The sequence below is a fragment of the Vitis riparia genome, chromosome 3 (assembly GCF_004353265.1).
Source record: "Vitis riparia cultivar Riparia Gloire de Montpellier isolate 1030 chromosome 3, EGFV_Vit.rip_1.0, whole genome shotgun sequence".
Classification (NCBI taxonomy): domain Eukaryota; kingdom Viridiplantae; phylum Streptophyta; class Magnoliopsida; order Vitales; family Vitaceae; genus Vitis; species Vitis riparia.
This window is the reverse complement of record NC_048433.1, coordinates 6,159,126-6,211,001: the sequence shown is the minus strand read 5'-3', so window position 1 is coordinate 6,211,001 and position 51,876 is coordinate 6,159,126. Positions and strand designations below refer to the sequence as shown.

Below are 51,876 nucleotides of genomic sequence, written 5' to 3'. Positions count from 1 at the left end.
TATCAAAATTTTGAAGTTTTTTTTAAAGTATTTTCATGAATTTTTGTTCCACCATATTTTTGTCAAAATATATAGATATTTTCAATTTATTCATCAAATCCAAGTACTAATATATCCATATTTATTAATATTTCAAGTCTTGGTTTTAAGTCAATAATTTAAGTATAATTTAACTCAAAGTCAACTTAAGTCATTAAATAATAAGTATTAAGTTTTGTCAAATATGGTGGTATTTGGTAAAACTTAATTTTTATCACATAATGATTTAAGTCGACTTTAAATTAAATTGGTCTTAAATTGTTAATTTAAAACTTATTATTTATTTTTTGGTAAAATTAATTTAAAATTTATTTTAAGCTATACATATCTACGGGCATTTATTATAATTAATATTTATCATTATTAACTTTAATCAATATTTATTTTTGTTAATCTTAAACAATAAATTTATGTATTAAACATCATACTTGAAGTATCAAAAATATATAATATAACCTTAAAATATTTACTACGAAGAATGACTCATGGATGTAGAGTCAAGGTTATTAAATATATTCTCATTAAATATGAGCAAAAAGTATAAAAAGATTTAAAATTAAAAATAAATTGACTATTTTAACTTAATATTTAAAGTCATTTTCAAATTTCAATTGTCATATTAAGTTATTTTATTAAATATACTCGATTCACTTAATAACTTAAATTAAGTTATTAAATTATGTTAAATCATTAAATTAATTTATCAAACACCTTTTTACTACTCAACTTGATAGGAAACTTATAGACCGAATAAGAACTAATACATAGCAATCTTGAAGATTTTGTCACTGCCACAATGCTACGTACACATCTTCAAGGTTTTATGGTTCATTACCCAAATTTCATTACTGTGGACCCCGCATTTCGGTTCATGCGTTTTCCACTCGAATGACGAGCTCGATTTTTATTTGAAAACTTGATTCATTTATTTATTAAAATAATGACTTGGAGTCGCCACTTATTTTTGTTTTATTTTTAAAGGGTAAACAAAATAAGAAAGAAAAACCCTAAGTGTGACTCCTTACGTTGGAAAAGGTGGTCTGTGAAAAACCGGATCGAGTTCGAGGGTTAGGTTACTTATTAGGAAGGTACGGTAAAAACCGTAGCACCCCTCTAAGTCCCTAAAGTGAGTCTCTACTAATAAAATGAAACAATCATAGCAATTGATTAATCGAGCATGGATACCAGATAAATATTACTCAAAACAAAATAATTAAATGAATAGAAGAGGCAAAGAATGTACCTGAGTGATGAACCGGTTTACTTCAATGAAAGCAAATGTTAGCAATTAAACACAGAATAATCACATGCATGTCATAGAGTGGAATAAATCAATCGCGCGTGACAAACAAATCAATAAATAAATCAATCAATCATAAAATCATGTATGCGGGGCCCCCACCAAAGCCCGATCTATCTTACACTAATTAGTCTCACAAATTCCATTATTCTGGAATTATGAAAATTGCATTCATGCTTATGCGAAATTAAGAGAAACAGAAGATTATTTGAAACCCGAAGGGAATTAAAACCGTTAGAGAGAAAATTGGATTTTCGAAATTTATTTGAAAATTGGAGTCTTAGGAATTAAATTTAAGAATTGGAATATTGGAAATTAAATTTGATAGAGATTAGAAAATTATTTGGGAATTAGAATTTCGAAAATTTTAATTTAAGAATTGGGATTTTTAATGGATTAAATTCGAAAGAAAACATAATTTTGAAAATTATTTGGGAAGTAGAAACTATGAAAGTTAATTTATAAAAAAACAAATCAGGAAAATTGGGACTTTAGAAATTAAATTTTGAAAGAAATTAGAATTGAAAATTATTTAAAATTTTGAAATTATTAAATTATATAAATTGAAAATTTTGAAATTATTCGAAGATGAATTTTTTTTTAAAGATAAATAACTAAAATAATAATAATAATAATAATAATAATAAAACAATCCCAACATTACATGCTTTACTACTATTTACATATGGAATTTCATCACCACCATGCAACAACAATTCACGTTAGTGAACTTTGGAAAAAAACTTATAATATAATAATAATATTATAAAAGACAATCACATACCTCAAAGTGAAAAACTTATAATATGATAATAATATTATAAAAGACAATCATATACCTCAAAGTGGATGCCAACTTTTCATATGCAAGGTGTCTGTTGAACATGTGTGTTTTTCATCAGCCATATAATATTAAAACCCTAGTCCTCACTGCCCCTTTCTATGCATGTTGACCACTCATCAACACCTTAAAAAAAGAAAAAGAAAAAAAAGGGAGAATTAGGCCATTTGACTTTAACAATTAATAAAGAGTCCTTCAAACACCCATAATTGATTACAAGAATATGAAATGGGAATAGATAAAAATACCCACTTGAGTCATTTTTGTCTTTATTTTACCACCCTTCACATGCCACTATTCTTTCTTATTTAACCATTTTTGGATTTTTTTTTTCATTATTTTTTTAAACTCTTTTATAAATAATTGAAAAATCAACATTTTTTTATTTTTAAATTATAAATAAACAAAAATTATATTAATGATTCAAAGACTATTTTGGAAAATACTTTCTAAAAAAATATTAATTTAAATAAATAAAAATTACATTTTACATTTATTTTTATCCTTTATATTTTAGAAGTAAATAATTTAATGATTAAAATACTATTTAAAATAAATATATTCACTATTTTAATTTTTTTTATATTAAAAATTATTTTAAAGGTTTTTTTTTTACTATTATAAAATAAAAAGTTTAATTTTTTTAAATCTTCTTTCTTCCTTATTTTAATAACTTTTTGAACATGACTTTTAGTAATAAGTTATACGAAATGTTACAAATTTGTTTATTAAGAATTTATTTTAATTATTTGAATTAATTGAAAATTTATTAAAATAAGAAAAAGAAAAAGAAAGAAATAGGATGGATGGAAAGTTTTTATTTTAAGTACTCAATTAAAATGTTTTCACATGACCTAACTTTAGAAGTGAATTATATCAATACATAGTAGAGATTGGATTTTTCTTATATAAAAGGGTTAAAAGGTATATTTATTTATTTTAGATGAAAACAAGTAGTTAAAAATTATATAGATTATATTTGAGTTTGGTTTTAAAATAATTTTCTAGTTTTTATTTTTTATTTTTAAAAATAATTTTTATTTTCTATATTGTCTCTTTTTGAAAATATTTTTAATTAAAAATGAAAACTATTTTTTAAAATGAAAATTGAAAACCTTGTTTAGTAATATTTTTTTTATATGAAAATAAAAAAATAATAATAAATTTTATTTATTCATTTATTGCACCACTGTACAATTGTATTACACTAACTGTACAAGGGAAAAATGTATTAAGTGTACAAAGGTGTATAAGGCTACCCTTTGTGAAATATTATAATCGATTACGAGTCATTCCTTTATTTTTTTTTATCACTCACGAATTGTACACATATGTCATGCACTTTATTTAATTCCCGCATGGAAATTCCAATATTTTTCCTAATAATAATATTTGGAGAAAAAAAAATTTTGACCTTAAATCATCTACCATCTTCTTAACTAAATCATTGGAAATATGGTTAAACACTCCTACGTTAACACATAACTTAGGAGGGATATAAAATTTGTGTCATTGTACAAAGGTATTACACTAACTGTACAAGGGAAATGTACTAATTGTACAAAGGTGTACAAGATACCCTTTATGGATGATTTTAATTGATTCTAAACTACTTTTTTATTTTCCTTGTCACCCAATGATTGTACATCTATGTCATGCACTTTATTTAACTCTCACATGAAAATTCCAATATTTTTCCCAATAATGATATTTGGGGAAAAAAAATTGACCCTAAGTCATCCACCATTTTCTCAACCAAAGTATTGAAAATATGATTAATACACCTACATGGACATATAAATTAGGAGATATATGAAATTTGTGTCATTGTACAAGGGTATTACACTAACTGTATAAGGATATTACACTAATTGTACAAGGAAAATGTGCTAAGTGTACAAGGGTGTACAAGACTTCTAATAGGTTTTGTACGATTTTTAAACAACTTGAATTTGACATTAAGACGATTATTGATAATTTTGTTTTTCTTTTTTTACCAAACTATGTCATTAGGACATTCTCTACAAAAATTAACACATAGAAAATAAAATTAAAATCAATCATGTTTGAATGGTTCATTATAAGTAAACTAAATGAAATATATATTTTTACTATTTTGCATTTATAAATATAATTTCATTGTTATCAATAGAGATTAAAAAAATCATATTTAAATGACATTAAAAATAAAAAAAAATTATTTTTATAACATTTTTATTTTTTAAAATCATTAATTTAAATTATGAAATTAGTTTTAAAGTTAAAAATATTTGTTGTAATTATAGTTTTGAAGATTGCATGATTTTATCTTATTACTTTGAAAAAATTGCTTTAATAAGAAAGTATTTATTTTAATAGTTTTAAATATTTAAATCTTTATTGAAAAATATTTAGGATTAATGTGGAGAGCAATTAGGTAATTTTGGAATTGAGAAATTTTGAATATTTTGAAGACCATAATTCGGCCAATTACCCTATTTACACTTTCAAAATTATTGGAAAGTTGGTAAATTAGTTTTAGAAATATTGTCTTCTTATATATATATATATATTTACGAAAAAATAATAAACACCATGTGTTTAATTTGCAAGTTAGAAAAAAAAATTAATAATATTTTATGAGGTATTTAAAAAGTATTTATTATATGTTCTATAAATTTGAAAAAATATAATATTTGATGATATCTAATTTACAAGTTAGAACAAACAAATAATATTAATATTTTATGAGGTGTTTAAAAATTATTTAATATATATGAGAAATAATGTAAGTTTGAAATAAAGAATAATATTTATTATATATTATGTAAGTTTGAAAAAAAGAATAATATTTGATGAGGTATTTAAAAGTTATTCACTTCAAAAATATATTTGGTAATAATAATTTTTAACCATCTTTCATATTTGATGAAAAAAAATGATTCAAGTTGGTTCCATTATTAAATAGATGAGAGAAGGACAAAAGAGTCAAAGAGAGAATGAGAAAGGTGAGGTGATTTGTTAGTTTTTTCATTTAATGGTTAAGGGTATTTTAGGGATTTTTTAAAGACAATATCCTTATTCTCAATTTCTACTCTTTCATTGGCTGTTGGGCTTAAATATGGAACATATATGGACCATAGCTTAATTTTTGGGCCCAGTTGGGCCCAAAACATAATTTTCCCAAAAAAAAACCTCCTTGTGCAGCGCAATTCAGCAGAATGGTTCCATTTAGCACTCCACGCAAACGCGGGCGGCGTGTCGAATCACCTTCGGAAGATCCACCCCTATACTCCATTGTGTGTTTTACTAGTTCGGTTTCTTTGGTTCTGGCAAAGGCGGAGAAACAAGATGGCTGCGTTTTTTTCATGGCTGACCGGAGCTTCCGAGGAATAGAGGAATGATCCACGCCATTACAGTCATAAAAAAAATAAAAATAAATAATAAAAAATAAAAAAAATAAAAACTTCTTGGGAAGCTTGGATCCCTTGCTACTGCCAGGACTAAGAAATCAGGATCGAAGTCACTGCTCGTTTTCCTCTTTTTCACTCAACTCTCCCCTCTACTCCCCTCCAGCTCTCCTCCGGCTACTCGTTCCCCTCTTCATCCCGTCTTTCCCACTTTTTCACCCCCCAGCTATCCCGTTTTCCTTTTTTTCCTCCTCTCCTCTCTCTTCTCTGAAATATCTCCTTTTTGAAGCCCCTCTCTGCTCCACTGTTTCTTGTCCCGGGAGCATGTCACCACTGTCTACCAACCACCATGGCCAACCATTCCCTTGGCCACCTGTCCATGTATGCTAATCTTCAAGGCATGAAGGGGTCCCCCCCTCCCATTTCAAAAAAACAACTCCCCCGGGTGATCTCCACAAAGGGGTCTACAATTACTTTATATTCTTATATCTTTATTATGTTTATTTATTTCTAATATTTTAATACATGCATTCAACTTTTTGATACCAATAACTTAATAATATTTTCAAAACAAAAAAGCTTCTATTATTTATATGGTTTTTAATTATTATTATCTTCTATATAACGAAAGAAAAAAGATAGATACTTATTAAAAGAATTTTATATTACTTTAATGGTATAACAAAATAAATAATTATCATAAAATTTCTAAATTTACAAAATAATAATAATAATAATAATAATAATAATAATAATAATAATAATAATAATAATAATAATTTGGGAAACTTGTGTTTTGATGGGACCATTTGGCAAATATATACTTTCGGAATCCAACTTTATGAAATATGAAAACTAGTTTTTAATGTGAAAAATTATATATTTTTTATGCACTCTAAGTTGACTGCATTTTTTGTACCGAGATTGCCCCCCCCCCCCTCTCCCTTTTTTTTTTCCTCCTGTACCCACCATCCGCCTCTTCCTCCCTCCCCACCCAATGAAACCGATGAGCCGGCGTCATCATCGGTCGCAACTCACACCTCTCTCCGGTCAACAATCTCCCCCTCTCTTTCTTTCTCTTCCCTCTTTCTCTCTCTTTCCTTCCCTTTCGAGATCACCAAGAGAGAAGAAGGCGATGACAATGGTAGAGAACCAGGGCCAAAGGGAAGAAGGAACGATTGGTTGCCATTGATGGCGGCAACCATCAACTCTCGCGGTCATCAATGACCTCCCATGAAACATGGTTTGCTTTGGAAAATATCTTCTCGACTTCATCCAAAGCTCAGGTGATGTAATTACGACTTGAATTTCATACCACGAAGAAATGATCTATTTCAATAATGGATTATATCCTCAAGTTGAAGAATCTGGCTGATAACTTAGCTACCATTGGAGAACCGATACACAACAAAGATCATACTCTACAACTGCTAGGAGGGCTTAGTGTAGAATATAACTCCATTGTGGTCTCTCTTATAACAAGAGAAGATGAAGTTTCACTGCATACGGCGCACAATATTCTGTTCACCTATGAACAATGCCTAAATCTTCAGAATTCAATAGAAAATGTAATCTCTACAAACCTTACTACCACGTCGTCATATCACCACAAAAACAAAAAGAATTCCAATAAAAAATTATCAAGAAACAATGGCAAAATCTTCAACCCTAGACGTAACTCTCATGCAAACATAAACTCAGCCTCTCAAAATCGCCCTCAATGTCAACTTTGCGGAAAGTGTGGACATGTTGTGTCTCGGTGTTATCACATTTTCGATATAAACTTCCAATGGGTAAATAACAATTCTAAAACCAAGTCCCATGCAACTAACAACAACCAAGATCAAGCCCACACCATGATAGCATTTCCTACTAACATAAACAACGAGGAATAGTTCTTTGACACTGACGCCACTCATCATTATTCTTAAACCACCTCTATGGACAATTTACAATCATATAATGGCAATGACAAGGTGACAATTGGGAATGGTACGCAACTTCCCATTCTTCATACTGGTACTAAAATTTTTCAGTCTTCTTCTAAAGTGTTTCAATTAAAAAGAGTTCTTCATGCACCTCATCTTGCAACCAATCTTGTTATTGTCTTAATTATGTGCTGACAACAATGCATTTGTTGAGTTTCATCCTCAGTTCTTTCTTGTCAAAGAATAGGTTACCAAGAAAGTTCTTCTCAAAGGTCATCTTGAATGAGGATTGTATAAGTTTCCTACCAATTTTAGCTTTTCTACAGATTGTTTGTTCTCTAGCTTCAACAACTTTTCATATTCAAATTCTACGACTGAGCTTTGGCATTCTCAATTGGGCCATCCAGCTGAAGACATATTGAAACATGCTCTCAACAACTGTAATATCCCTTATCAATGTAATAAACTCCAAATTTGTTGTGTCTGTCAATATGCCAAAAGTCATAAGCTACCATTTTCGTTGTCTATGTCAAGAGCATCTCATCCTTTAGCACTTGTTCATGCTGATATCTGGGGTCTTACACCCACCCCATCTACTTCTGGTGCACGATTTTTTCTACTACTCATAGATGATTTCTCAAGATTTTCTTGGATTTATCCACTACACACCAAAGATCAGGCACTTCCAATGTTTGTAAAATTTCACACTTCAGTGGAAAAACAACTTGACTTCAAAATTAAGAGCCTACAATCAGATAATGGTGGTGAATTCAAAGCATTTTCTTCCTATCTTGTTGCTTATGGTATTGAACACAGGTTTTCTTGCCCATACACACCTGAACAAAACGGGCGAGTTGAGTAGAAACTAAGACATGTTATAGAAACTGGTCTTACTCTTCTAGCTAAAGCCTCCTTACCTCTCTCTTTTTGGTTGTATGTTTTCTATACTATTGTATTTCTCATCAATTATCTACCTACCAAGGTGCTTAAATATCAATCTCCCTTTCAAACTCTTTTTGGGAAAACTCTTGATTATCATTTTCTCAAGACATTCAGTTGTCTTTGCTACCCTTACATTAGACCATATAATAAGCACAAATTGCAATATCGTTCTACTCAGTGCATTTTTCTTGGCTATAGCAACACTCACAAGGGATATTTATGTTTCGATCCAAAAACTACTAAATTATACATAACCATACATGTTGTCTTTCATGAATCAGTCTTTCCAGCTCTATCATCTTCAACTTTTTCTAATCCTAGTTTTTCCGTTTCCATTCCTGTTTTTGTTCTCATACACATGTCCTCTTCTTTTGCTTTACATTCTCTTGATACTCAACAACATAACCCCACACCTTTGTCTTCACCACTTCACTTATCTTCTGACCACATCCTTCCTACTATACACATTCCTCAACATCCTCCCATTATTAATAGTCATCCTATGATCATGCGTGCCAAGGATGGCATTGTAAAAAAGGTCTTCTTGTCTCACATGCCCATTGAACCAACAACATTTGCTTAGGCTTCCAAAAGTATCTACTGGACCAAGGCTATGCAACAAGAGTATGATGCTCTGCTCAAAAACAAAACATGGAATCTAGTTCATACTCCTCCAAATGCCAAATTATTGATTGCAAATGGGTCTATAAATTAAAACATAACCTAGATAGCCCCATTGTTCGTTACAAGGCTCTCCTAGTTGTCAAAGGTTTTACCCAAACACATGTTCTTGACTACTATGAGACCTTCAGCCCCGTTGTCAAAGCTTCAACCATCATAATAGTGCTTGCTCTAGTTATCTCATATAATTAGACAATTCGTCAACTTGATGTACATAACGCCTTCCTCAATGGTGACCTCCAAGAGCAGGTCTTCATGAGCCAACTACCTTGTTTTATCAACACCTGGTTTCCTACTCACGTCTGCAAACTTAACAAAGCCATTTATGGGCTTAAGCAACCTCCTAGAGCATGGTACACCAAGCTCAATCATGCTCTTCTTGGCTGGGGTTTTCAAGCTTCCCGTGCAGACAACTTCATGTTCTTTTTTCACACTGCCAAGGATGTGCTTATCTTGTTAATCTATGTTGATGACATCCTCGTAACAGGTAGTGATCCTCATCGTGTTTCTTCATTTGCTTCTCATTTTAATGCTACATTTGTTCATCGAGATCTTGGTCGTCTTCACTATTTTCTTAGTCTAGATATTATGCAAGCAGAAAACTTAGTCCATTTAAATCAACACAAATATGTCTATGATCTTCTTCAACGTACTAGTATGCTTGAATCCAAGTTCGTTTCTACACTTGGTATGGTTGGTCAAAATTTATCCAAACATGATGGAGATCATTTCCATGATGTCACACTATATCGGAGCACAGTTGGTGCTTTTCAATATCTCACACTCACAAGACCTTATATTTCATTTGTTGTCAACAAGGCGTGTCAGTTTATGAGTAGTCCCTCCAACACACATTGGCTTGCTGTAAAACACATCTTACTCTACCTCAAAGGCACTGCTTCTTATGGTTTTTCCATGCAACCCTTTTCTGTATTGGACATTCAAGCATACACTGATGCCAATTGGGCTTTTTGTCTAAATGATAGAAAAAACACTAGTAGCTATTGTATTTTCATTGGACCAAACTTGGTTTCATGGTCATCCACTAAGCAGAAAATTGTTTCAAGGAGCAATGCGGAATTTGAGTATCGTGGACTAGCTGTTGCTGCTTCTGAGATTGCCTGAATTCAATTTTTACTCACTGAGTTATGTCTTTTTCCAACAACACCACCATTTTTATGGTATGACAACCAAAGTGCTACCCATCTTGCTGCCAATCCCGTGTTTCACACACGAACAAAGCATATTGAACTTGATTTTCATTTTATTCGTGATAAAGTTCTTCAAAACCAACTCCGTATTCAATATGTTCCATCTTCCGACCAAATTGTTGATATCTTCACCAAACATATCTCAAGCTCTTAGTTTTTTAGCTTTCGAACCAAACACTTTATTGTTCCCAAACCCACGAGCTTGCGGGGGGATGATAGATCACAACTGCACCAACAATAGTCACAATTGCACTAGTAACAGTCACAATTGCACTAGCAACAGAAGGCAATTGCAACAATAGAACTCAACATGACCCAGATCACTCAAGAATTGTGCAAGTAGTTAGGAATCTGGTAGTGTAGTTTAAACTGTGCAAGTAGTTAGAGTCTGGTAGCGTAGTTTGTTACAGTAGAAAATATAAATAGCAGAGTAGAGAACCTCTCCATGATTTTGTAAGTTTCTTCCTCTTAATATACATAAACTAGATTTTCATCTTCTTGATACAAATTTTCAATATACTCTTTAGAATATCTTAATGTAAATTAGGATTTGTTTATTTAATTTTTTTTACAATCAAGTACATTTAATTAAATAATAATAATAAGTAGAAGAAAATAAATCACATAACCCCTAAGATCAAGTGCTTATGATCTTAGGTAATAACTTTGTGTTAGGAATTTGAGGCTAATCCAACTTATGGTAATCACCCTAGAGGGGGGGTAAATAGGGTGATGGTCTCTTTTTCACAAATTTAAACTATGCAAAAATAAGAGACAATTATATGCAAATATATAATAAACAAAATAAACACAATTGCATATAATTTAAAAGAATTAGAGAAGAAAGAGTGCAAACACGAGAGTTTATAGTGGTTCGGCACTTCCTTGCCTACGTCCACTCTCCTCAACCTCCTAACCGAGTGAGGATTCCACTATCTTAAAGCTTCAACCAAGCTTCCAATCTCTTTACAATTGGATTATGGTTCCAATTCACCCTCTTGGACTTTTGGCTCCAAGTACCCTTTACACTTTTTCAAGAGATATTCCTCTCTTGAACAACCTCTCAAGTGATATCCCTCACTTGAGAAAATTCCTCACAAAGATATACAAATAATGATCTCACAAAAATCCTAGTAATAGAACTTTAGGCTCAAAGATACAAGAAAAACTAGGATTGAATGGTGCACTAAAGATATGCAAGTTATGAAACAATGGTGCACTCAAAAACACTCTTCCAAGGCTCAAATATAATCAAGAATGATTTGGGAAGGTTAAGTTTGTGAAACAATGAAGATTGGAGCCTTTTTATAGAAGAAAAAAAGTCAAACTAGCCGTTGGGGGTTCGACCAGTCGAGCTAGGAGTCGACCGGTTGACTAGCCGTTAGGAAAAGTGACCGTTGGGCCTCAACCGGACCTCGACCGGTTGAGGTTCAACCTTGATTGGGAAGAAAAGGCCACTGGGAGAGAGAGACTTTTTGGCCTCCCTCAATTGGTCCTCGACCGGACGAGCACAACTGGTCAACCAGTTGAGCCATTTTTTTGGCTCAACACTCAACCTTTTTCAACTTAAAACCTTTTAACACAAGTTTGAAAATCATTTAACACAAGGTTTTAGTTGAAAACATGAAATCATCCAATTCTTAAGATATTTAAAACAATACCACTCTTGGATGATTTTGGTGCATAAATAAATAATGAAATGCATGAAAGTCCTAGTGCACCAACAAGCTTACAAAGAGACCTTAAGAAACTTTGGTCTTGAAAAACTCTTCTCTTTAAGGTGGTCTTCTTCTTCATGATTTCTCTTTGGCTTGATTTGTCTTTGGATTGCCACTTTGGAAGTCGTCTTGCCTAATCACACTTAAAATATGATCATTAGTTCTAAACCTTGTTTTGTTATCATCAAAATCAAGATTAACCAAACCTTGGTTTCACACTTTGTGTTTATCAAACTGTGTGCGATCTATTCACTTTTTCAAAGTAATGTTTGTTAAGTCTTTTAAGGTTATTTCTAATGGTGAGACTAAAAAAGAAATGAACATTGACTCTAATCACGGGAAGGTTGATCAATTCTTCTATAACTATTTTGTCCTCTAAGACACATGACAGTCGACCATTTTTATTGTATCATGTATCATGCCACGTGATGTTTGATCTTGGTGGACCTACTACGAAAGAAGTTCTGTCTTTACCTAAGACAATCTACCATGAATCTACAAGCCAACTACAATACTGGCCAAACGAATTATTTACTCTATCTCTATTGAAAACCATTGTCCCATCATTTTTGAAATATATGTGTGTGTGTGTGTGTGTGTGTGTGTGTGTGTGTGATTGTTGTGAGACATTAGTTTGAAAAAAAAATGTTGTTTTGTAGGATGTGTAGTTAGCATTGGATGGCTTAGATAAGTGATCGGAGTGAATATGGGGTGTTTAAAAACTAAAAATAAAATAAAAAGAAATAATATAAATGATGCATTTAGAAACGCGGACAAAGGAACAGAGGTGCAATCTAAGAAGCCAATTTGTAGAATTAGGACCGTAGAGAATTAAAAAAAAAAAAAAAAATGGAGGTTGATGCCATGTTTTGTGCATAGTTTGTGAATAATAATAATAGTAGTAGTAGTAGATGACAAAAGGCAAGAGAATTTTGAAGGAGGGTTAATGAATTCAACAAAATGATAAAAGAGTTTAATGCCAATAAATATTTTAAGAGATTTAATTTAGATAAATTAGGAAAGAGAAATAAATTCAATGAATCAATTTTTATAAAAATTTGAAAACACACTAATTAAATTATTATTGGTTAGGAAGTTGAAAATAATATTAATGATAATAATATAACATAGAAAATTTTAGGGTTGTCAAACTTTTAATTTTAGATAAATAGTTAATAGTAATAGTTATTATTATTATTATTATTGTTGTTATGTTAGTTGACGAGTAAATTCTTCAAGACTAAATTTTTTAGTTAATTTTTTTTCTATATGTCATTTTGAAATGTATAAAATGTAATTTTTGTTTCTATACATGATCAAATATATTTTGCATGAAAAATAGGGTAGAGTATTTTTATTTTGTTTATAACAAAAAAAATACGAAGATGTTATATTTTTGTAAGTTTGAATAAATGAAAACTATTAATGAATATAATAGTTGACTTTGTAGCTCTGTTAATGAGATATAATGGTTAACCTTTATATTCCTTAGTGGGATGTCATTACTTTGAACCCTAGCCTCTAGAGGTCTAGATAGAGGTTACTAGTATCATTAGTGTTCAAGTTCACCTTAAAATGAACAAATTTGAGGTTAGTCGCTTATTTGTAAAGTCTCACCATATTAGACACTTTTTGTTATTCAATAAACATATTTTGAATGCATTTGATTTGGATTTGATATAAAAATGTATTGAAATAAATATAAAAATGTTTGGTTGAAAAGTTTTGGATCCTTTGGCACATTTGAATTTGAAAGTTTTATTTTTTTTTAGTAAAAAGGATTATAAATTGTATTTTCTATTTGTAATCATAGTTGAAAATGTTTGATTTATTAAACTGTAGTAATATTCTTTATTAGACTTTGACCTTATTCTTAACAAATTTTCAGGTACTCTTAGTTCAGTTAAGTGGTGATGTTTAAACTCTTATTTTGGACATTGTAATGTTAGAATTTAATTGTTGTTAGTTATGACTTAAGTTTGAAGTTGTTTGGACAAATAGTGTTAATTGATGTGTTAGTTTTTTTAAGTTTAACTTTGAGGATTATAGTAAGTTTCATTACGCTGAGCCGGAATTTGAAATTTGGTAAACTTCTGATTACGAAAAAATTGTTTTAAGTTATTCACACTTTGAGTTTTCGAGGTTAAGATATGAAATGGCCGTCATGTCCTTAGAGTGAGTCTTGTACGTAATAATATATATACGGTATAAATGGTTACTTTTTTTTTCTTCACAAAATTAAATGGAGAACAAACTAGGATTTTTAAGGAGGTTAAATACAATATTCTAAAATATTTTTTCAAAAGGAATAAAATAATTTCCTAATTTAAAAAAAAATCATAACTCTTTAACACATACAAATCAAAAAAGTAAAAAATATGTTTTATTAAGTATTTTTTTTTAAAAAAATAAATAAAATTTATGTTAACAAATACAAATCAAAGAATAAGATATATATAAAACAATATTTTATACTACCATTTCAACATTATGAGTGGAATGTAATGTTTTGGTACGGAAAAATATACCTTTAAAATTTCAAAATATAATGAATAACATTTTTAATCCTTATAAAAAATCTTAATTGTATACATAATTGTTGTATTAAAATATTTATGATAATTATTAGGATTCTATCTATATTAGCTTAAGGTAATTACTTGAGGGTGTGAATAGGGTCATGACTACTTTTTACAAATTTAACAATTAAGAATGTGGGCGATAATATAAACAATAATATGATCAAAATCAATGTAAGAATAATTTCAAATAAATAGAGTTAGAGAAGAGAGAAACGCAAAGACTAGTTTTTATAGTGGTTTGGTGTAATCAGTTTACATCCATTATCCTCAAGCTCATATTTGAATGAGGGTTCCACTAATCAAGGTCCTCAAGGTCATCACTATTTATTAATTATGGTTGTAATCATAAAAAATAAAAAATAAAAAATAAAAAATAAAAAAATAAAAAAAAAACGAAAGGAAAATATGATAAAACTAGGCATCATAAGGTGAAATATAATTACCTATTTAAAACGTTTTTAATGCACAAATCAAGCTTAAGATATAATCATTGTACCTATTTTATGTGAAAAATATGATATTAATCAGTCTTTGAGGGACATTAGCTCCTTTTTGTACTTCATACTTGAGATACTCAACAACAAAAGGTTGTAGTTTAATATGCTCATTTTGTAGGTCATTAGCTAAGGCATGGTATGCATGGATTTGAGATGAAATGTCTCTATTCTCAGTCATCTAGAAATTTCTAGTTTAGGTTTTCACATACTCTAAGATTTTTTTTTTTTTATTCAAAATTTCTTAAATATCTTTCACAATTTTCATAGAATAGTAAACATTAAATAACTTGTTTGATAATGTACTCAAGATTGCATGGTGAACTCATTTGTTTCCTCTTTCCTAGCCAACACAATTTTTAGAAGTTTCATTAGGTTTTAGTTGAGTCAAAATATGTTATATTTTATACGTATCAATGCTAGAGACAACTTTTTTATCATATCTTAAAATAAGACTCATTAAAGAGGTCTATTTTAAATGTGTTAGGTCTGACTAGTGTTGTGAAAATTTTCATGGTCTTAGATGTACTCCATGATTATTAGAAAATAATTGTAGAAAATTATTGTTGAACCAATGTTACTGTACTAAATGGGTAAACAAAAACAATGTTTTTAGAATTGAAACGAATAATGAATTGAAAAAGTAACTGGTTCACAATTTTTGAATTTATTGATTGGACTGATGGTTAAATTGATGATATCATAAATATATATAATTTATATTTTATTGAAGTTTAAAATAATTATAAGAAATTTATGTGTATATATATATAATATTTTATTTTTTATATTTGATATATCAAATTAAATGATAAAAATAAAAATAAATATATTAATATATTAAATTTTATTAAATAAAATAGGTATAATATTTAAATATGAAAGTGAAAATAAAATTATAATATTTAATTTAATTATATATTTATGAATTTTGTTATTTTAAAAATTATTATATTAATTAATTTATATTATTTTCATATTTATCATTAATAATTGTTGGCGCACGACCAACAACAGTAAAGTTCGGCTAGATTCCAATGGACAAAGTTAACACAATGCATTTCATCTACCTTTTAAGATGTAGACGAAACTATTTCCTACACAAAAGGATGTCCAGACAGATTGTTTGGGCACGCCCCTCCAAAGCTTAAGTCAAAGAGAAGGTTTGAGTAAGAAAAGAAATGTCTTGGAGAAATGACAATGTACCTTTCTTATGGTCAAGAATGACTAGTTATCTTTACTCAAATGTAACATCTTCTTAAGTGCCTTAATGATGCCTTTGATTGCGCATTACCATCTTTAATGTTAATGATTGTCGACTCATAATGGCTATCATGCTTTGATGAGCCTTAAAAACTAGCGTTTTAGCCTTGTAACAATTGCATCAATCAAGACACTTGATTTTTGTTGTAGTTAATGCTTGTTAGACGGCGTATGCAATGGCCGATTGGTTTTGTGTCCATTTGGTACCATAAGGTCAGACAAACAAGACTACATGGCTCTTGTACAGAACATGCATCCCTCTAGATTGCGTGTCGGGATCATACTAGACGACGGTGAACATATCACAATGCTAGACGTCCTTTGTCCATTTGATACCTATACGAGAAATGGATTTATGCCTAGATGGATATGGGATCCCACAATGCCCTCCAATTCTCTCATTTGGATCTCTCTAGAAACTAGATGGGTGGCTAGAGAGAATTTACTATTGACTTATGTTGGAAAAAATTTCTATTTTGTTCTGCCAGGTTAAGTTTCGAGTTTTTTTTTCTTGTTTACGCCATTTTGGCATTGTGTTTAAGTGATGGGATAGGGGCTCATGCCATTTAGGCTTTTCCATTTAGAGTTGCCATTTGGCTTACTAGGTTTTATCTTTAGGAGTTGTCTTTTGGCTTTGTGTGCTTTGTGGCTTATGTTGTTCAAGTTTTGTTGTTTATAGTTGCCTTTTAGCTTTGTGTCCGTTTGGTTTTGTGGCATATGTCATTTAGGCTTTGCCATTTGGAGTTGCCATTTGGCATTGTGTCTATTTGGCTTTGTGGCATACGTTGTTTAGCCTTTGCCGTTTGGAGTTGCCTTTTGGCATTGTGTCCATTTGGCTTTGTGGCATATGTTGTTTAACATTTGCCGTTTAAAGTTGCCTTTTGTCATTGTGTCCATTTGGCTTTGTGGCATATGTTGTTTAGTCTTTTTTGTTTGGAGTTGCCTTTTGGCTTTGTGTTTGTCTAGCACCTTGGGGTGGACGAATAGTGCTTTCAAGGCCTTTAACATGTGCGATGGTCCTAGTGTTGCTTTGTCTTGAGGTCCAAGATGAACTTTCAGGGCGTTAGAGAGCCACAAGCCCCATTCGTGACTCTTCTTTCGTTTCTCTCTGACTAAACTTACAACCTCTTTTGCTTGCGTTCTATCAGTTGCTTATTGCAAGGGTTCTAACAAAGTATAGGAACTACTTCTAGACAGTTCCTTGTCTGCTTGTAGGGACAACTCAACGTAATAATGAGAAGCTCTCTCTATTTGGCTTTGATCTCGTTTCCAAGTTGTTTGTTGGCTAGTAGGGGTGTGGAGACTTTTCGAATGATGCCCCATAGTCATTGGAGCCCATAGCTCTTGGTTTTCTTGCTTTAGCTAGGGCCAAACAAACAAGGCTACACAGCTCTTGGTTTTCTTACTTTAGTTGTTTTGCCAACTATAGCAGTGATTGCATTCGTTGCTCGTTCTCTTCTTGCCTCTTTTCCATTTTTTCTTGCCAAGCTTGGAATTTCTCGTTGATATTAGCCAATTGAATTGCAGGAAACGTATCAGCCATTATGTTTTTGTGAACTTTTATGTTCGTTTTCCCAGAGACAACGCCATTGTTGGCCCATGACCAACAACAGTAAGGTTTAGCTAGATCCCAACGGACAAGTTTAACGCAATGTATTCCGTTTAGCTCCTAAGATGTAGACAGAGCTATTGCCTGCACAAAAGGATGTCCAAACGGATTGTCTGGGCATACCCTTCCGAAGCTTAAGTTAGAAAGAGAAGACTTGAGTAAGAAAATAAATGTCTTGGATAAATGACAATGTACCTTTCTTATGGTCAAGAGCAATTATTTATCTTTATTAAAATGTAACGTCTTTTCAATTGCCTTAATAGTACCTTTGATTGCGCGTTACTGTCTTTAATATCAATGATTGTCAACTCATAATGGCTATCACGCCTTGATGAGCCTTAAAACTAGCATTTTAGCCTTGTAACGATTGCATCAATCAAAACACTTAATTCTTGTTGTAGTTAATGTTTGTTAATGCCCACTTGATTTTGTGTCTGTCTGGTACCATAGGGTTAGACAGACAAGGTTACATGGCTTTTGTGCAAGAACATGCATCGCTCTAAACTACATGTCGGGATCATGCTAGATGGTGGTGAGTGTATCACAATGTTAGACGTATTTTGTCCATTCGATACCTAGACAAGAAATAGATTTATGCCTAGACGAATGCAGGGTCCCACAATAATTATTATAAAATAAATGTGTATATATATATATATAATCGTGTTATCTATCAAAGTAGCCGTGTAGTTGGATGGGGTCCTTAGTATAGTATTTTTTTTAAATCACCAAAACCTATCCCACATGGGAAACTAATAAACACATCTCTAGTAAATTGCAAATGATATGGTAGGCTTGCAAGGAAGGAAATTGGGTATTTACCGTGTTATCTATCAAAGCAGCTATGTAGTTGGATGGGGTCTTTAGTATAGCATTTTTTTAATATAACCAAAATCTATCCCATATCGGAAACTAACAGACACATGTCTAGTAAATTGCAAATGATATGGTGAGCTTGCTAGGAAGGAGATTGGGCGAATGATATGGGAAGCCAAGCATGCTTTTGGTGAATCAATGGTTGATAGGTAAAAAATGTAGGAAACTAAAATAAAAATATGAAGAAAAAACTTAATAAGATTGGTTGAAGCATGTAATCATTACCCTAATAAAAATATGAAGAAAAAACTTATTGACATTGGTTGAAGCATGTAATCATTGCCCTTAAGAGTATATTTCCCTCCTCCATGATAGTATTTTAGTGTCCTCCACCTACAATGGTTTACCTTCAAGGTGCTTGTAATAATGCACTCTAAGCACGAGCAATAACGCAACTACTCAAAAGCACTCCTCTAGGCATGGGATTAAGATTTAATTTCACGTGGAAGCCCAACAACACCTGATTGGCAATGACTTTTGGCTTTTGCTAACCTAAGAGCAAACAATTGGCATGGCTTGGGCCAACATTGTCAAGCCCTTGAGATTGGATCGACCCAATATAAAATTACAAAATGGTGACAAATAATTTTCATACACTAAATTAAGATAAAGTAGTTGATTAGGTCTTATATTAATATAAGTAGGAGTACATATGAATCCCTTTGAAAATCTATTTACAAGGAATTAAAGGCAAATCCACCTCGTCGCACCATTCCACACACCTTGTTTCAAAGTATGAAGTCTTGATTTCATTAGGCCAATAACTTAACCAAATTTGACCTCCTATTCTCCATTTCAACACGCTCCCTTCCATTTCTTTGCTCAGTCTCCACTCTACCCCTTCTCCATACTCATCCCCTGCAAAAACTAACCCCCCGCTCTTTGAAAACATTCTATTCGCTCCAGAGTACCTCTTTCCCAACCCATTCTCCCATTTGTCACCCTCACTAATAGTATTAGGTGGCTTGTTCGTCGCTACTTCCACACCACTATTGTTTTCGCATAGAACTGCTTCAAAAATGGCAGCGTTCCCTTCCGCGTCCTGATCCCACCTCCAATTCTTCGTCCTTGTCCTCGTCGACAACCTCGCTGTTGCTTTTACCCTTGGTATTTTCATTTTTCCAAAATTACCCTTTACTGTTCTCTGCGTTTTCACTTCTTTCTCTATGTTTTCTGTAGACCGGCCCAAGCTCAAACTTGCTACGTAAGTTGACCCAATCTCTGGCCCAATCCAAACCCTAATCCTCGACGGGAAATGCCTCTCGTCGATGTAATCCATGTCATCATTTTTAGAAAATCCTAGTTTTACGATGTGGAACCGCAGATTATTGACACGTGTATTAACTTGAATAAAGCCGTCATGGAAGGCAACGGAATATTCCAACTGAATCACGACCTCGAGCTGTTGGTGGGCTAGGGCATATCTCAGAACGGACTCCTTAGCCTCGATTGCGGAGTACTGTTTTTCTTGACCTTTGAAGCGCGTGCGAGTCATCGCCATCACCGGAGCGTAGGCCTTCAGAGTCCACAACCCATGAGCTTCCATTGCGTATGAAAATCCCAGCTTCGGCACTGGGGTTAACATTTGTAATCCTACGCCCACCTCCCTTAAAATCAACCATTTTGCTAACATGTACCCAACGGAGCGCATAAAACACAGCTCAGCGTCCACTCCGATGGAAACCAGGAACGTTCGCAGCACATGCGCGTGGTTGCAGGAGAACAGTTCGATATGGGGAGTCAGGAGCGAGTCGAAGTAGAGAGAGCCGACTTCACTGGGCGCATCGCACACACAGAGCCAGAAGAGGCGCGTGAGGAAGACGAGGTTGAAGAAACTGGAGAGCGACTCGGGCGAGTGCGAGTCAAGGACCCACGCAACAGGTTCGGGTCTGAGTTTCTGGAGCTGGGAGCGGGGGCAGGTGCTATCATGCGCGGTGGGTGAACGGGACACGATCTCTTGGACCAATTGAAGAAGCAGTGGGAGGAATGGCTTGTCAGATGCGAGAGGACACGCGTCAGAAACCCAGAGGGTCTTCTCTGCATTAGAAGGGTGGAAGCCATGCACGTAGACGGAGAAAGTAACCAAGGCTTCCGAGTTAGACCCGGATGTTCGTTCAGCTCTGAGTTGAATCGACTGGGTTGTGTCGGCTTTAGTTGGTTTGGAGCTGACGAGTTGGAAGGTGGGAGGTGACTCCGACTCGACCCACTGGTCCGAGTTAGGCAGCTCGCATATCCAAGACCAAATATCCATATCGATTGGTTATTCAGAAACAAAATGGTGTTTGGGGGGTGAGAAAATGCGGGTGGTGGTGTAGGGGCATATGTAGGGAAAATGCGTGATGGGAAGTTTGCCAACTCGGAGATAAGAGTAGCCACGCATGAGAATGAATGAAACTAGCGGTTCAAAATGAAACAGTTGTGCCATGCAGATTTTTTATTTGTCTTTCATATTTAATTTTGTTTTATTCTAGGAAGGATGGGAGCCTGAAAGCGAAGTGTTTACATGGATTGTGCCATTCAGGGTAACGGGAGACATACGTGGAACTTTCATGGGTTTTTGAGGTCATGTGGTTGACACGTGTAATTACATGAATTTAAATATTTTTCCAATATCATATTCAATGTCATTGAAAGCGAAAATAAAAATCATATCAAACAGAGTCATTGGTTTTATAAAATCAACATATATCATATTAAAGACGTCTCACCAAAAACCATATTTTGAAAAATAAATCATTTATGATCCACCACCACCAAATTACAGTCTGCGTGTCGAAGGAGAGAGCCGCATACTGGTACTGATACAGTGCCTTGGAAAGGTTGGTGAGACTATGAAGAGCAAAATACTAGTCAGTTAGTTGTCATACGTGGACGGTTGCACCACACATTATCTACTGGTGTGCTTCTAAATTACACCCACACAAATTGCCTATACATTTACTCCATTTTCAGGTTCTATTAATTAAATTGAAAGATACACTTTGAAGTTTCTTAATTACATGGAAAAAGACTCTTGGATCGGGTTTTGAACATCTCATCTTATCTAACGGTAATAATAGGTTAAGCCTTTTATGATTGGACTAGACTTATGAACTGATCCTATTTTTTATACCAATTCTTGGATCGGGTTTTTTAGTACCATCTGAAAATCAATTGATTTTTAATGAGAATCCTTTTATGGCATTGGACCGGACCCATGACCCTCTTTTTTATACCAATTCTTGGATCGGGTTTTCGACCCTCTCATTTGAAAACCGATTGATTTTCGTGTGGGTCATCCATTCCGGACTTGAGAGTTGCAAGTGGACTAAAACCTGCAGCATCTGTTTTAACAAATGGGCTTCGAACCCACTCTACTTGGGTTTCTTTTAAACAAAACTGGACCCAGCCCAAGTAAGGCCCATTATGTACCAAGAACAAGTGAACAACAGAGAGCGGGTGTGTCGTTGGAAGTTTGAAACTTGGGAGAGAATGAAGAAGGCTTTGAAAGCGTACGGCGCCGTTCTGAGGCTGGTGAGGCGGCTGCCCAAGGATACAAGGCCATACTACGCCAAGTACGCCAGAGAGAATTTCGTCAACTACAGAGAAGTCGACGCCGCCGACCCTAACACCCTTAATGACCTCTTCAATAGAACTTACACCCACTCTCTTTGGGTTCTCAACAAGGTCACCTACACTACTACACTCCCTCAGTCCCTCTCTCTCTCTTTCCCTGGTGCTATTTATGTTTCTTTGTTGATCTAGAGACCCACTTGTAGTTTATTCTGGTTACAGTATTCGGTGGACCAAGCGGCTGCTGATAAACTGAAAGAGATCTGCTGCAGTTAATATACTCATGTGCGTTCCAGGTGTTTGTTTTTATTCCCCAGAGAGGGCAAACTTGAGCTTCTACTGATTTTTTATTAAATGGGTTGCGAATGGATTATGATGTAGTTAACAGAATGCGGCATGTTGTGTAGGATCAGTGCCATGTCGCGTGACTAATGCTGCAAGGAGGTATTTTTTTTGGCTTTCATTCCTGCTTTTTCCGGTGATAGTCTTGACTTTTGAGAAGGAACCATCAGCTTAGATTGGAGTTCAATGTGTCGGCATTATCAGAGGACAAGGACACAGTTCTATTTTTTTATCTCTTTTCTTCGATTGTCAGTCTACAAACGGGGTATTTAGCGGAAAATCCAAGGATAAATCTTTATGATAACTATGTTTGGTTTCAGAAATTACTAATAAAAAAAAAGTTGATAAGAAAAACTTTTCTTGGTTTTACCGTAAAATACAAAAAAATAATAATAAAAAAAATCAAATATAATTAAAAATAATTAAAATTTTATATATTTTAAAATTATTTAATGTTTATATAACCAAAAAAAGTTAAAAAAAAAATTATAAAAATTTATAAAAATAATTTATGAACTTTTAATTTATTTTATATTTTTATTTATTTGTTTTTTTCTCCCATTTTTTATTTATTTATTTTCTTTGTTCACATTTTATTTCAATGTTTTTTAACCAAACAGAATATTAAAAATTCATTTTTTATTCTATCCCATTTATTATTAATATAACTCTTTATAATTATTTTTATTTTAAAATCCATTCATTTGTCAATTATTTATGATAATAATTTTCTGTGGAAGAAAAAATTGCCTTAACATAGGTTACATTTTTGGGGCCAGTGGCATTTTCGTGAATTAAGAGAGAGGGACCCCTATTTAGAAAAGCATCGAAGGGCGAAGAAGAGGAGAGACACGCGTGTCAACGGCGCCAAACGACCGGCGAGGTGTCGGAAGACGGAGCATGCAATGGAGCAGAGATCGAACAATTGACTGACGTGTCGGTGACCACATAAAGATTTTCCCCACGTGTCTTTTCTCGTGCCCGATCCGCCACGTGGAAAACATGTGTCATCTCCCCCTGCTCTTCACCACCTCTTAGTGTCCTACGTTTTTAATATTTTTATTGATGAGAAAAAACCTAGATTAAAAAAATTATGAGTAAAATACAATGATAGTATGACAAAAATAATGAATATAATTTACAAAATTAGAATAAATCATTAATTTTTTTTAAGATTTATTAGAGAAAAAAAAATAAAAATAAAAAATAATAGAAAAACCCCAATAGTAAATGATAAATGCCAATTGGAAAGGGGTAGAATGCTGTTTTAAAGATCAAATTGTATAATATTATTTGGTACACGAGGGATAAGTTATAGATGACATCACTCACATAAGAGTACAATGAAAAAAAATGAAAAGATGCTTTAGTGGTGGTGGCTTGGACCCACCCAACAGCTTGCAAACCCGTATTCGGCTAAAGTCAAGCTGAGACACAACTTTGGGCGTGACCCTCGCGTGGTGACCCATCACATCCGGTTCGGTTCTCTTGGAAGTCACTTCTGGGTCCAACTAAAAGCAACTCCACTATCAATCAATTTTGCGAAAGAATGACCAAAACGTCCGTTGGTCCAGTGGTCCATGGTGCATGAATCTGCTGGTTCATGGGTCATGGGTTAAGACTGTCATATAGTTGATTAAAGAGTTTAATGTCATGGACCTAGGTATTTTCGAAGCAATATGTGAAACCGAAACTGCTAAGGTGCCGGCCTATGGGAGTAGCCTAAGAAGGAAAAACTGGTGCGTGTGGGGTGAAAACCGGGAAGAAGAAAACCGGGTTAAACGCGTTGGAGGGCGAAACCACGGTTTTCTCGGGGCGAGGTGGGTTTGACTGAAGACAGCGAAAACCAAAGCCTTGGAAAGCCCAGTGTGTCAAGTAACGGCTGAAACGCCACTACCACCACCATCACACACAAACTCAACACTCTCTCTACTTTCTCCTATGAGCAGACAGATGAGAAAGAGAAAACAAAACCGATAACCCAGAAAGAAAAAGAGAGAAGAAAACAGTGCTGCTCGCCTGCAACAACGGGCTCTCAGCTCTGCCACACTCTCCCTCTTTAGACTCTAAAGAAAGCGTCCGCTGTTTACTCCTAAAGGCTAAAACACACCCTTTTGGGTTTGGGTCCTTCCACTCTCTCCATCTTCTCGGGATAAAAGGCTCCTTTCAGGGATTTTTTCAGGGGTGGGGGTTTTTGTGTAGGTTTCCTCCAATGGCGGATAATGAGGGGTTCGGTGAAGACCATCTGAGCGGTGGAAGCTTTTCTCAGCTACTCTTCTCGGACGACGTTGTGGGTCTTGATATTGATGAGAGCTTTGCCTATTCTCCTTCTTTTTCTAACGAGAAGCCTCCTAAAATGCTGTGCTTTGGGGGGTATCAGAGCGAAGTGGGGTTTGCTGAACCCACCAAAACTCCTCAGAAATCTGGAGTTACATGCAGTGATTCCTCCTCTGCTTCTTCCACCAATAACACCAACATCAACAAAGCCTCCAAATCTAATGTCTGCAATGACTGCTGCATGCCCAAAAAATTTTCTGTTTTACCTTCAATTCTTTTGGAGATTAGAGAAAAAGCATCTGGTTTGATCTTGTTTCCTCTTTGTTTGCAGAAAAAACGAAATGGGTCAGGCAATATGTCTGTGCCAACCTCGAGCGGCCTCGCCAAAGCTCCGGTGGGAGGTCAGAGAAACTCTAAGAAGACCAAATCGGAGAATCCCACGTCCGGCGGCCATGTCAAGGTCAGAAAAACAGACTACACCCTTTGCATGTCGTATATTTCTTCTGGGTTTGCCACTTTCTCTGCAATCAACGTCTCTGTTCTCTGCTAAATTCAAATACCAGGTAAAGAAGGAGAAACTAGGAGAGAGAATCACAGCATTGCAGCAGCTAGTTTCTCCTTTTGGCAAGGTAGAAATTCACATGAAAAACCTGTGGTTAGATGCCAATCAAAATGAACATTCTCTTGAAAGAAAGTGAATAACAAGTACTAATGCTGGGAAATTGAAATGTGGAACAGACGGATACAGCTTCAGTTCTTCATGAAGCGATGGGATATATCAGGTTTCTGCAGGACCAGGTTCAGGTGTTGTGTTCTCCATACTTGCAAACCCTGCCTTCATCGGCCCACATGTCTGTAAGGACCACCAACTTTATCAATTACCCCTTTCCTTTATTTTACTGTTTGGACTGTGTTTTCCTCTGTTACCCTGTCTCCGAGTCAATGCAATTTTATCACTCTTAAAAACAAGGAAAAAAAAATAAACATTCCAAAAGTACTATCCAAATGAAACACATGAGATTGAGAAACAGTAATTCTGAAATTGCAAATGGGTCTGCCTTTTGGGTTTGGTTTCTACCCATTTCCCCATATTCACCCACTTCACAGATCATTTTTCCTGTATTTACAATGAATTAGCTCCCTTGTCATTCTTTTGAGAATGAATTCTGTCATTTTTTCTTGATTTTGACTATGGTGAAAGTGGGCTTTATGGGTGACAGTCAAACTGTACTTTTCCCCATTTTCTTTTTACTAGGAGGGCGGAGAAAACGGAGAAGAGAAGTCGAGCAAAGATCTGAGGAGCAGGGGCCTGTGTCTGGTCCCAGTGGAATGCACAGAACACGTGGCTAACAACAATGGTGCTGATTACTGGTCTCCTGCCATGGCCAACACCTCATACAAGAAGTGAAAAAGAATTTTCTTGCCAAACTTCTCTCTACTGTACATGCATGTATGCCAAGTTGCCAACTGGGCCCTTTGTCACTAGACCGACTACCCACACAAGCTTTGCACAGCTCATATTTTGTTCCATAAAATATTCCCAAAAAAAAAAAAAAACAAAAAAAAATCCCAAAGTGCCAAGTAGAAAGATCAGAAAACAACACTTTGATTTGAGGACACAAAGGCTAGGTGAAGTGAAACTGTGTTTTTGGAAGAGCATGGCCTACACTTTTGTGTAAATATTTATGAAGGGGGGGCTTTTTAGCTTTTGAGTTTTTACTTTTTAACCAACACCCAATGCAGTTTTGGGAAGAGGGTTGCTGGTGTCATTGTTCACTTTCCTTTTCTGCACTTCTTTGCTTTTCAAAGCCATTTTTGGCTTCTTGTATCAAATGGGCCTGCCGGGTTGGTGGTGTGGTGGGTCTTGTGAAAAATGAAATTTTTGTTAGCTTTTTTCAGAAAAAAAACTGTGTTGGACCCAATAAGGAAGGATGGTGATGGATTATAAGAAATGGGGAGGCTTTGCACCTTATGTATGTGTATTTATTGTATTGGTTTCACTGTTGTGGGTCTTAATTGGATTCGATTTTAGTGGAATGTTGTTTGGATCCAATCTTAAATGAGAACCTATTTTCACCTAGATGTGTTATCTTCATTTGGGTACTTCACCAAATTAGTAGAACACGTTTTGGGGCGATTTTGTATCATGCTATGGATAAGGAAAATAAGGTTATGAAGCATAGGTAATCAAGTATGCTTTACAGTTGTTTTGGGCCAATGTGGAATTGTTTTTGTGTGATAATTTTTTTGAGAATTTGTTTTGTTTCTAAAAACATTTTTAATTGTTTTTAGTTGAATTTTTTTATTTGTTCAAAAAATAATAATTGTATAGATACAAATAAAATTATTTATAAGAAATATTTGAAAACATTAAAAATATGTTGATAATATTTCAAGTTTTTGAAAATATTTTATTTTACAAAATATTAAAGAATTGGTTTTAAAAATTATTTTCAAAAATTGTTTTGAAGAATTGTTTTTGAAAGTATTTTTAAATAGTTTCTTTGTATTAGTCTAAGAGTTTTATTATTATTATTATTATTATTATTAGTAAGTTTTAATGATAAAAAAATAAGGTTAAAGTTATTAACACTTCAAATTGGAAGATCATTGCTTAGTTTTTTTTATAAAACTTTAGTTCTAATTCTTCCAAAGTGTACTTAAAAAGCTTTTTAGAGTTAAACAAGTCTTGTCAGAGGTTTCCAACTTTATTTGCACTTTACAATACAATGGGTTGAGATAGGGAGGAATCGGTTGAGTCGATTTGGACTTGACTCATTGAGGTGTGCTTTATCTATTCTCTCTCATCTAGTGGTATGTTTTTAATTGGTTGAAGCAAAAGTTCTAATGGATCAATTATTGGTCAAACTGATTGCTCAATTAGTCGAGGTCCTAAACTCTAACAATCACCTATTAATACATTTAATGCATAACAATTAGTGAATCGATCAAATTGGTTGTTTGATCAATTAAGTTTTTTTAATGGTTTCGAGGATTTAAGGTTGCATACATATAAATTGAAATATTTAAGAGCATTTATGAACAAGAGACTCACTTAAATCAATTACTAACCTACTATTTTCTCTTATTCATTGTTTTTTCAAGTCTATTTACTCTTCAACTTTCAATTTTTTTAAGTGCATTTTCAAATCAATCCCAATTTTCATTGTAATGTGAGCTTAATTTGCTATAATAAGATTTAAGTGTTCATCCCACTTTTTATTCATCTTGTGATAGTTGTTTTTTAAGTGAGATAGATAACCTGAGATACAAATGAATGTCCATTGGAACATTGGAATCCAAATATACTTGTTGAAAGATTGAGTTTCAAGTTTTAAAATTTTAGTGAAATTCTTAATTAAACATTCGAGGAGAGTGAATGTATTCGTAGATTATCGAATCACTATAGAAAGAGTCGACATTTTTTTTTCTCAATTCTGTTTATATTTGCTTTTTGTTATTTACTTTCTCCGTCTTTAATCATCCTTAATCCTTTTTTTTTAAATGACCAACACCCAATTTACTTAGTATAAGTAGGCTTGAATTACCTTGTCTTTAAATGGCCGCTTTTGTACGAGAGCATAGCCCTTAAATGAATTGAATTTATGTTTTTTTTTCTTATTAGCACCATAGCCATTTATCACATTAAATGCATGCAATCTTGTGAGTGACAACAAATGCTATTAAAAAAAAGAAAAAAAGAGCCCTACATGTGAGTTGTAAGTTAGTCTTATTATAACGTACAACCAGAAAGCGATTGATATGTTTATCTTTGAGTTATTTGATTAGAATGTATATTAAAAATGTAATATATTAAATAAAAATATATTTTTAATAATTTTTAAATCATTAATTCATATTAAACTTTTTTTTTCTTATAAAAAATTTAATAATAAAAATACCAAAATGAGATTATATGTATAATTTTTAATATATGAAAATTGTTTTCCAAATATAGGTTCTTTGAATACATTTACATTTTTGCCATGATGGTCTCCTTTTGTATACTTGAAGATGTGACATAAGTGGAGAGGTTCGGTGGAGAACCGGTCAATAGGAAAAGTTATCGGTTCATGGTTAATTGATCAGATTAGTAACATCATAAATATATATATTTTTTATATTATTAAAATTAAAAATAATTTTTAAAAATAAATTTTTGTATATTAGTAAGTTACTTTCAAATAAAAAATTTAGATTAAAATCCAAATTATAATTTAAAATTATAAACTTATTTTAAAATTAGAAAATTTAAATTTATTTAAAATGATTGTTTTCATAAATTTATTTTGATTCCTAATGTTTTCAATGATTTTATTAATTTAAATTCAAATAAAAAATTTTAAAAATAAAAAAGTTAAACAAATTACAAATGTAAAACAAAAATAAATAAAATGAGAATGAGGTAAACAAAAATATAAAATATAAAGAAAATGAAGAAATGCTACTCACTGTCGGAGGGCTATCACCGACATAGTCATTGGGCTGTCAGCGGCGTCGGCACCGACGGTGGACCTAGAGCAGCAGCTTGTAGCTGGAGCCTGAAGAGGAAGCATACATAACCTAAATTTCTTTATTTTGACCCTGTAACCAAATAACCCTCAAACAAACATAACCAATTTTGGAGTCTAAGAAATGGGCCGGGTTTGATTGGGAAAAGGCCAAGTCCAAGCCCAATTAACAAAGCTTAACTAATAGTCAACTATTAGGCCCATGTATAAGAATGGGTCAGGCATAAAAGGTTCCATTTTGCCGCTTCATTTGAATCATCAGCAAGCTTCGTTCGTGTCTTCATCGGCACCACCTGAAACCTCAATTTATCTTCTCTCCTTCTCCGGAAAAAAGAAAAAAAATGAGCCTCAATTCATCTCGCTCCGCCAACTCCGGCGAAAGGTCAAAGAGAAGCCTGAACTCAACCTCTTCAAACCCTTCCAACAATAGCGGGAAGAAGAGAAAAACCGGAAACCAGAAAACCCTAGGCATGGCTTGGGGCTCCAATTCTCGATCATCTTCCCGCTCTTCCTTCCGTAATTCTCCCTTCTCCGATTTCGGCAGGTAATGTCTCTTTGAATACATAATTAATTGACTGTTTTGCATCTTTCTCTGGGTTTTGATTAATTTTGGCTATTGGTCGTGTTGAAAAACCAGAAACCGGGTATGTGTATGTATGAAAATTTATTGATCATAGCAATTCTAGGGTCTCATGGCGCCTCTCATTGAATTTTGATGATTTTTTTTACTGTCGATGATAAATAGGAAATTATTGAGCCGTTCTTGATAAATTTGGAGCCAATAAAATAAAATAAAATAAATGGTGGAAATTTTTTTATCTGTAAACTCATGGTACAAGAATCTAAGCATGAAGTACAAATAGTTTATGCACGAGGTACAAGTGTTTTCGAGGTGAACTGGAATTTATTTATTTTGTTTTGAGCAGTTATAGATATCCCCTGATTCTTTTCTTTGAATTTTGATAGTAGTTTTGTGAAAATTAATCATCAAATCATGAAAGATTACCTTTATATCCAAAAAATTACTGTATAACATTTCTAGCATAGGGTACAACTCACAAGCATCATAGAGTGGTATTGGATATGAAAGTTTTTCACTGGGTTTTTGCTTGCTGCTTTTTCCTTTGGTTTTTGATAGATTCTTTTATAAGTATCTTGATAATGCACTTGATAATGCTATATTGTAGCTACATGGTGGAGAAGAACAGGAAACTTCAGAACCAGTTTGACGCTGGTGCTTCAAGTTCTTCTCACAGTGCTTCAAGTTCTGGGAAGCCTATATTTCATGGAGTTTCCATTTTTGTTGATGGGTTTACCATTCCTTCCAGTCAGGTTTTGAAGATTTATGATGATATTTTATCATGCTTATTTGGTTGCTGATAATTTGTAGGAGAATAGAACAGGAAAATTCAAACCTTATATTTTCTATTGCTCTGGCTTCTGGAAACAGAAAAATGTTCTAGATTAGCATTTGTACTGTTATTTTCCTGGGCTAAAATGCAAGCTTTGAGATTGATGAGTGGCAAGACAAGAAAGGGCAGAGATAGAAATGAATACAAAGTTAGGGGTAGCACCAATTGGGAATGTTGATAAAAATCTTGATTACGATGGTTTGGTTTAAACTAGTACACTGACTTGGTTCAAATTAAAGATGTTGCTAAGATGAAGGGAAGAAAGGATGTGAATTAAAGTAGTTAAGAAGACATGCTGGCATAAGATTTTATAGAAATTATTACTCTATTAATAGAATTGAATGGTTAAACAGGATTAAAGTGTCTGATCAAATAGCTATAGTGTGGCTTTATTGAGTTGGGCTTTTGAGACATGGAAACAATAAATCCAATGAAGTCTTTTTGAAAATTATATTGGCTGGGTGAAGTTGAAAAGTTTGTATCCTTGAAAACTATCTAATGGAAAAATGTGAACAAAAATTTCCATTCCCCCCTCAGTTTTCTCAGCATTTAAGCTGGGGATCACTTTGATAAATATGCAGTTTTCATTGACATTGATAACAAGTTTTTTCAGGAGCTCCGAAGCTATATGATGAGGCATGGAGGACATTTTGAAAATTATTTTTCGAGGCATCGAGTTACTCATATCATCTGCAGTAATCTGCCTGACAGTAAAATTAAGAATCTGAGGTCTATATTCTTTATCTTAATCATGTCTTCCAAATTAATGACTTAGAATTTCTTATTGTTTGGTATCTTTAATATAGGTCATTCAGTGGTGGACTTCCAGTTGTGAAGCCTACATGGGTACTGGATTCTGTTGCTGCTAATAAGCTATTGAGTTGTAAGTTCTTTTTAGTTAGCTTTTACATGCATTTATTGATTTTGATCCAAAAGGCTGTCAATTTTGATAATTCTCTGGTTGTTAAGGTACTTGAACTTCTCTCCATTCATTAAATAGTTCTATCAAATGCAGATAAAGAAAGAAGCAATGATATAAAATGGATTAGGACTTAAAGGGAAATTTTTTTAAGAAATGATTTATAGTATGGAGTTCTTTATGCATCTTATGTTTATATATTCCTTCCAAATTGTGGTCCTACTTTGAAAATCTTCATGATATTCTTGATTCTATTTATGGATTGTTTCAGGATCCTCAGGATTCTTGATTTGAGTGGATAACATCAATTTGTATTACTTGTGTCATTGGTTCACAATCATCATAGATTTGGTTTTGCTCTTTTCCAGGGATTCCTTACCAACTTGACCAGCTTGCTAATGAAACTCGTAACCAGCCAAAGTTGTCTGCCTTCTTTGCTCTAAAAAGCATCCCAGTCTTTGAAGATGCTGTAACTCATACTACTTATCCATTAGTACCTGAAACTGAGGACTCAGTGTTTAAAGGTGGCACATCCAAGGATGCTGTTTCATCTGAAGGGGGTCAATATTTAGAATACACAAGGCAATCAAGTGGAGAAATTGATGATCACCAATGTGAGAACACCAATGAAACAATAATTGAGAAGCCATTTTCCAATGATGAAAAATCTTCTGAAATTAAAATGGAAGAACAGAGTTTTTCTAATCAAGAAGAAGAGAGTAGCATAAAAAATGAACTTCAGTCTAGTCCACATCGACCTTCTGCTTCAGTTAGTAGCTACTACTTGGACAATGCAAGAAAAGAATCATCAAGTACAACAGTTGTTGGGTGTTCTAACAAGGGTCATTCAACTCTTGAAGATCCTAATTTTGTCGAAAATTATTTCAAGGTAGTGAGATAGAAGCATGTTGGCTAATCTTTGGTGGCACATTGCATTGGTTTTCATTAGATAACTGTTACTCTTGGTCAAATGATCTCTGACATATGTTTTTTTTTTATTAGTACTTCCATGTATTTTATTTAGGGTATTTTCAAATTATTCTAGCAAGAACTCTGCATATTCCCCTGGCTTTATAAAAGTAATTGGGTTGTTTTATGAATTTCTTTTAAAGAATTTTAGATGTTAATAGAAGCTACTTGTTTCTGATTGATATGTTGAAGTGGATGTGGTCAAGAGCTTCATCTTTAATTAAATTTTGGAATGTGATTAATGTGTATTTCACATGTTTCTATGATCCAGAGGATCAGAGTTACATAATACATTCTTCTGAGCATTTTGGGCTGGTATTTTTATTTTAATATGCGTTACAAAAAGGTTGGCCCAGCATAGGATTATTTGGCCGGAAAGAGAATTAGTGGGATGTATATTCATCATTGATATTTCCAGTTCATCTCAGACTGTAAACCCTTTTCTAATTATATGGAGTCTGCATTTGGATCCTGTTTTGAAATCATGTTAAATTTTTCTTAAGTTTGAAGCCTATATCTGCAGTGATTTGCTTATTAGTGTACTCTCTTTTTTAGCTTTCTTCTCCAGCTATTGGGGCTTTTCTTTCTGCTAGCAGGCTATAGACATTTTTTTTTTCTTATAGGCAATTATATATATATATTTGATTTATTTGGACTTGAGCCCAGAATCTCCACTTCCCCACTCCAACATCGCCACCTGAACTATTTAGTGATATATACTAATCATTCAAATTACATACCTATGGTGGTGATTAAGTTCAGTACCATTGTCTCACAGTACCTTTATCGATACCATTTCTGCATAACTTCTAGTTTTGAATAACTGAGAATACTGCTCTGTGAATTTTCCCAACATGATTTTCCATTGCCACATGATTACTGTTAGATGTTATATTTCATGGCTATTTGATTTTTTTTTTTTAAATCATTGAATATTCTCATGCAAGCCCTTAACTGTATCCTAATGAGCTTCTTTTCTTTTCACTTTTGTTTAAATAAATATTTTTTACAGTACTCAAGGCTGCACTTTATAGGAACCTGGAGAAACCGATATCAGAAGCGTTTCCCCAGATTGTCTAATGAGTTCAAGCATACAAGTTCAGACCTTAATGCTTCTGGTGTTTCCCAGAAGAATGTTATCATCCATATGGACATGGTAATCTCCATATGCAGGGCTTTTGAATATAATATGCTATCTTTTTTTTCTTTTTTTTTCCTAGTGATACATAGTTCATTTAGTATGGTTATCAATTCTGCTGCTTATGGTATAAGTATGAAACACTGCAATATGAAATAGCTTCTCTTTTGGAAGTTCACAGGGTGAGCTGTTTGGACCTTTTTTTCTCCCCCCTCATTTTATGTACTGATTTGTTGACACCATGCTGGTGCTCCAGGATTGCTTTTTTGTCTCAGTGGTGATCAGGAACAATCCAGAATTACAGGATAAGCCTGTAGCTGTGTGCCATTCAAACAATCCAAAAGGAACTGCTGAAATTTCATCTGCAAACTACCCTGCTCGAGATTATGGTTGGTTTTTGTGCCAAGTAGCCTCTATGTCAATCATCATCTATTTTTATGTTGTGGAGTTTTATGTAGTTGATATTTAATTCCTGTCTTTTAGGAGTAAAGGCTGGTATATTTGTTAGAGATGCTAAAGCTCTTTGTCCTCACCTTGTCATTTTTCCTTACAACTTTGAAGCTTATGAGGAGGTAAGCATGCATTTAAGTACTGTTTAAATGGCTTATAGAGGTTTGAAAAGTAGGCTACTTGTTTTATGCTTCTTGCATATTATCTTTTTTCTGCCATGTGGGTTCCATGAAGCTATAAAGTTGTTGGATAACTTGCAGGTAGCTGATCAGTTTTATAACATATTGCACAAGCACTGCAACAAAGTGCAGGTTTGCTCCTTTAAGTACATCCTTACAGGCCACATGAATTATCCAGCTGTATTCTTGTTGAATTGGTAACTGTTATTGGAAACAGGCTGTAAGCTGTGATGAAGCCTTTTTAGAAGTTATGGACTCAAAAGAGGGGGATCCTGAGCTTCTAGCTTCAATCATAAGAAAAGAGATTTTTGAGACCACAGGATGCACTGCAAGTGCTGGGATAGCCGGGAATTTGCTTGTGGCTCGCCTTGCCACGAGAAGTGCCAAACCAAATGGTCAGTGTTACATCCCTGTTGATAAGGTATGTTTTATGCAGAGTTCCATTTCTTTGTGTGTTTGTTTTTAATGCCCTTTTAACTTTAATATTATGACATGCTAAGGGGCCCATCATTTTTTTTGGGAATCAATGACTTCCAGTGTTATTTATGTTTGTCATGTAGCCTGTAGTATCATGTCTGGCAGCTTCTGGCTTTTCAGATGATTTTGCTATAGAATTATTCTTTTCATTGGTTTTAATTTGTTCATACTTCGTCCTTTGTTGTTCTTTTTCTGTAGGTACTAGAAATAGAGGTGTCTTATATATGTGGTCCAACAGCAAAGGAATCCTTTGTCACAATGATGGGGAAAAATGACATGCAGCTTAATTTTGACTAGTTCTGCCACCAAAGAACCATTTCTTTCTTTCTGCTTTTTATTTTTTTATTATTTTTTCTGAGCATCAAATAGCATGTTTTATTCCAGCAACTTGTTGAACAAATGATCTAAATTAAGATTTCCAATAGAACTAGTTGAATCTATTTTCTATTGTCCTTTTGCCATGTTAGAGTTATATATATAGACTAGTAAAATTATCTTTTTTCCTATATATGATATATTTCTTACTTTGTACCATGTTAAGTAATGCTGATGTTTGATTCTTGTTTGATGATAATGTTGATGCTTTTGCTTGGTTATGGAATCTATATATTGTATTTTTGTTTATTTACATATTTTTTTGTGAACATTTCTTCAAAAGATGTAATTAATGGAATATTTTGAATGCCTTTATTGACCACAAGTAGTTTGGGTACCTCAGGTGGATGATTATTTACATCAACTTCCAATCAAGGCACTTCCAGGAATTGGGCATGTTTTGGAGGAAAAGTTGAGAAGGATAAAAGTTCACACCTGTGGCCAGTTGCGTATGATTTCCAAGGTTACTTCATTTGAGGCATAATTTTCTTATTTTATACAATGCAACTGTTGACTCCTAACGTTAGTAACTTTGAATGAATTTTGATGTGATTAATAGCATCTGTTTTAAAGGTTTTGATTCTAATTGGTTTGTGGCGAATGGGTTATTCAACTGTCTTGTCAAACTTACTATGAAGCACATGTTGAATGAGATAGGTTTTTAGTTTCTTTTGATTTTTTAATCATACAGCAGTTTTGGTCTTTTTCTGAAAATGTTGCTTCATCCCTGGTTAAAGGATTTTATTTTAAAAATAAAACAAGAAAAATCAAAATTATATATATATATTTTAAAATAAAAAGATTTTATCACCATGGAATTTTTCTTTCTTCTTTCTGTGGGTGAATTATAATTTAGTTGAGGTGAATTAGAATTTAGTTAAGTGCATGCTTTAAATCTCAGTACTTGTGGGCCTCAATGTGACTCCATGCTGGCTGAAATACAGCATTTTGGAAGTACTTCAAAATTCCAAAGTAAACATGAAAGAATCAAGATTAATGGAGAACATGAAAGAAAAAATAACTACATTTTTGTATATAGGCACCAAAGATGATCTACATATGCTTACTTGCCTGTTGATCTGACAACACCATTGCATGATACTTTGATGCTAAAGGCCAGTACAAGGACTGATCATCATGACATTCATCTTCTTCATATTTATCACTTTGTATTTTCATTTATTATGATGATTGGATTTTGTTTTCCTTTTTAAAGCTATTTCATAATTGAGAAATAAGTAGAGAACTTACACAAGGATGCACCTACTTTAACAATCTAATTGAAAAAGATGGAGAGAAGTATCTGCTCAAGCACATTTGCACACACATATAGAAGAGAATATCTCAGTCAAAAGAAGTTCTACAAAATCCAGCTACCATATAACAGTTTGACTTGCATACACATGTATAACAGAAGATCTCAGTCAAGAGAAGTTCTATGAAATCCAGCAAAGCATATGATAGTTAGATTTACATACACATGTATAAGAAAAAATCTGTCAAGAGAAGTTCTTCAAAACCTAACAACTATTACCATATTATTAATTAATCTATTGCTGAAAGTAGTTAATACAAACCTGATTTTACTAGAAACTGGAAAGTACTAGTGAGTCAGATTAGTTTTGTCATCTTTCACTCTGATCATATTTCCATTTTGGGGTCAACCCAAACCGATAAAAAACATGTACTTATTTCTATAACTACTTAAAATCATGATTAGGAATGGATGAGTATAATGCAACAACAGAAGTAAATATTTGTTATCTTGAAGTTATAATTATAATTTAGGGTGTGCAAAATTGAGGTTTTGTGCGACTATAATATGTGCCTACCATCTTGTTGTAGGAAGTTTAATGGGGATGGTTCAGTTTATACTTTTATGTTTGTATTGTAATTTGTAATAACCTTCTCATTCATGAGAAATTAAGGTTTCTCTTGATTTATACTTGCAGAATTCTCTAGGTAATTAGTAAACCAAGTAATTTTCATTTTTAGGGATGCATAATAACATTTTTGAAGTTCTGTTGGTTTGTCGTCTACTAGGAAAAACATATATTAGCATTTTCTATGAAAAGAATTGCATATTCCAATAAAAATATATATTATGATGAATGGGTTTTAAGTTAACTATGCTTGTTATCTTGGTCTCTCCAGGAATCTCTTCAAAGGGACTTTGGTACGAAAACTGGTGATATGCTGTGGAATTATTGTAGAGGAGTGGATAACCGGGTGGTTGGAGTGATTCAGGTCATCAAAGACTGGTTTTGTTTGACTAGCTATAGTTTCAATGGTTGAATATTCTTATAGTAGTATTGCATGCATTGTTGCATGATAGCCATTTACTCCAGCTAATGATCCTTGTTTCAAATAAACTTTTCACATGCTTGCTAAGTAAATAATTCTTTTACTCTCATTGGTTTCTATAGCATTATAATCTTATTATTGAAGTGGAGTGTTGCTATTATTTGGCATTAGTGTGGCCTAGTATAATGTGAACGGAGTAAAATCTAAAAATGGTATAAGGAACAGAAGTGAAAAAATTAACTGCAAGAAAAGTTTCTTTGTAATAGATTTTTATCATGAAACACCAATAATTAGGATTCAGGGAGTGGGTTTTGGGGCACTTGGAATCCCAGGCTCTGGAGGAGTTTCCATGAAAGGGAGGTTGGTCTCAGGTTACCCTGTTTTGTTTGAGCAAACTTGAGGACTGGTCTGATGGTCAAATTTTAATCTGTTGCAAGTGCTTGTGGTCCTTGGTGTATTGACTGTTTGGGGTGTATTGGACCTTCCTGTTTGGTTGACAATGTCCTGCTTGGACGGCATGGTGGCTTTGTGGGTAACTCACAAGTTAGTGTGTGGATGACCTCTTTATATTTGTTTTGGAATATCTGGAAAGCAAGGAATGGAAGAATTTTTGAAATCTTGGGAATTGACAATGAAACGTTTGCTTCTTAAATCTTTATTTTGCTGTTCTGAAATTTGGTGGAAGATGTAAATTAATCCCATTTAGTCTGGTAATTTTCTTTTTCTGATTTAGACTTTTCTAATAGCTTGGGTATGGGTTAGGCTGAGTTGGTGCTAATTGTTTGTTCTGTTTCTTTTGGGGCTTGATGCAGCTAGTATATGTCTTTGTACCAGGATAACCCTCCTTTTTTTTTTTTTTTTTGGCTGGGCACATATTAATACAAATATTTAATTTGCCTACAAAAGAAATAAACTACATATACATAGGAGAGATTGGATAGAATATAAGTCTAGTATGTGATAATTCTGGTGAGGTCAGAATAATAGCAAACTGGAAAATTTTCAGATAATTGGGATGAAAAGAGTGCTACTTACCCTTTCAGGAAAACTTGATCTTGTCTGAAGTCTTGTAGATAACTATGGATTAGAGACCTAAATACTGATCTTTTATATAAAAGGGCACTTGACTTCATAAATTACATGACCACTTCATCATCTCACTGCAAAAGATTGGGGTTGATCTTGCAGAAAATCCTTTTACTGTATACTTGTGGATGAAAGGGAAATGTAGTTTTCAGTCCAACTATATAAGCTGTTCATTATTTATCTAGCTTTCTTATTCAGATTATTCTTCAACCTTTATTTTTACTGTAACTCAGTCTGTGTCGTATGATGTAATCTGCAGGAAAGCAAGTCCATTGGTGCTGAAGTAAATTGGGGTGTGAGGTTCAATGATTTGAAAGATGTGGGTATTTATATGCATTATAGAAGTTAAATATTGCACCTTTTTTTTATAAATATATATGTGGGTATTTATATGCATTATGGAAGTTAAATATTGCAACTTTTTTTTTTAAAATATGTGTGTTTATATATATATATATATATGCATGTATGTGTATGGGTCCCAATATTGACATTTTACCAATTCCAGAGTCGCCATTTTCTTGTGAATCTTTGCAAGGAAGTGACATTACGCTTAAAGGGATGTGGAGTGCAAGGGCGTACTTTTACACTGAAGGTAGTCAGTCTGGTTATTGTTTCCAGTTAACACCATCAATTTTGAGTTAGATGGTGGGCTTCTTCCATTATGCTTTCTCATAATTCTTCAACAGATTATTACATTTTGAGCTACTATTTGAAGCTTTAGATCATGAGATGAAATAAATTGGAAATAGTCTGGTTTATATGTTACCAGATGAAGAAGAGAAGAAAAGATGCTGGGGAGCCTGCAAAGTATATGGGTTGTGGAGATTGTGAAAATCTTAGCCACTCTATGACGGTAGTAATGGACAAAAGCTCATCTTACTTAATGTTTTATTTATTTAATGTGGTTTGATATGTAATAGTTTTTAGCTTATCAATGATATAATAGGTTCCACTTGCTACTGATGATGTGGACGTGATTCAAAGGATAGCCACACAGCTCTTTGGATTTTTCCACATAGGTAATTGAAATATTAAACAATGATAGTAAGGGCAGTCAGCTTCCTACCTTATAAGTAGTTACCGAAACAACTGCCAGTTTTTCAAAATACTCCTAGTGAACTCACAAAGGAAGGAGCTTGCTAGAAATTACTTTGCTTTTGTCAATAACATCATCTTAACTTTTTAACCATTTCTTTGTAGATGTCAAGGATATCCGGGGTATTGGCTTGCAGGTTTCTAGGCTTGAAAATGCAGATACTGCTAAGCAAGGTTTTTTTTATTGCTTTATATTGTTATTTGAGCCATGTTTATTTTATTTATTTATTTATATCATATTCTAGTGTATTTCTTGACTAGATCTCATGAATTAGTTACTATTGCTTGCTTTTGTACTATCTCTAATATTTTTTAAAATTGAAAACTGCATTAATTGGTTTTATTGGTTTGAAGGGCATCAAAGAATCTCCATAAGATCTTGGCTCACCTCTGCTCCTGCAACCAATGAAGAACTATGTAAAACCAGTTGTCTAGTAAGAAAGGAGAGGGCTGTTGCAGGTATTTTAATTATTGTTTTAAGTTTCATGTGTTTCAAAAATTTTTCATTCTATAGGAGATACAGGGTTATTATATACTAAAAATTGTGATTATAATATTTGATGCTGATTCTGGTGCAAACAAAGACTGAATTGTACTGTTGTATCTGTCATTATATTAATCTCTCCTTTTTGCTCCCTTAGGCAATTGTAAAATCCAAGAAATGTTAAAAAGACATAACTTGGAACGGTGTATAAGGAAACATATTAATATTATGCTTATGTTTGTGAAGACATAGATATTGTCTTCTTACTTTTATACCAAACCATCAATTTGCATCAAACCTCTCAGGTACTTGTCTAGTGTGGAATGAACCTTGGTGTCTTCGTACTTGGATGAGTTGACATGTTCGAGATGGTGATTTTCCATTCTATTTCAGATATTGAAAGTATTTGCAACTTTTTTGTTTTAAATTTGTGTGAACTTTTGCATTGCAAAAAGTACTTCTAATTGAAAGTTAAGAATTTCTTGCCGAGTATGAATCTTTTTGACTTCAAAACTTCAATATAAGGCATTTGCAAATCATTTGAAACTTAAGGCACAAGAAGAGGGACTCACTAAGTGATGGGGCAGTCACAGATACTCTTCTCTAGCTAATTTTTTGTGTAGTTGGCGTATCTACTTATATATGGTTGATCTGTGTATAAATGCAATGAAGTTGCACTATTAAACTGTTTTATCTTACAGATGGTGAGAAACAGAGCACTGATATAAGTTTGGGTCAATTGTCGAATGATTCCAAGAGGCCTTCTTTGCAAATGAGCCCTAGATCTTCCAACAATGAAGCTCCTTTAAACCAGGTTTCTGAACTGCCAGCATTGTGCGATCTTGACATGGGAATTTTAGAGAGTCTTCCTCCAGAACTCCTTTCAGAAATAAATGATATGTATGCGGGGAAGTTGTCTGATTTCATCAGGAAAAGGAAAGGAAAAAATGAAAATGTTAGTGGTACTATGTGCACCACATCATATGAAATTTATGAAGGTAATATTATCTTGTTTTCTTATGCAACAACAGATTCTGTACTATATATTCAGAAGGATAAAAATTTGACCCCAGGCTAATTTAATTTTACAATTTTCCAACTGACATGTTGATTTGTCAATTTAGGTGCCATAAATAATGGAAAGCAACTTCATTGCTCTATTGTTCCCATAAGAAAGACCCCAGTAGAAAATAAGGTACCCTTTTTCCTTAGTTTTCATAGCATTCTTTCATTTCATGGTGTGTTCTTGCCTTTTCTTCTATTAATGCTTTATATTTTGCTTTAGCAGCATTCTTTTAGAATCTCATGGAAAAAATATCAGAATATCGACATACTTTGGAAGTGGTTACAAATAAAGTTGATATATCTATATCTATATCTATATCTATATATATATATATATATATATATATATTGTTGGGGCACCATCCGATAGCTTAAACTTTTTGGTCAATTGGTAGCTTAACATGATATTGGATCTTTGTTTAATGTGAGGTCATGATTTAAAACCTCACTACATGTTTATTTTCTCCAATTTATTGCTTGGCGTACTGATATTCAAGTTCAGTATTTTGATGAATCATGAAATGACTTGGCTGAATCAGAGACGAATTGATGGTCTTGAATGAGACTTAGAGTTGACTTGGAGATGACTCAAACTCGGAGGTGAAATGCTACATCTCTGATTCTTCGGATGTTGTCTGTTGGTTGAAACATCCATTTTGAGGCTAGATCTTGTCTAGCTCTGCCAGTAAAATGAAACAGATGCAGTTGAGGTGTGTAGTGATAGTGGTGCTGGGTAAGGTTTAATGGGTCTTCAGGTTGTTATGGAATGGGTAATTGGTAATGGGTAATGGGTAATGAGTATTGGATAATGGGTATTTGGGTGTTGGGTAATAGGTGATGGATTTTTAGTTCTATATGAAATAAATAGGATATGCATATGAGTATAAAATATAGATATTGATATAATGTCAACATGTTCATCTATACCGACTCAAATAAAAATAAAGTTAGTAAGTCTTTATTTTTTATAAATGTTTTATTTTGAGTATATTTGATGTGAAAAATGTAGATTTTTTTTAAACATACCGTACTTTTAAAGTGGTTGCATTTTTTATTGATGGAAAAATATAAAATTTAATGGTCACACTTGTCTGGGCGATAGAGCAGCACATGTTCATGTGCAGAGTTCTCTTGAACCAATAATTTGAATGAACCCATTAGGTTTTCTTATTGTTAAGCAGATTAAGCTGTGAGCCTATCACCAGACTGTCCGGTTTTCTTAATTCAGACTGTTTGGTTTCACTCTGAGCTTTACAATTGTTTTCTTATTCTTGGTCATTGAAGAAAAACAGATACTTATGTTAGTTTTACCGTTGTATTCCTTTTCAAGTTTGTCTGTCAAGTTACTGCATGCTTCACACTCCTCTTTTAAGCATACAATTGTTTTAATTCTCAAGATGGAGAAAACTCTGGACAGAGAAATTGCGACTGAGAATTCATTGTTACAATCATATGAAGTAGAGAAGGTAGCTCAGTTTTTTTTTTTTTTTGATTTTATATACATTGTTCATCATTCTTTCTGGCCATTATATTGACACATAAGTGATATTTTGTTAGGTTAAGCAGTATAAAATTGATGAAATTCAGGAAGTGTCTGTTTCTGGGGCAGTATCCTTAAATGTTGTTGATCCTGCTTCAGCGCTTGAAAAAAGTGATCTAATGCCTTCATCTCTAAGTCAAGTAGATATCTCAGTGTTACAACAGTTGCCCAAGGAAATGTGGGTCGACATACTTGAGCAGCTTCCTGTTCACAGGAAGCCAGAACATTCCTCAAGTGCTGCCTTGGATCCTCTTATTGCCAATGCTCAGGAATCATTATGTTTCAAGCATACTGAGAATAATTCTAAATCAGTGGATTCTGTTTTGGGAAACAACCTTTGGATTGGAAATCCTCCACAGTGGGTCGACAAGTTCAAAGTTAGCAATTGCTTGTTGTTGAACATTCTGGCAGAGATGTATTACAGATCAGGGTCAACTGGCTGTTTATCTTCTATTCTGCAGTGCACTCTTTCTAAGTTTCTGTTGCCTCTAGATGCAAGTAGTGATGGATGGGATGAAACAATTAGTAGCTTGTGTGATCTTCTTAAGCAATATATCAAAATAAAGATAGAATCAGATATTGAAGAGATATATGTTTGCTTTCGTCTTCTTAAAAGGTATATATATAACAAGCCAGTTGATAACATCCTGCTGACTGAAACTTGCTTAGATATTATTTTACATGGTAATTTTTTATTGTCAAAACATATGCTTCCATCGAATATGGGATTTAGATCATATGAGGTTTACTTTTTATTATCCTCTCAAGTAATTAATCCTCATTGTAGAAGGGTAAATCTTTACCCATCCGCAAATTGCTGTGTTCAAATTGTTCAAGTATGAACAAACTTACATTGACAAATGACAGTTTATGTGTGGCATTGGTAGGATTCATGATTTCATTCCATTTACTACCTACTCTATCATCTCTTTTTATTGTTAAAGAATTATTAATTGATGTTTTATTTTTTTTCATCAGGTTCACAATGAAGTCAAAACTTTTTTTAGAGGCATACAATGTTGTTTTCCCTTATCTCCAGGTTTGTATATCTGCTTTCTTATTGTTCATTTAATTTTTTTTGGATAGATGGGCATATAAAAAGTAAAAATTATCTTATGGTAACAAGCATGTGTTGGTTATTTCAGGGTACTATATTTTAGTTAAAGAGTTACACAAACTCCTGTCATGGAATGAGGATGTTGTATAATGTTGGCTTCTGTTGTATAAACACCTGTGGACACTGCATTTTCCTATTCGTGAATGTGACTAGGGAAATCCTTTTAGAACCTATAGCATAGTAAATGTTTTAATGCCTTGTTCGGGAGACTTTTCAAATACTAAAAGCAAAGTTTGAAGGTCAAATGTAACTTTTATGAGTGTTTGAATAGAACTCTCAACCATGAACCCAACACTTCTCAATGCGATTTATCCATGTTTTGGAGAAGTAGGAAGACTGACGCTTTTCTTTGTATGTGATGCGAGAAGCTGATTTTTATTTAACTGTAATTTTTTAAAATGTTATAGTTATCTTTATTTTTAATAAAAGCGTTTTTAAAATATAGTTTTCAAAATAAAATTCAATTGCACCATAGTAGTAATTACTTTTCTTTCTACTTCTACTGCTAGATGTAGAACTTAAATCTCTATCCTAAACAGGGCTTAAGTATCTCATGATCTCTATGTTGGTCTGGGGAAAACATGTTTTCATGTTGGTTTTCAGTAAATTCCACATGAACTATTAGACCACAAACAGTTTTTACTTTGAAATTTCTTTTCTTTATCAGTGGTAATTTCAAATTCAAAAGATTCCCCCCCCCACCCTCTCTTAAGTTGGCATGGCATGGCATGGCATGATAGAAAATGAGAATCTTTGTTATGCCAGAACCTATCACAAGAAGCTACACCCATGATGAAATTGCTTTTTGATCTCCTATTATTAATGCAGCTTGCAAAGTTTGTCATACAAGTTTCTGTTGTGTTAAGACCAGTTCCCATGTTGGATTCGTACAGCACCAAGCTTGAAAACTGGTCTTAGAGTAGGTGCATTTGAGGAAGATAGAATTTGTGTTATGTCAGTATGATGATTCAATGAAAGAACTTGCTTGCAAATGTGCCTTGATACACTGCACCTAATTCTTCGAAAATTTGACGTAGATGGAGCATATTTGTATTTTTAAAAAGGAACATTTTCCTTGCCTATAAACCCATGGAGGCACTAGTTTGTCAATGATTTGGTCAAATTTGTTGCCATTGGAAGTTCAAGCTAATTTCTAGTGCAACCAAGTCACCATAGCTAATCTGTGTCATGTGCTCCTCAATATGTTTTGCTGTCACCGGAGAATGACTGGATGCTAACATCAGTACTGATTTCTTGAGAATTTGACAGGTTGGATGTTTGTATTATCAGTATGTTGTGTTAGAAGCATGATCTTTTATATGTCACCAGCTGATGCTTTCTTTGAACTGAAATTTATTTTGAGCTATGTTCTCATGTCTAGTTACTCAATCTGTAGGCTTCTGCTGGTGAGAATTATGGAGGAAGCTTTCAGCTTTCACATGCAAAGGAATAGTATCTGGTCATTTGATCTTTTTGGATAGTTACCCTGATTCATTGCCCAAGGATCAAACCATGCAAGTTTGCTGAAGGGAGAACTGTATTATGTTTGAAGCATTGTCCAAGATTCTGGGTATCACAGGCATTTCGAAGTGTTCAAGTGAGAGTTCTTTTTCCCCTTTTTTGATAGTCCTATAGTTTAAGCATTATTTGCAAATTTTTTAGGAGTTGAAGTGTGATATATGAGTTTAACTGTGCATCCATGACTTTGGGTTTGAACAATGCAAGCATGTGGCTTGTTTCCATAAAAAACCAATTTATCCATTATTTTAAATTGTTGTCTATTTTGATACATATGGGATTGCAATTCTATGGCACAAATCCTTTGATAATAAAGAAATGCAGCCGCCTAGTAGCGATTTTTTTTTTCTTTTTTGTTTCTTTTAAACAACATTTTAGTAATTAGGCAGTTTGTTTCAGCATTACTCAATACCTAACTTGATGTTTTACAACCGGTAGAAAAGTTTCCCTAAGTTTATGTTTGGAATGCTGGAATAGAGAATGAAAATGGGAATTCAATTCCATTCATATTCACTAATGTGTTTGGATTTTTTCGAGAATGGGAATATGAATACAAAATTCATTAGTGTGAAATTATGGAAATCAAAATTCACTCTTACTAGGATTTTGATTCCTCTCTTCTATATGGTATTATGAGTCATCTCTATTCTCATCCCATTTTCATGTGTTTTACATGTGGGAATATGAATGGAAATAAGATTAAAATGGAGATGAATCACAATACCATGTAGAAAAGAGGAATCAAAATCCTAATGAGAGTAGGATTTGATTTCCATAACATAATTTTTTTATTCCTATTCTCATTCTAGAAAACAACCCAAAGATGTTAATGAGTGAGAATGGAATTGATTTCCCATTTACATTCTCTATTCCAGCATTTTAAACATGGCCTAAGTATGCTAATTTTCTTATAATGCAGATGGGAAGAGACATTTTGGATAATGGACTAGGATTTCTTTGTCATGCTCTGGGTATATATGGGGCTATTTCTTTTTTTCCCTCACTTTTAGGATTGCATGCTTTTCATTAAAGGCTTTTCTTTTACAGAATTCCGGGAGACAAAATAGAGTAATAGTATAAAATTAGAAATGATGACTTCTTAAAAGTAGGAGGCATCTAAGTCAAGAAGAAAGAAAAAAATGTTTTTGTGGTTGTAGTAGGTGCCCTTTGTGCAGCAAAGTGCCATTTGACCTGTCATTGGTGGAGATGATTGCCACACCATTATTCCTTATAAGTTATAAAATTTTCCAGTATGAAATTTTATCACAAGAATCCTGGATTAGTGTGCTGTCATCTGCCTGTAAATAAGAACTGTTCAAACACATCTTTTACTTTCTTTCCAATAGAAACTGCCATGATCAGAACTACTCTGGTTTTTGGTTCTAATTCTATTGGCGATATATTTCTCTTTGAACAAATTTTCTATCTATGAGAATCTTGAAGTACATTTACATTATCTTCTTTTTTGCTTCTTATATTATTTTCAACTGGTCATCTCATGCATATTATCCTTTTCTAGGGAGCTATCTTTTTGAGTTCACTAGCTCCATTCCAGTGAAACTGAGACAACTGATGCCTTGGAACTGATATCAGTGCAAAAACACCTGCTTGAGTCTTGCTGGAAGTGGCATGGGTTGATAAGGTTCTTAAATCCAGGTTTTGGAAACCATGCGCCAATTCGTCATGGTCCCTATGTGCTCCTATTTTTCAAGCACGAAATGGTTGGAGGTCATAGACATCATGAACACTTCAGGTTCTTGTCATTTGCAAAATGGTTTGGGCAATAATCCTTTGGTTTGGTTTTCAAAAGCACTGCCCTTCATTTGGTTGTGGATGCATGCATTCAATGTTGGTGTTGAAATTGCAGGAACTAACATCTCTCTTGTCCCAGATCATATCTCAGATTGAAGATTTGTATTGATGATATATAGGGATTGACTGCTGCCAAAAATTCATTGATCTTGGATGGATTTGAATTGGCTCAACAGTTCAAGACTCCATTAATGTCTTCAAAATTAATTTCTGCAACATTATGTAAATTTTTTTGATTTCAATGTATGACTTCTTTTTGTACAATAACATATTGCTTTAACAATGTCAACATCTAATATATTTCTTGAACAATATTCTTATAAGGTAGGTTAGATTACTGAATCCTACCAGTCCCATCAATCTCAATTCTTTTCTCATTCATTCCTCTGCCACATTGTGATTCCACCCACCTTTTGCGATTAGTCCAACTTGGAAAGTCATGATAGATGATGCCTGCTTTACTAATCCTATCAAAATTAGAATAAAATAAAATAGAAAATAGCAGGTCATTTTAACACACCCAATGGGCTCAACATAAATGGAGCATGTTCATAGTGCTTGACTCTGTATATCTCCTAATTGCAATATGAGTGTCGCTTGCAGTTTGTTCCAAGGGCAGACGGTGGACCGAGTAAAGCGGGGCCATGCTACATATTGGGTGCGTAAAACCATAGGCAAACAGAATACAAGTTGCGGCCACCGTTCAACACATAAATTAGCAAGTTACCATGGAGAATGGACTCATTCAACTCCCACCTCCTCTTCCATGTGTAGGTGGATATGTATTCTTGACTTGAATAATCCTACCTTCATTTGACTGTTTTCGTAGCCATCCTATCATGTATTATTAGCATTCACATTACTTAATCTATTAATCTCTGCTGGGTTCCCTAATTTCAGCATATTGGTCAATATCACGTTTCCTCTTACTTCAAATTTCTACAACTACTATTTTTTCAAAGTTCTGTCCAAGTTTTAATTTGGCCAAAATAAGGTTAGGCTAGGCAGAAAAAATGTTGATCAAGGCAAAGAGGCGTGGAGTTCTGGTGCAATCCACCTTGTTTTCAAGTCAACATTTTTATACTTGTAAAGAACTTTTGATAGCATCAAGGAGTGAAAATGTATATAGCAAACAACTATGGCACATGGTTGAATAAAGAAAAAAGTGAGGGAGCTAAAACCATAGAATTTTTGCAGGGTTTACAATCAAAGTCAAAGCCAACTAAGTTGGTCAAATGTATTGTGAAAGGGAAATGGAACTCTGTGGTAGGTGAGGCGAAAACATTTGAACAAGAGATTTTGTTAATGGTAGTAATTAGCACGTACCCTCCTCCTCCTCCTTCCTCCTCCTCCCCCAAACCGGTCAAATATGTGTGTTTAGAGTTTTGAAAAATACTTCCCCACCAAAAAGAGTCCATGTTGTAAGTATTTTCCTAGTGTTTGATTTCCAATATTTTATGTGGTTGCCGTATTGCTTCAAGGGAAAGAAACGTATGGAAAGAAGTACCGAATATCAAGTGGAGAAACAATCTTAAAACTTTCTCCAAATCCAACCACTCCATCTAAAGACACCCTAGTATAGACGAAAGTTCTAGGTTTGACTAATGAAAAGGCCAATGTGCTAGTTTTCATTCTACGTGTGAGATGTGTGTTTGACCCATTAAGGGTCTCAATGGGAAAGGAAGGTGGAGAGAGTGGGATGAGTCGGGAAAAGGGGACAACCTTACATTTATCGTTGGGTTGTGACAGTACGGAACTTAGTTCCAAGTTCAAGATAAATAACAACCAAACTTAAAAAAGCTAAATTTGTAGCCTACCAAAAGACTAACAACGTAGTTATATTTTGCCCGACATTGACTTGGCCAAATGTTTTGATCCACCTACATTCCTATTTTCAAAGTTTGAACCCCAAATTCAAATATTTCAATATACAAAATACACCAACAATTACCAAAGTCAAGAAAAACACACAAACACCCTTCTTCATTTCCTTTATATACAAGTCCCTATTTCCATTCTCCCTACATACCATATCTCAAAGCTCCCAAAACCCAATAGCCTAACCACACACAAAGGCCACCACAATGAAGAGCCATTCTCTCATTTTCGCTTTCAATACCATTTCCATCATCATCTTCTTCCTCTTCCTCTCCTATGCCATGCATGTTGATGGCTTGAGACCTCTCAAGGACCAGCCTTTTCCTTCACCCATCAAAGAGTTCTTCACAAACCGAGCCTATTCCGGTCCAAGTCATCGTGGAAAGGGTCACTAATGCAAACCAGGACAGTTTTGCATAACCCATATTTGTTGATTCCTTGAGATTTTATTTGTTGTAGACATTTCCTCATTGGAGAATTCGATGACCGGGTTCTTTAAGGAGCATGGCATGCTTAGTTCCAAGAGTTTAGAGGTAGAGTTATCATAGCATTTTGATGGTGGTACTTCTTCAACTTGGTATCCTCAAATGAAGGAAACTCAGGGTTGCAGTAGAGCTAGTCCACCCTCAAATTGTAAGGGCTTTTTGTGGGGGTTGAAGAATACATCAGAGGGGTTGCTTGGAGTTAGAAAAGGAAAAGTCCATCTTTGTTTGTTTTGTTTGTGTTCATTTTTGCTTTCTTGATTATTCAACACAGTTATCATGTAAATTGTTACATCAATATATACATTCATACTTTTATTTTTTTCCCTTTTCATATTTATGGGTTTGTACTATTAAGAATTTTGTGCTCACATGATTCTGAAAAAGCATAAAAGGCTTACACGGCTGGCTCCTAGTCATATGGTCAACGACTGAACATATTGGTCCAAAGCACATCATCTAAATTGGACAAAAGCAAAAAACATGGCTAGACGTATGTATCCTCAGTACTATACCTGATCTATTTTTGCAATAGCCCAACTGCAAAATATCATGAAAATGTGAATTTGCATGTACATATGGTCAGTTGTTAGAAATGAGGGGTTCCAGCTTCATGTTTCCAACCATGAAGATGTAACATGTATGGAACCTTCAAATCTCAACTACCGAAGATAATTCCTTATATAATGATTAAGAAAATATCGGATCCCCACCCACACTATTATTGTATTAGTTTAAAACCCCATTAATTGATCTTTACTATGCTTACTTTATCAATTGAATCTAAATGATTTATCCATAAAACAAAGTATTTAGACATATTTATTTTATCATAAAAAGTTATTTTATGTATCAATCCTTACATCTCTTGCTATTGGTGGGATGATATCAAGTTTTGACCAATGATGAAAATATCGGTAATCACGGATATATCGGTATATCTCCGACGGATATTTTGGAAAAAAAATATTCGATAAGCTTAAAATTGTTAAAAACTCATGAAAATATAAGGAAAACCTCATAATAGTATAATTAGAAATATAATAGACATTTTAAAGTTATTTTATTGAAAATTTTGATATATGTATAACATGATTTATCATATTTGATAATAATATCGTATGCATCGATAAAAATATGAATTTTATAAGTATATATTTATTATTAAATTACACCTAATATTATGATATTTGATTATAATATATCTAATTTTAAAATATATATTAATATTAAAATATGATCCATTTAATTCAATTGTATTAAACAATATAAAATAAATTATGATATATATATATATATAATTTTTTAATATTTAATTAATTATTAATGATATTAAAAACATTATGAAGAAAATTATATAATTTTTATATTTTTGGTAATTAATTAAAAGATTTTGCATTTAATTATAAAATAATTATAATTAATTTGCTCTTTAAAATATTTTTTTAATATTTTTTTTATATAATGAGTTTAAGTATATATAAATTTATTACATATTATATATTAAAGGGCAAGTTAGCTTAGATGGTAAGTGGGTGAACCCCAAACCTTTTCCCCAAACCAAAAGGCGAAAAGGTTTGGGGTTCAAATCCCCTCGGCCCCAAATGGGAGGCGCAACTGCACTGTAGCGTGGTTCCGATATTTCGAACCCAATTCCTACAATCACTTAAGAATTCCTTAATTTATTCACCCCACTTGCCTTTTTTCTAAAATCAAATCCTGAATGAAGCTTGGATAAAATTGTTCAGAAAAAGATTCTCTCATTTTATTGTAATAAGATCTTATTCTTATATAAATTACATATTTACGTACAATATATAATTTATATTATTTTAGTATAATTTAATATTTTATGTAGTTAAGAGTTGATATTAAACTTGAGTACAAAACAAGGAAACGTGATTTTAGTATGTATTAAATCACTGTAGTATGTTGCATGATTAAATATCTACTTATAGGGACCATGCATGGGCTGGGCTTGAGCTTGACATATAAGCCCAATCCTAAATAATTTATTA

The 51,876-nt window shown here is 33.4% G+C and overlaps 4 protein-coding genes across 15 annotated transcripts; 3 read left to right on the top strand and 1 right to left on the bottom strand.

Moving 5' to 3' along the window:
• Positions 1-19,470: 19,470 nt before the first annotated feature.
• LOC117909509 lies at positions 19,471-21,173 on the bottom strand. The gene has a single exon (XM_034823556.1). The coding sequence runs from the start codon at positions 21,122-21,124 to the stop codon at positions 19,544-19,546; it is 1,581 nt and encodes a 526-aa protein (XP_034679447.1). The 5' UTR covers positions 21,125-21,173; the 3' UTR covers positions 19,471-19,543.
• Positions 21,174-22,330: 1,157 nt separating this feature from the next.
• LOC117911740 (LYR motif-containing protein At3g19508) lies at positions 22,331-23,072 on the top strand. 4 transcript variants are annotated; one of them, XM_034826155.1, is made up of 3 exons: positions 22,331-22,539; positions 22,648-22,710; positions 22,839-23,072. In XM_034826155.1, the coding sequence occupies exons 1-2, from the start codon at positions 22,345-22,347 to the stop codon at positions 22,699-22,701; spliced, it is 249 nt and encodes an 82-aa protein (XP_034682046.1). In that variant the 5' UTR covers positions 22,331-22,344; the 3' UTR covers positions 22,702-22,710; positions 22,839-23,072. The 4 variants fall into 4 exon arrangements, with proteins under 4 accessions (XP_034682046.1, XP_034682044.1, XP_034682043.1 ...); XM_034826153.1 differs by having other exon boundaries at positions 22,833-23,072; XM_034826152.1 differs by having other exon boundaries at positions 22,648-22,721; positions 22,833-23,072.
• Positions 23,073-24,385: 1,313 nt separating this feature from the next.
• LOC117910867 (transcription factor bHLH113) lies at positions 24,386-27,081 on the top strand. 3 transcript variants are annotated; one of them, XM_034825046.1, is made up of 5 exons: positions 24,386-25,267; positions 25,376-25,504; positions 25,608-25,673; positions 25,783-25,899; positions 26,300-27,081. In XM_034825046.1, the coding sequence occupies exons 1-5, from the start codon at positions 24,980-24,982 to the stop codon at positions 26,450-26,452; spliced, it is 753 nt and encodes a 250-aa protein (XP_034680937.1). In that variant the 5' UTR covers positions 24,386-24,979; the 3' UTR covers positions 26,453-27,081. The 3 variants fall into 3 exon arrangements, with proteins under 3 accessions (XP_034680937.1, XP_034680935.1, XP_034680936.1); XM_034825044.1 differs by having other exon boundaries at positions 24,386-25,504; XM_034825045.1 differs by having other exon boundaries at positions 24,983-25,267; positions 25,376-25,673.
• Positions 27,082-29,824: 2,743 nt separating this feature from the next.
• Positions 29,825-48,395, top strand: LOC117911376 (DNA repair protein REV1). Of its 7 annotated transcripts, XM_034825725.1 has the most exons (26): positions 29,825-30,099; positions 30,743-30,887; positions 31,581-31,696; positions 31,774-31,850; positions 32,255-32,775; positions 33,868-34,011; positions 34,250-34,382; positions 34,477-34,565; positions 34,704-34,754; positions 34,840-35,043; positions 35,818-35,937; positions 37,629-37,721; positions 39,124-39,183; positions 39,373-39,459; positions 39,637-39,723; positions 39,814-39,886; positions 40,068-40,136; positions 40,317-40,421; positions 41,148-41,444; positions 41,571-41,641; positions 42,909-42,977; positions 43,069-43,667; positions 44,030-44,090; positions 45,565-45,765; positions 47,206-47,439; positions 47,554-47,854. In XM_034825725.1, the coding sequence occupies exons 1-24, from the start codon at positions 29,897-29,899 to the stop codon at positions 45,619-45,621; spliced, it is 3,531 nt and encodes a 1,176-aa protein (XP_034681616.1). In that variant the 5' UTR covers positions 29,825-29,896; the 3' UTR covers positions 45,622-45,765; positions 47,206-47,439; positions 47,554-47,854. The 7 variants fall into 7 exon arrangements, with proteins under 7 accessions (XP_034681616.1, XP_034681617.1, XP_034681619.1 ...); XM_034825726.1 differs by lacking the exons at positions 47,206-47,439; positions 47,554-47,854 and adding an exon at positions 48,102-48,395; XM_034825728.1 differs by having other exon boundaries at positions 39,637-39,720; positions 47,206-47,854.
• The last annotated feature ends 3,481 nt before the right edge of the window (positions 48,396-51,876 follow it).

Coding starts and splice junctions, on each gene's coding strand:
- LOC117910867 (XM_034825044.1), top strand. CDS start 24,980: ATGGCGGATAATGAGGGGTTCGGTGAAGACCATCTGAGCGGTGGAAGC. Junction 25,674..25,782: donor TAGTTTCTCCTTTTGGCAAG/GTAGAAATTCAC, acceptor AATGTGGAACAG/ACGGATACAGCTTCAGTTCT. Junction 25,900..26,299: donor CTTCATCGGCCCACATGTCT/GTAAGGACCACC, acceptor TCTTTTTACTAG/GAGGGCGGAGAAAACGGAGA.
- LOC117911740 (XM_034826155.1), top strand. CDS start 22,345: ATGAAGAAGGCTTTGAAAGCGTACGGCGCCGTTCTGAGGCTGGTGAGG. Junction 22,540..22,647: donor CTCTTTGGGTTCTCAACAAG/GTCACCTACACT, acceptor TTCTGGTTACAG/TATTCGGTGGACCAAGCGGC.
- LOC117911376 (XM_034825726.1), top strand. CDS start 29,897: ATGAGCCTCAATTCATCTCGCTCCGCCAACTCCGGCGAAAGGTCAAAG. Junction 34,383..34,476: donor CTACCCTGCTCGAGATTATG/GTTGGTTTTTGT, acceptor CCTGTCTTTTAG/GAGTAAAGGCTGGTATATTT. Junction 44,091..45,564: donor TTGTTTTCCCTTATCTCCAG/GTTTGTATATCT, acceptor CTCAATCTGTAG/GCTTCTGCTGGTGAGAATTA.
- LOC117909509 (XM_034823556.1), bottom strand. CDS start 21,124: ATGGATATTTGGTCTTGGATATGCGAGCTGCCTAACTCGGACCAGTGG.